The sequence below is a fragment of the Lissotriton helveticus genome, chromosome 1_1 (assembly GCF_964261635.1).
Source record: "Lissotriton helveticus chromosome 1_1, aLisHel1.1, whole genome shotgun sequence".
In the NCBI taxonomy this organism is placed as follows: domain Eukaryota; kingdom Metazoa; phylum Chordata; class Amphibia; order Caudata; family Salamandridae; genus Lissotriton; species Lissotriton helveticus.
The window spans coordinates 1,229,720,928-1,229,793,016 of record NC_136057.1 but is presented as its reverse complement, the minus strand read 5'-3'; the positions used below and the strand labels follow the sequence as shown (position 1 = coordinate 1,229,793,016).

The following is a 72,089-nucleotide window of genomic DNA, read 5'->3' as shown; positions in this document are numbered from 1 at the left end:
AACCTTAGCCTCCCCGCCGCCCAAACAGCAACCCACAGTAAAGGCCCCCACAGCATCAAAGGCTCCCCCTGCACAGAAACCAACGCCCAAGGCCCTTACAATTCCCCCGCAGACCAATACCATACCAAATACACCTAAAGTAAATACGCCAACTACAAACACACCGGCCCCCAAAACTCCCGCCACTAAAAAAACAAATTTCTCAAATAACAAAGGAGTTCTGGGAGGGACCATCGATAACAGGCACCCTCTAAACATGCCACCTGAGGCATGTCCTTATGTGGTAGTGATGACGGGGGTTCCCGAATTAACGGGAGAGGGGTTGGAACCTAATTGGTCGTTGAAAAATAAAGTACAGTATTGGTTGAATACAAATCGACCCGTTCCGCCAACCTGGAAAAGCAGCATAACATCAGTCTGTAGGACTCCTTGGGTGGGGCACAGGAAAAAAAGCATCCGGGGAGATTGTATAGTGATCACTTTTGAGGATTCTAGTATAGTTGAGTATATCTGCTCCTGGGAACATAATAACACAACTGGAGGGATCGCTACAAGATCCCTCTCTTATTTCTACCCAAAAAGATATTATAATAACTATACGAATGAATCCGATAACATCTGGCGAAAAGCAATCCCACAACCATGGGAATTAGACTTCGCTGGACCTAAAACATCTCAGCGATATAGTGAACCTGACAATTCTTGGTGGTCAGCAAACCAGAACTATCCACAACACGAGGGCCCGTGGCAGACTGTGGGACCACGAAACAGAGTCAGAAACTGGGAACAGTGGGACAGACCGCTCTATCGATCATACAGACCCAACTATAGAGACATCACATATGGGCAAAACTGGCCAGGCATACCGACCATGAACCGGTTTAACAGCCTGGAAATGGTCGACTGACCACGAGTCAAATCCCCGAACCCCCTACATGCAACCCCGGTCATATCTAATGATCCCCCTGTTTTATCAGAATCTAAAAAGGAAGATATAGAAAAGGAAATCTTACAGCTCCTGGTGATCTTTTGGAACATTGCAGGTCTCCGATCAAAAATAGAGGATGGTTCCGCCGCCCGATTTTTGGAGGATGCCAAAATTATATGCTTACAGGAGACATGGGTCACGACGCCCATACATCTTGTAGGATATAAGACATATTCATCTCCTGCCCTCCCAAGCAGCTCAGGTAGACCTAGGGGGGGGCTGGCAACCTACATAGCGAACACAATAACAGACCTGATCGTATTAGAGGCAGATCCTTCTCCAAACTTTCAGTTGCTCACTCTCATCATAGGGAAAAAATATATCATCATATTAATCAGCCTATACAATAATTTAGATGATGACAATTTCATAAACACCCTTCTTTTGATTCAAGAAAAAATTACTCACCATCGGCACCTTAATGAGAGTAAGGGTATCGTTCATATAATTTGGGGAGGGGACTTCAACCTACACCCCTGCCCGAACAATCAGACCTGTGGAATGATGGACGAACACGAGAACCCACTCGTCCACTTCCTCCACTCACGAACGGGGTCAGCTATGAACAAGATCCTCTCAGACTTGGAACTTCTAATAATAAACCCTACTCTACCACCAGATAATCAATTAGAACCTACCTATCGAGGAAGGGGGCACGAGACTACAGTCGACTATATAATTACTACAGAAGGTCTGAGAGACCTAACCAGTAACTTTATAATTTTGGAAAATATCCTAAGCGACCACTCTGCTCTAAGCTTGAACTTTCAGATAAAACAACCAAAATCTCTTATGGCAACAATAGCAAGCACCCTATCCCAAAATAGGCTTGAATTGGGCAAAAACAACGGATATACTATAAAATGGGAAAAAGTGGATCCTAACAAGCTCACTAACACTTTATTAAAGACTGCTCATAACAATATATTGATATGCCTGGATGCCCAAGCAGAACCAAAGCGAATCCTGGAAAATTTTAAAACGATATTAGAACAAGTAAAAACACTGCTGACCAGAGTACCCAAACAAAACAAAACAAGTACCACAGGCTGGTTTAACCATGATTGTACTAAGGCACAGACCAACCTTAAAAAAGCACTTGGAAAAGCAAACAGAGATCAAATAGAGATCCAACAACTCCGGCGAAACTATAATAACGCCAGAAAGGAAAGGAAAAAGGAGCTGAAACTGTCCTTGTGGAACGCTCTGCATAAAAGTGCACTCTTGAAAGATAGTCAGTCATTCTGGAGAATTGTTAAGTCACCTTTGCTATCGGACTTTAACATCCCACAGATCGACGTTGCCATCAACGAGGAAACCTGGGTGAACCATTTTTCAAAATTTTTTGAACTAACACCAATAAGAGAAGAACATTATTTTAATCTCCCACCCGTAGCATTTCCAATACCGATAGACTTTGAACTACAAGACTTCGAAATGGCCCTATCAATGAGCAAGAGCGGCAAAGCACCCGGCCCCGATGGGGTCCCAGTGGATCTATTTAAACACCATCCTGACCTTTGGGCCCCAATACTCACAAGAGTTTGCACAGCAGCAGCAAATCTTGGACTCCTGGAATCGTGGTCATGTTCCATCATGGTCCCTATTTTTAAAAAGGGGGACCGTCAGGATACGAAATGCTACCGACCTATATCGCTGCTTGACTCCCTAGGCAAAGTAGTAGGCAGAGTTGTCCTAGAAAAACTTCAGCAATGGGCAAGAGACAAAAATATCCTTTCGGATCTCCAGTTTGGATTTAGGGAAGGCTTTGGAACAGTCGAACAGGCCCTTAATTTAAGCATCCTAGTCTCGAAATACATCTATGCAAAGGCAGGGACAATCTACATGGTCTACGTGGATTTGTCCTCCGCGTTTGACTGCGTGTCGCATGCGAAGCTCTGGTCACTGTTGAGTACATTAGGGGTTGATCCTCCCCTCCTGGATTTTCTGAGGGAGCTATATGGTGAAGCCTCTGCAAGAGTGAGATATGGGACAAAAGGAGAGTTAACTGCACCGTTTAGGGTAGAGCGTGGAGTAAGGCAAGGATGCGTCCTAGCCCCCTTCCTCTTCTCTCTGTATACCAACGGCTTAGAGGAGACCATGTTGAGGGGGGGGCAGGATTTGCCTAGATTGAAACATCGCCTGATACCCGCTCTGCTCTATGCGGATGATGCAGTTATTTTAGCACGCACTCCTATCGAGCTGCAGAAATCTTTATCTAAGTATGCTGACTTCATGGGCGCTCTGGACTTACATATTAATGTAAAAAAAACATTTGTCAAGATAGCGGGTGGAAAACGAAAAGCCACGAAGACCATCTATTTAAAAGACCGAAAAATCGAAAAGACCTCACAATATCCTTACTTAGGCATCATGATTGATGACAGCTTAAATTGGAAAGCAGCTGTCGAGGCCAGGAGACACCTTTTTAAATGAGCAATTCTAGCACTGATGAATTTCTCAAATAAACTTGGAAAAAGACCATCAGTAGAATTATTACAGATTTATGCTGCAAAATGCCAAGCCATCGCCCTATACGGGGCAGGGATTTGGGGACATACACCTACTGATTCACTGCAAAAAGAAGAAAACATCTTCATGAGATTCCTTTTGTCCACGCCAAAAGGCGCTTCCATCTATGCCTCACATATGGAATTGGGAATCCCATATATCGAAGATTTAATCAAGATCCAGCCACTCTTACTCTGGAGGCGCGTCTGGCTGTCGGATGATAACCGACTGACCAAAAATATCTTGCAGGACTCTATGGAACTGGATCATGTACATAAAATAGTATGGCTCTCCTATATCAGAAATTTATTTTCCGATCTAGGGCTACAAAAGTATTATTTCACCCCAGAAAAACTAAATGAAATATCCAAGAAAGATCTGAAACAAATCGCGTTGAGCCACCTAGAGTCCTTGAGACTGACTTTGCAGATGACCAAAAAATTGGTGATCCATGCGAATACGATACAGCATTCCCCGAAAATCCAGCTCTATCTGACCCTGGAACTTACAGCATACGATAAGATGCTCTTAACAAGGTTCAGACTGAATTTCTTTTACAGACTAGTGACTTTTCCTGATAAAAACAATTGGAACTCTAACTTGGCCCCTTGTCCATGTGACGACTTGTCCCAACAGTCTACCATTCACACAATCTTGTTTTGTAAATTTTTCCACACCCATCGAAAAATCTGGATAATCCCTTTATTAAAAAGATGGGGTCATAGACAATGTCGCCCAGCCATGCTAGCACTACAGATGTTGGATACTGAATGTACCTGTTATCACGTACTTAATTTCCTAAAGTGTATAATGAGGCATAGGAGCAACCTTTGAAATAGAACCTGGTCTTATGTTTTAAAAATTTATGTATAATATTTGTTTTTATAAATACTTGCGTATTTTGTATGTTGTGATAACTTTTATGATTTAGCGCTGCTAAAAAACCGAATAAAGATTATTATTATTATTATTACTTGGAGATTTTCTCTGTTACGAAGATTATTTTAATGCAACCAAGAATACCATAGAATGTCTTGTTTTTCCAAATTATCTGCAAATGTTGAACGAAGAAATAGAGCAAGAAGCCGCAATTGCTGTAGAGATTGCTAGAGACAGTTCTCAAGACAGTCAGAGTTCTGCTTCATTGAGTCAGGATCCACTAGGAGGACCAATTATCCAAAATGAAGCTGCCACTGCCATGGATGAGGTGGAAAGAGCTATGGAACAAGCTCAAGATGATGTAGTTAACTTAGAAGATTTGGTGAAACAACTAAACCTTGAGCAGAAACAGATATATGACGAAGTCACAGAACAGGTTGAACATGGATTCAGTCATGAGAAAAAAGAGTGCTCATGTACATCATTTAAACCTGTCCAACTGTACGTGAGTGTAGAAGCGGGAACTGGAAAAAGTTTTCTGATTAAAGCAATTGCAACTTATCTGCAGAAAAGGACTGAATCACCGCTGTCTTGTGTTGTTACCGCTCCAACTGGGCTGGCAGCACATAATATTAAAGGGATTACTTTACATCGTTTACTGATGCTGCCAGTGGAGCATGATAACAAATTGCAATACCACAAGCTATCTGGAGATGGGTGTTCCGAAGATTCCAGAGTCCTGAAGAAAATGAAACTTCTTATCATTGATGAAGTAAGCATGGTCTTGATGAAGCAAAGCTTCGCATTTGCGACTTGCTTTTGTCATGAACCTCGTCCATGTATAACCAAATAATAATTTGTACGTCTTACTAACGTTTATTTCATGTTTAAACGAAGTCCATGAAGCTTGCCTATGTGTATTCCTAATACAATTAACTTGAGTCCTAAAAATGGCCGCTGCTTTGAAATAGTGTCTGCGCATGCGTCAGTCACACTCACGGGTCCTGACGTGTTCGCAGGTTTGGAGGGAAATAGTTGCGCATGCGTAATACATAGCTTTGCCAGTAACGTGGTACTGCTCGTGCCACTGCTCTTGTGCTCGTATATATGTAGCTAACATTTAGACTGCATAAGTATATTTCTTAGTGATAAGTTAGAAGTACAAACCCTGTGATGTGTTTTCATAATGTTATTTCTATGTATTAATTTGTTCTCGCTTACTTTTCATGTAACGCGGGGAATGGGGGTCTGACTGAGCCGAAAGCCATCTTGGAGGGTACTTGTGCGCAGACTCGCCAGAAGCCATCTTGGCATTGAATTGCTGCCAAAGAAGGTTGATACCAGAAGCCACCCTGGGAAGCAGCACCTTCGCCCCGCAGCATCACAATATTGTTCTATTATGTTGCTAAAATGTATTCTTTCCCTGTATTCTGCGCAATTTTCTCATGGGAACCCCAATCTCGCTAGGCGGTACCCAGAGATGCAAATTAGGCATCATAATAGTGTGTTCTGATTGGTGTGTTACCCAAAACCTACCTTAGGACCAATCCAAATTGAGGGATTTTGACACTTTGCAACATTGGGGGGTGGTACACTGTCCCCAAACTGTATATCTACCCTGGGTTCACCTAGGGAAATTGTCCGACTTGTCTGGTTTAGCTGACCTGTCACTGACCCATCGCACTCAATAGGTGACTGAAGATACAGAGCACTGCGGAGTACTCTGTCCGATATTGACCATAGACTAAGGTTCTACTGAACCTTAAAGTGCTGGCGAAGCACTTTGCTGGGAGTTCGCTGACCCAATCGGGGTCTTGATCGATAGCTGCAGAGAGGGTGGAGCGCAGGCGTTGCTTCCGAACTGCGGGTGCCGGTCCTGTCCTGAGGGTTTTCCTGTCCTGTCCTGAGGTCCTGTCCTGATTCCTAATCTGAGGGTATCCTGTCCTGTCCTGGGTGTCCATTCTGCACCTGCTGTCCATTGAGGGGTATCCTTCCTTGAGGGTTTCCTGTCCTTAACTGACCCGTGGCCAGGGTTTGGTTTTCACACCAATCTAGGTAAATATTGCTCTAAATTCTTTGAACTTGCACCTTTCTAATTTTCTGTCTTTTGCTTCAATAAAGACACACCTTTGTATATGTGGATTTTTCCATGCTTTGCCGCAAACTATTGAATCATAAAGTCATTTGCATTTTTCATAACGTGTTCCCATGTTGCCCTATCTATTAGAAATCATATTTTGCATTGCAGTTTGTCATTTTCTGATATGGTCTAGAACGTCCTTACTTAAACTGTCTAAAGAACTTTTGCCCTAAATTGCATAGCGTTTCCTGTTACATCTCATATTAGCATTTCCATGATTACCCTGACTTTATTTCTCTATAGTTATGTACTTTTCGTTATCTTGATTATTGATTGCCTTATTCTTGTAAATCTAATGCTTACCGAGAACGAACTTTAGATAAAGACTTTAAAACTTCCAGTTGTCCGTGGTCATTTTACAAAGGTATTGAATGTCATTTTGAGTTGTATTTTGCTGCCTTTCCTTTTACAGCTAGCTCCCTGATCCGTTGTGGTCATAGGTACCCGTGTCGCTGGATGGTAAGTCGGGTACACTGAGAAATAACAGTAGGGAATTCACACAAATTGGTAGCAGCCCGTGAAGTCACCCGGTCAATGTATATGGTGAATTGAAATATATGGGCCCGAAGCCGGAAGCGGCGAAATTATTGGTTGGGTGACCTCGCGCGCTCTATCAGTTTTTCTGGCTAGCAGAGGATGGTTAGGGACTAGTTAAAGGTTAGGCAGGATTAGTTAGACTAGTTAAGTCGGTAGCTGCTAGTATATTAATGCTGCTATAAGAGCGGCCGTTCCGAGGGACCTGATCATTCTCTTGTGAATACGCTGCTTTGAAATTCATGAATTGGTTTATCATTGTTATTCTTGTTCTTATATTGTTATATGTATTAATCCATGCATTTGTAAACCGTCTCGTTCAGTGTTGTCCGAACTCCCCGGGGAATTGAAAAGGCAAGTGGTGAATAGAATCCATTGCCTTGAGGTCGCAGGCTTAAGGAAAGTTAGGTGCAGGTTAGGTACAACCGGGAAGCACTAACTAGGGTTTTTCTGAATACATGTGTGAATAAATGTCAGTAACGAGGTTCATTGGCAAAATTCCCATAGTGGCGTAACCTAGTAAGGGTCACATCGGAAGAGTAGCAGGTTCATCGGAGCTTGGGTGAAAGCAGAGGGGTCCGCTGGGAAACCTTAGACTCAGATATATCCCGGAGAAGTGGATGAGTTTAGGGGAATAACAGGTTCACCGATGCTAGAGTGAAGGGTAGGCGGAAGAGATTTACCCGCATCGTGTGAAAAGTAAATGGAAGTAGTTTACTTGCAGTAAAATAACTCTTTCTCTGTCTAGACACTTGAGCACTGTGGCGAATGTGTATTCGTTGTAAAATAACCAAGCACTAGCACTTTAGAAAGAAAGAAAGTTTCCGTTACCTTGTGAAGGGAGGGAGTCAGCCGCGAAGCGTCTCTGACGTCACTCCGTGCCGCGCTGGGATTGGTAGAAACAGCGGGCGGGTAGCGGGGCTGGAATTGTAAAGGAGGGGTGAAGCACCGAAGAGTGAGAACTGTCTCACGAAGGGGCCGCGCACCCATTGGTCGAAACTATTTTGAACGCGTGCACCCATTGGTCGCGCGGAATTGCAAGACGCGTTCTGATTGGAGGTAACTTTGTAAACAAAGTTAAGCGTAGAAATCGTATGTGGCACTCGTATTGTCCAGAGACTAGACCCGATCCAAGAAGCCAAGGATTTGAAAGGGATCAGTGGAAAGCCAATAGATACGATATTATGTACGGAACTAAGAGAAAAATGTCCCTTGTAAATAGGGTAAAGAATTACTTCAAAACGGACAAACCGATTAAGTCCAGAGAGGGCGTTATTGTCCCACCACCCAATACTCCCGCCTCGTTCATGATGTTTGACCGAGGGTACAATACCTGTGTGTGGTTGGAAAATTGGGTGAAGTACACAAAAGATGACGGAATATTGGCTTTTCCGTTAGACGGTACTTTCAATGGCAGGATTTTATTTAATTTGAGAACCCGAATGAATGAATTGCATCCCAGACCGAGACTCACGCAGTATGAGGCATTAGAGGAATGGGAGATTGAGGCTTTCGAAAGGGAGAAACCCCGAATGGACAAAGGTCTGACCAAGTGGTACCCAAGGCTGAAACAAGAGACCAGGGATAAAAAGATGAAACAGTGGAGACAGAGCATGATTGTTGAGGGTCTGTTTCCCATGATGCCAGCATCTACCCCTTCGGGGGAAGAGAAAAAGACAGAAAAGTGCAAGCATTGGGGAGCTCTTGGGGAGTCAGACGATGAATTATTAGATGACATCTTTACGAGAAGTCCGCCCCCTTATAATGAGGGAGCCCGACTTTCCAGTACAGGAGGAAATCCCCAGCGTCCATCTATTAAGGAAGAGGACAGATCCCTAAGTAGGGGGGGAGGTGGTCAGGTACTGCCCTATTTTGAGAATCCCGGACCCGCGGAGGTACGAGATATATATCCTAGGGTGCCCGTGAGCCCGGAGGAAAAATATTCCCGTGAAAGAGCCTTTTTCCCCGGACCTCTTTATGAAAACGAAGAGAAACCATTAAGTTCAGGAATGCCCTTTTTACAGCCTCCCTATGGGGAAGAGCGCAGGTCATTTGGCACAGGAACTTTGTTCCCAAAACCAAATTATGGTGGAGGACCAAGTGAAACGCATCCTACTGCCCCGAGTCTTACCCCTCACCTGACCCCACAGATGATACCTGACCGGACATTAGGAAGAGTACTAGATGAAAGGGAGCAAGAGGCCCTAGCTAGACAGAGAACAGAAATAATTCAGAAAATCTCCCAGTTAAATACCAGTCCTGAGGCTTTGACTATTCCGGTAACAATTGGACCAGTGGTTCCATTGTATGGGAATAATCAGGGAAGTTCAAACCCTCCAGTTATGAACCCAATCATGGCCCCACCAAGGCAGGAACCCCTACTGATAGACGATCAGTCCAGTGAGTGCGAGTCCGAAGTTGTGTTTTTGGACCTGCCAAACAAACAGACCGGGAAGGGAGTGCAGAAGAGGCATAATCCTTTTAATACGAAAGAAATTAAATTAGAATCAACGTCAGGTACTAGGAGTGTTTCTTTGGTAACTCCAGAGGAAATTGAAAATTGGAGTCGTGAATTAGAAAAACAGACTCCGCAAACGAAACCTTTAGAACTCTACAAACTAAGGGTAGAAATCGAGGAATTAATGGCAGGAAATGTGGGATTGGACCGATTAAATACCTACTGTGAAGAAGAGTTGCTGTTTATGTGTAAGAGCCTTACCAGAAGTACCAGGGTGCTCCACGAAAAGTTGACAGACACTGCAGCTAGTATGGGGGTAGATATTTCAAGATCCAAGCCCTTGCAAAAACCTTACAGAGCTGAATTCTCAGACAAAGATATAGAGAACTTGAATGTGTCAGGGAAAAAGTTGCAGATTAAAGAGCTGCTAGCAATTTTGCAAAAATGGGGAGACGTGGAAAAATGGAAAAGCAGGTGGGCACGAAAGAAAGATGAGGCTCGATCCAGACAAGCGACCCCTGAGTTCCCTTTGAGAGAAGTAGACAAGCCTGAACAGTTATGCCCCATGCGTGAAGTACCAGGTGGGAGGTATGTGCACGTTCCATGGTCCAGACAGGATATTGTGTCCTTTACTAACGATTTCCCGAAATTGCGCGAAAAGCCAGTTGACTGGTACCGGCAGGTGGAAAGGTTCGTAAAGGTGCAAAAATGCCTGTGGAAAGACCTGGATGGATTTTTCGATATCGTGGTCCCGGTAGATCTATGGACCGAGTGTAAAATAGCCATAGGCTGGCCTAGTGAGGAGTACCCGAGGGACTCTAACACAGGGGAGCCGTCGATTGAAGTGATGAAAAAATATGAACAGGTAATTCTGCATTTGAAAAATAAGGTGCCCGCAAAGGAAACTGATTGGACCAGGATAGATAGAACCACGCAGGAGAGAGACGAGACAGTGCACTCCTATTATGAAAGGCTGTTGCAGGTGTTTAAAACATACAGTGGTATAGATAACATCGAGATGAAGGATATGACGCATTTCATTTACAGGTTTGTAAACGGTTTAAGGCCTGAAATTTGTCAGTGGATAAAAGATAACAAAATTTGTTGGCACTCCAAAAAGGTAGACGAGGTCCTGCGGTACGCGAAGTACTGCGAGGACGAGATGGCAGAAAAGAAAAAGGCCCTCAAAGAGAAGGTCATGTGGGCTCAAGTAAAGCTCGCAGAACAGCAGGAAAAACATTTGAGTAATATGGCCAAAAACACTCAGAACCAAGGTCCTGGGGGTGGGGGAGGAGGTAAGCCCCGGCCCAAAATGAGCAGAGAAGAGGCTATGAAGAAATTTCCCTGTCACCAGTGTGGAGAAATTGGACACCGGCGAAACGAGTGTCCTTATTTGCCTGACGATAACCCCAAAACACCTGATTTAACTCCACAGACGCAGAAAGAAAGACCAAGAAAGACTCAACCACAGGTAAAAACAATTCAGGTGCCCCGAGCTCCAAAGCAAGCACATAGGGGAAAAGTCACAGAGGGTGATGAGATAGAAGTCTGGGAAAGCAATGAGAACAGAAATGCAGCAACTTCGCAGTATTTGTTGAACGATACCTTCCTTTGTGATGACCAGTACTGACGGGGCCTGAGAGGGGAGGACGAGGAGTGCGTACTTGGCGCCTCCTTGCCGGTAGACCAGTCCGGACCATACATTGAAGGAAAGGTTGACGGAAATGATGTCACTTTTCTGTTGGACACTGGTGCTACCCGTTTTACTGTGAGAACAGTGGACGTTCCAAACCTACCCCTCTCGGGAGAAGCCATCCAAGTAGTCGGTGTATCTAATCAATTGATTAGTACTCCTGTTACCAAGCCCATGGAGATCTCAATTGGAAACTTTAAGGAAATGCATAGATTTGTCGTTTGCGACACCAGTCCAGTGAACTTACTGGGACGTGATTTGCTGTGCAAAATGAACTGTACCATCTTTTGCACACCAAAGGGTGTTGAAATTCAGACCCCAGATGAAGACGGCATTTATAAATTAATGTTAATTAGACCTGACTCAGAAATTAAACGAATGACCATGCAGGATTTGCCCAAAGAACTCCAAGAAGCAGTGAAGCCAGAGGTATGGGACTTTACTGGGAAAGATGTAGGGTTAATGAAAAACGTGGACCCCATACAGATAGCCATCAAGGACAATGCAGTATACCCCAATACTAAACCCTACAGGATGAATGCAGAAGTGAGAGCAGGTGTCACTCTGGAAATACAGAAATTGCTAGAAGGAAACATCATACAGGAAGTAATGAGTAGCCCATGTAACTCACCGATTATGGGTATCAAGAAGCCTAGTGGCAAGTACAGAGTAGTGCAGGACCTACGAAAAGTCAACAAGATAGTAGTCCCCTGCTGCCCTATTGTCCCGAACCCAGCAGTGATTCTGTATCAGATTCCCTGGGATGCTGAGTGGTTCACTGTGATAGACCTATGTCATGCATTCTTTTCCATTCCCTTGCATCCAGATAGCAAATTTCTTTTCTCATTTGCCTTCAATGGTCACGTGTATGTCTGGAACAGGGTCCCTCAAGGGTACACAGAGAGCCCCTCTATCTTTAATCAGATCTTGAAAAAATGTTTGGAAACTTTGGTCTTACCTGGGAACTCTGTCCTAGTGCAATACATAGACGACCTCTTGGTGGCGTCTAAAAGTCATAGGGATTGTGTGATTGACACCATTGCCCTACTGAATCACCTGAGCGAGAAGGGACATAAAGTGGCCCCTGACAAATTACAGTTCTGTGCAAAATCAGTGAAATATCTGGGGCACCAGATAGAGAAAGGTGTCAGGAAAGTAACATCAGAAAGGGTGAGAATAATTCAAAAGATGCAGTTACCCCGTACTCAGAAAGAGATCAGAATGTTCCTGGGAGTGATAGGATACTGCAGGCAGTGGATTCTGGGATTTGCAGTCCTGGCTAGGCCTTTGATAAAAATGACCAAGAGAGGAACACCAGAAATTGTAGAATGGGATGATGAAAGCTTAACAGCCTTCACCAAACTACGAGATTGTCTGGGTACAGCCCCTGCGTTGGGAATGCCAGACTATTCCAAAGAATTTGCCCTATTCTGTGACACTCGCGATAATTGCGCGTTGTCAGTCCTGACACAAGATCATGGCACAACGAGAAGGCCTGTGGCATATTTTTCTGCCACCCTGGATCCAGTGGCTGCTGGATTACCAGGATGTCTGAAAGCAGTAGCTGCTACCTGCGCAAGTTTAGAGCAGAGTGAGTCCATTGTCATGGGACATCCTGTAACTGTGTATGTTCCACATGGAGTGGTAATTTTACTGACCAGAACGAAAACTCAGTACCTCACCCCTAGTCGGCTGACTAAATACGAGAGGATTCTTGTGGGTGCTGCAAATGTAAACATTGTTAGGTGCAGTATTCTGAACCCCGCTACTTTGCTCCCAGACCCAATGGATATGGAAGGTGGGGTGGATGATGAGCATGATTGCATTGATTTAACAGAATTCAACACCAAGCCACGCCCAGACATTAGAGAAACACCATTGCCTGTGCATGACAAGGAATTATTTGTGGATGGTTCATGTCTAAGACATGAACAAGGAGGCCTGAGTGCTGCCTATGCGGTAGTCTCCTTAACCAAAATTGAAGAAGCTGGTTATCTATTTGACGTAAAGTCTGCACAAGTAGCCGAATTGATAGCTATGATAAAAGCTTGCAAAATTGGGAAAAACCTACGCATAACAGTGTATACTGACAGTCAGTACTGTTATGGGGTTGTGCATGACTTTGGCCAGTTGTGGCTACAGAGGGAGTTCCTGACTTCATCAGGTACCCCTATTCGAAATGGGAAAGTGGTTCAAGACCTTTTAGAGGCAATCCAGTTACCAAAGGAACTGGCAGTGGTAAAGTGTGTCGCTCATAAGAAGGACATGGACACTGTATCACTGGGAAATGATTTTGCTGATCGAGTGGCCCAATGGTGTGCCAGAGATCGGTATATCATAAATCCAAAACGAGGGGGGCCAGGAACCAGCTGCCACCTTCAAGTGTTTGAAGAAGTGCCTACATGGGATGAAGTGAAAGAGTGGCACCAGGCGGCACCTTGGCAAGAGAGAGAGAAGTGGAAGGAAGATGGGTGTAGACCAAGACGTGTGGATGGTGTTATCTTGGGCCCAACTGGTATGCCTGTGTTACCTAGACACTTACTTAGCACAATGGCGAGATTGATACATGAAGGATCACACATTGGTAGGGACGCCATGATTCTAGTGTTCCAACAGACTTGGTACAGTAAAAAGTTCAGGAAAGTAGCAGAGTCCCTCTGCCAGAGGTGCCTGCCATGTCAAAGGATGAACGCTGGCAAAAGAACTTCGGTGGAACTGGGAAAAATTGGGAGGTCAGGGGGTCCCTTTGTGAGAATACAGGTTGATTTCATCACCATGCCACGTTGTGAAGGGAAACGATATGTCCTTGTCATGGTCTGTTTATTTTCGAAGTGGGTGGAAGCTTTCCCTACTCCCCAAAATGACGCAATGACAGTAGCCAAGTGTTTACTAAAAGAACTGATACCTAGGTTTGGGGTTCCAGTCACTATTGAATCAGATAGAGGCCGACATTTTCAGAATGACGTAATCGACGAACTCTGTAAGGCCTTTGGAATCTCACAAAAGCTTCACTGTGCCTACCGTCCAGAGGCTTCTGGAATAGTGGAACAAGTAAATGGAACTATCAAAAACAGACTAGCAAAACTGTGTGATGCATCTGGTATGACCTGGGTGAAGGCCCTGCCCTTGGTCCTGATGGGACTCCGAAGTGTTCCTGACCGCAAGACAGGCCTAAGTCCCCATGAAATCTTGATGGGAAGAGTGATGAGACAAGCATGGGTACCAGGAAGCAAACTGTTGAGTATTACTGATGATTTGGTGCTTGAATACTGCAAGAGATTAGGTGACCAAGTGCGTTCTATCTCTCACCAGATCGGAGAAGACGCCATCCTCAATCCAACGACTCCTCTCCACAAACTGGTTCCCGGAGACTGGGTAAAAATAAAGAAGCATACTCGGAAGAACTGTCTGGAGCCAAGGTGGGGTGAGAAGCGTCAGGTGATCCTGGTAACAACCACAGCAGTAAAGTGTGCAGGGGTTCCACATTGGGTACACGCCAGCCACACCCAGAAGATATTACCAGACGGAGAGCCTGAAGAAGAAGGGCGTCCAGCAGAGGGCACTGCAGGAGCCAGACCAGAAGTAGCTGACGACGTACAGCCCAGTAACAGTCGAGCTGCAGAATCAGCAGACGTTGGCCCAGGAGTAGTTGATGACAAACTGCCAAGAGTCCAGCCTGCTGAAGGGGTCCAAGAAGCTGAGCCAGAAGTAGCTGAAGACGAGCTGCCGAGCATATGGCCAGAGGAGTGGATACCATTGATTGATCTCACTGAAGACCCCATTCGAACAAGTGAGCGACTTTGGGAAGGTAGAGAGTGGAGTAGAGAGGAAAAGCAAGGCACAGGCGAAGAACCTCAGGATCTTGAGATTCACATCAAAACTGAGGAAGGAGAAGGTCAGACAGGGACAGAACAAGTGATTGATACAGAACAAGTGATTGATACAGAACAAGTGATTGATACAGAACAAGTGGTTGATACAGAACAGGTGATTGATACTCCTCGACTGACTCCTGATGTCGGGAAGGGACAGACTAGACATAGCGTAATAGTTCGAGCAGAAGAAAATCAAGAGATCGAAGTGCTTGAACAGGATCAGATAGGATTAGAAGAACGTGTTCAGGAAACAGAAACAGAGACATTTGAAAAGCAAAAACAAAATTCTCCTGAACAAGGCCAGATTAGTAACCAGGCAGAAGAAATAGATGCTAGTCCTGGAAATAGTCAGATAGAAGAGGAAGAAACTGAAACAGAATTGCCACAAACTAATGAAAACAAAAGGGCAAGAGAAGAAAACAAAGTCTCGGTACCAACCAAAAGACTTAAGAAAAGAAAGCACACTGAACCTGGATACATAAAGAAATTGAGACTGAGAATAAAAACAGTAGAAGAAAAACGTGCAGAAGAAAGGAGAAGTGCTCGCATAGCAGAACAACCCGAAGATACTTCCAAGAGAAGGAGTGATCGAATAAAAAGACAAAATAAAAAGTACAAGTCTCCTGAATGGACGCTCGTTTTAGAAGAATTTGAAGATCTTGATATAACTGACGAAAGCGACGGAGAACCCGTCCCTGAGTACTCTGCTGAAGAAGAAGACGAGCCACCGTGAATTTGAACAAAGTAAGCTACTGGTGTAAAGACACAAAGAGGGGTCGAGAAACTTCTTCTGAACCAAAATGTCTGATTCAAACGTGAATGGTAGACCTAGTTGCAGTCGTTGCAAAACATGCTGCAAGGTATGTGTATGTAGTATAGTTATACTGATATTACTCTGGATAGGACTAACAGTTTTCATTCCTTTTGCGGTGAGCAAAAATACTAATATTGTCCCTACTGAAATTGTAAATACTGACAGTGAGGAGCTGACAACACAGAGTGTAGCAAGACATGAGAGAGCACTTAGACAAACAAATCGAGACTTAGAAGCATCAGATGAGGGAGAACTACATTATCATGGAGTTAAGAATAAGACACATTTAAATGTTTTCGCAAACTTGTTAATACACTATGTAGAGACTATGGAAATTGAAGATTGCTATGTCTGCATGAAGCTACCTACCTCTGTAGCTGAAGGCGTGACATACCATCACTTGCCTCTGACATATGGAATTTCCTGTAGCATTTTAGCTAGTTTATTTTACAAAAGAGGACCGTTACAGTACTATTACTCAAACAGTGACGTGATCTTTTCTGAACTTCCTATACGTGGGAACTTGAATCCTGTACATACCAAAAGTGACGTTACTCGCTATATGGGCGAATACTTTCTGACTATAGGTAATATAGACCTAGGTGACGCACACAGAGATAACTTGACCTGTTCTTTGCGTGAGCAGGAAAAGATGTTCCTGAACATGGCAGAGAAAAGGAGAATAAAAATAAAAATAAAGGCAGATGACGAAACACAGAAAAGGCCAAAATGGGCTGAGAACATGGAAGGCACCTCTAATGGTGGAGCGGGTCCTGCTCTGTTGCTGGATTTTGAAAAGAAAGGCAAGCTATGTCTTCACCGCGAGAAGACTAGCTATTATAATAACATTTTCATTGGTTCCAGTGAATGCGAACATAATTACAAGGTAATTGGAGGTTGGGGTTTCAAAAATGGGTCAGAGCCTGTGTTTCCTGGAATTTATTATATATGTGGGGACAAGGCTTATTTCAAATTGCCGGATCACTGGTATGGAAGCTGCTACTTTGGCATTGTCTTCCCGAAAATATACCATGTGAACAAAGTTGCTGGAAGCAGTGAAAATACTAATGGCTTAGTGCGTAGTAAAAGAGAAAGCATAGGTGAAATAATGGGTAGTATTTTCAGTGCACTGATACCTGGAGTGGGAGTGGTTCTGAACACTCACAGAATTTGCAAATTGTCCATTATAGTGGATGTGTTGTCTACTGACACAGCTCATGGATTTCTGCTGGTCAATACCGAAATGGTTGCGATCAGATCAATGGTTTTGCAGAACAGACTTGCTCTTGATACCTTATTAGCAAAAGAGGGCGGAGTCTGCCGGATGTTGAAGGCGCAACATTGTTGCACTTATATTCCGGACAAAAGTGTGCAGCTCAAAAGATATGTGAAAAACATTACTAATTTGGAAAGGGAACTCAAACCACTCGAGGTTGACAGTGCCTGGAAGAGACTGGTAGATGGTCTCTCAAATGTAGGTCATTGGTTTGCTAGCTTAGGTAAAAGCTTATTGTTTAAGATACTGATGCCAATTGGAATTATAGGTCTTATCCTATTTTTCATATTTGCCTGTTGCAAATGTCGCAAGCACACTGGAAAGCATCAAGTGAATGCGAGAGGAGTGAAACGAAGTGTGGATGAACTTGAATTAGAAGAAATGAATAATCAGATATACAAAAGGGTGAAGAATTCTCACCCTACCAAAAATGAGAGCGAAAAGCTGGATAGCTTGCTGGAAGAGATAGAGATGTATAAGGTGTGAAAAGTTGGCATCTGGTTCCATTTATTTTGTGATGATAGTAAATATCATCAAAGAGGGGATTGATGAAGCAAAGCTTCGCATTTGCGACTTGCTTTTGTCATGAACCTCGTCCATGTATAACCAAATAATAATTTGTACGTCTTACTAACGTTTATTTCATGTTTAAACGAAGTCCATGAAGCTTGCCTATGTGTATTCCTAATACAATTAACTTGAGTCCTAAAAATGGCCGCTGCTTTGAAATAGTGTCTGCGCATGCGTCAGTCACACTCACGGGTCCTGACATGTTCGCAGGTTTGGAGGGAAATAGTTGCGCATGCGTAATACATAGCTTTGCCAGTAACGTGGTACTGCTCGTGCCACTGCTCTTGTGCTCGTATATATGTAGCTAACATTTAGACTGCATAAGTATATTTCTTAGTGATAAGTTAGAAGTACAAACCCTGTGATGTGTTTTCATAATGTTATTTCTATGTATTAATTTGTTCTCGCTTACTTTTCATGTAACGCGGGGAATGGGGGTCTGACTGAGCCGAAAGCCATCTTGGAGGGTACTTGTGCGCAGACTCGCCAGAAGCCATCTTGGCATTGAATTGCTGCCAAAGAAGGTTGATACCAGAAGCCATCCTGGGAAGCAGCACCTTCGCCCCGCAGCATCACGATATTGTTCTATTATGTTGCTAAAATGTATTCTTTCCCTGTATTCTGCGCAATTTTCTCATGGGAACCCCAATCTCGCTAGGCGGTACCCAGAGATGCAAAGTAGGCATCATAATAGTGTGTTCTGATTGGTGTGTTACCCAAAACCTACCTTAGGACCAATCCAAATTGAGGGATTTTGACACTTTGCAACATTGGGGGGTGGTACACTGTCCCCAAACTGTATATCTACCCTGCGTTCACCTAGGGAAATTGTACGACTTGTCTGGTTTAGCTGACCTGTCACTGACCCATCGCACTCAATAGGTGACTGAAGATACAGAGCACTGCGGAGTACTCTGTCCGAAATTGACCATAGACTAAGGTTCTACTGAACCTTAAAGTGCTGGCGAAGCACTTTGCTGGGAGTTCGCTGACCCAATCGGGGTCTTGATCGATAGCTGCAGAGAGGGTGGAGCGCAGGCGTTGCTTCCGAACTGCGGGTGCCGGTCCTGTCCTGAGGGTTTTCCTGTCCTGTCCTGAGGTCCTGTCCTGATTCCTAATCTGAGGGTATCCTGTCCTGTCCTGGGTGTCCATTCTGCACCTGCTGTCCATTGAGGGGTATCCTTTCTTGAGGGTTTCCTGTCCTTAACTGACCCGTGGCCAGGGTTTGGTTTTCACACCAATCTAGGTAAATATTGCTCTAAATTCTTTGAACTTGCACCTTTCTAATTTTCTGTCTTTTGCTTCAATAAAGACACACCTTTGCATATGTGGATTTTTCCATGCTTTGCCGCAAACTATTGAATCATAAAGTCATTTGCATTTTTCATAACGTGTTCCCATGTTGCCCTATCTATTAGAGATCATATTTTGCATTGCAGTTTGTCATTTTCTGATATGGTCTAGAACGTCCTTACTTAAACTGTCTAAAGAACTTTTGCCCTAAATTGCATAGCGTTTCCTGTTACATCTCATATTAGCATTTCCATGATTACCCTGACTTTATTTCTCTATAGTTATGTACTTTTCGTTATCTTGATTATTGATTGCCTTATTCTTGTAAATCTAATGCTTACCGAGAACGAACTTTAGATAAAGACTTTAAAACTTCCAGTTGTCCGTGGTCATTTTACAAAGGTATTGAATGTCATTTTGAGTTGTATTTTGCTGCCTTTCCTTTTACAGCTAGCTCCCTGATCCGTTGTGGTCATAGGTACCCGTGTCGGTGGATGGTAAGTCGGGTACACTGAGAAATAACAGTAGGGAATTCACACAAATTGGTAGCAGCCCGTGAAGTCACCCGGTCAATGTATATGGTGAATTGAAATATATGGGCCCGAAGCCGGAAGCGGCGAAATTATTGGTTGGGTGACCTCGCGCGCTCTATCAGTCTCAAATCTAATGCTTGCTTTTGTGCATTTGAGAATGCAAGAAATTCTTAGAACGGAGTATGATGTGTTATTCGGAGGAAAACACATTATTGTTTTTGGAGATCTACTGCAGTTGACTCCAGTGAAAGGACAACCAGTGTTTAAAATGGTCACGCATGAAGATACCAGGAAGTGCCTAGGAAGCATTGGAAACGTTAATATATGGTTACATTTCAAATATGCAGAACTACTCCAAAATATGTGGCAGGCAAAGGATGAAGATTATAAAAATATTCTACAAGATGTAAGAATCGGAAAAGTAGGTCAGCATGGGAAAGAAGCTTTACATGGACGATTAATTTCAAATTTGTACACAAATGAAAACATTCTTCCAGAGAATATTTTTAAGAAAATTAACGAGAAGAAATCTGGCATATGTTTGATGCCTACTCTGAAAGAATGTTCCATGTTCAACTACAAAATGTTAAAGTTAGAAAATGAAGAGATAGTGAAACTGGAAGCTATAGATAAAATAGAGCATATGGGAGCAACAATTATTTTGTCAGAAAATTTGAAATCAAAATTGGATTCATTAGAGAAGACTATATCTAAAACTGCTGGTTTTGAAAAGACTCTGAATGTGTGTTTAAATTGTCGTATCATTTTGAGAAGGAATTTAAATGTTGAAAGAGGTCTGGTAAATGGAGCAATGGGTCATGTTGTTGGTTTTGTGAATTACAAAAATAGTGATGGAATTGAAATTTAAAAAATTAAATTTGATGGCATTGACGAAATAGAACAAATTTGTCGTTGTTCAGCTAGATTTTTGCTTGTGAAAGACTTATATGTTCGCCGAAAACAGTTTCCTGTTTGTTTAGCATATGCGGTGACAATTCATAAATCTCAAGGTTTAAGTGTAGATAGTGCTTTGGTGAACATTGGAAGTTCTGTGTTTAAAGAGGGTATGGCATATGTGGCATTATCACGAGTCAGAACTTTATCAGGATTGTACTTGATTAAGTGTGATGAAACAAAGATTTGTGCTGATCTAGATTGTATTAAAGAATACAATAGGTTAAGAAGAGAGTATGCTCCACATTTGCCTCAATATCCTCTGTTTGAAAAACGTGTGGTAGGCCGAAAAAGAAGAAATGAGAATAATTGCAGTGACGTAGTAGCAAAAAGACAAAAAGTAGATGAAACTGTAATTGTAAGTAGAAAGAAAAAGGATTCTGTTGAAGATGTTGTTGGATTTGAGTTTGAAAACAGTTCTGGTGTCAACTGCTAGGCTAATGTAGTGGTTAAAGTTGTTTTTTTTCTTCAAAATTTACAAGAACAGATTGTTGAAAATCGGGATCAAACATTCTGCTGTTTATTGAATTCTGTGTTTGAGAAATGTAGCAGTGATAGAGCAAAAATAGAAAGTGTTTCAGAAATTCGAAATCTTCTAGACATATGTTCTGGTCAAAATCAATTTTCACAGAATATTCAGCAGGATTGTCAGGAATTTTTAATGTATATGTTTGATGTTTTGGAACATGAAGGTGTAGATATAAAAAATCTTTTTAGCCTTTCTTATCAATGGCAGCATGACTGCGACAACTGTAGTTTATCAAGTAGTACTACAATAGACACTGAAAGATTTATATATTTGACTTTACCAGACTGCAAATCAGTGTCTTTTAATAATCTAGTTAAAGCAGCTGATCACAATATGGTGTGTACCCAATGTAAGTCTGCAATGCTGTCTACATTATTTTTAAAAACTTATGGTAAATATGTGATTTTAATGTTCCAACGATGTAGACCTGATGGAAGTAAATTGTCAACTTCTATTAAAAATTTCGTGGCTTCTCAGTTATCAATTTCAGGAAGAACCTTTGCAACTGTAGCTATTATTTATCATGACGGTCCTTCAACAACATCAGGGCATTACACATGCTATTTAAAAAGTCGTAAAGGTTGGACCCACTGTAATGACACTCATTTGACTTTCAAACAACGTTTGCCTTTTGACTTAAAAAATTCATACCTAGTGTTTTTAGAACCAAAATTTAAGTAAAGGTAATTGGCCTATGAAGACGGGAGCAGTTAATAAAGGTTAGTTTACTGTTTAAAATTATATTCTGAGTAAAAGTGATCAAGATAATATAAAAAATTGAGTTGTCATATAGGTACTGTAAGTGGATCTCATAGTAAGTGATATCAGTATTATAGGAAATGATGAACATGAGTGAGTCAGAGATGGAATTACGAAAACTTAAATATTGTGAAAATGTTGTTTGAGCCTTTCTTTCAGAACGTCGGAAAAACGGTAATTTTAGAGTTTGTTTTAATTAATTTGAAAATATACTGATACGTCTGACACTATTTGGCCTTAAGGAATGGTGAAGGAATGAGCAAAGAGTTATGACTGAACAGAAGGAGTATATGAAAATAATGAAAATATTTCAGATGTTCTTCGAGGTTTTCTTCTAGAAAGTCGATGAAATGGAATTTTTAGAGAACAGCAGAGTACTTTCCAACGAAAAGGACCTTCATGATATACTATTTGGCCTAAAGGAAAAGTAAGTGAATCAAAGATTAGTGTACATTTGTTATTTTTAAGTTTAGATGTTTTTTTTAAAACACAATCTTTTTGATTGTGGTTTTTTTCCCCGCTGTCATATGATGAGTAGTTTGTACTCACTTTTTTAAGTGAAATTCAATATATTCTGAGAACAGCAAAAATAAACTATGTAACATGTTGTACAAGTTAATCTATAGTTTGTATTCTGTAATTTAAATTATATTCCCATTGTCTCACACTCACTTTCCTTTTTCCACCCTCTTTCAGCGCTTTTTACTCACTTATAATGTCTTTCTTTCACTCTCTTTCAACCCCGTTCTTTTACTCCACTTCTTTCACAACCCCTCATTCTCATTTCAACTGTCTGCATCCCCTCTCTCCCTTGCATAACTATTCAGCTTTAAGTCTGTCTGCTTTACTTTCCATTTCCGTGTTTTCCTCCTTTGCTCTTTTAGTAATTCCTCTTTACTCACTCACCAGTATTGTCGCACTCTATCACTATAAATCATCCACTCTCCCTTGCTTATCTTTGTTTCCTCCTTTCTTTTGACCTCTTCTCTCTATTTTCAGTTCACTACCTCTATGTCCTCAGTCCCTCACTCTCCTTGTGTTATGTTCACTTGTGTTTATCTACCATCTATCATTTCTCTTACAACAACTTCACTGCTCCTCTCTCATCGTTCTTCAACCTATTTCTTTTAGTCCGGTTCCATTACTACCCCTCATTTCCTATCTTTCAGTGTCATTCTCTTTACTTTCATCACCAAATCACTTTCTCTCAGTAGCACTGCTTTAGTCCTCTTCTCCTCTCTTTCCTTCTTTTGCTCCCTTACTAATTTTTCTTTCCTCACTCATTGTACTCCACTTCACTCAGTCCTTCCCTTAGTCTCTCTGTCTACTAACTTCCTCACTCCTTTTCCCTCAATCCTTCTATATTATCCTCTGTCCCTTCATCCCTTCACTCTATGACTCTCCTTCACTTACTCTCAGTTATCTTCCATTCCTCATTCTTCTAAATGCATCCTTTAATAGACTCCTTCCCCTCTCAGTCATTATCTTTTTACTTACTCTTGTTTCCTGATTATGGGGTCGATTAGGATGGCGGACGGAAACGTGTACCGTCCGCCGCGGAAGGTGGCAAGCTACTCCGGACCTGTCCGCGGAAAATCCGCAACAGCAATTAGGATAAAACATACAAAAAACGCCGACCGCGGCGTACGGAGCACTCCAATCCCCGTCCGCGGCGGTCGGAGTACACCTGAGTCCGCGGCAGGCGGACGGAACAGTAAAAACACCGACCGCCGCGTACGCACATGACCGCGAATACATCCACCACCCCCGCTATACCTGCGCAATGTCCGTGTCCGCAATTAGGATAACTCCGCAAGTACCCCGGTAGTCACCGCCATCCACGTCCGCAGCGGAACCAATGCACCGAGAATCCGTGCACCACAGCGGAACGACAACACAAACAACATCCCTACTGTCAAACCAATGCCATACATTGGCACGGAAGTTTATCACCAAACACACGAAAAAAAACGCCCACCCACCGAAAATATCCAAACCAATCACAACACACAATGATCCACCGCCAAGCACCACACAATCCACACCTGCCAACACTCCCACCTAGCACCTGACTGCCAATAACCATTCAGACACGGTCTAGACACACACCATAAAAGAACTCCCACCCACTCCACAACTCCTCTGCATCACAGCATAGCTGCTAGCAGGACACACCACTGAACTGAGCCCAAAGAGAAATAGCATTCACACAACCCACACCCAAACACACCCACCACACAAACACCCACCACACCATTCTTACACACCACACACCTGCACCACCCCATCCACGCAAACCCACACCCCGAGCACCACACACCATGGCACCAAAAAAAAAACCCAAATTCACTGACACCGAGTTGAAGGTTATGGTCGATGAGATCATCCGTGTGGAACCCCACTTATTCGGGGCCCTAGTGCAGCAGACCAGCATAGCCAGGAGAAACAGCATGTGGGACCGGATAGTCACCAGGGTGAATGCCTCCGGGAGCGTCCCGAGGACGAAGCAGGACATCCAGAGGCGGTGGCACGATCTAAAGACCCGAGTCAAAGCCATACGAGCCAAGAACTATCTCCGGGCTAATCATACAGGCGGTGGAACCCCTCCGGAGCCCTTACCCTACACCGAGTGGGAGGAGAAGGTGATGACCATCATCCACCCTGAGAGCCTTGATGGACTTCCTGAGGGAGAAGAGGCTGGTAAGTACAAACCAAGCACCACGAGCACTACTACATGGTGTGCCTCACACAACTGTGAAGACACATCTCCCAGAGCCCAACCCATGCATGCAGTCCACATACTCACCAACGTCGAAATCACTCCAACAGGCCCCCATGTCCATAGGGATGGCGGTGGCGGTGGGTGGTGGTGGGTGTGAGGGGATGGAACTACAACTCCCAACAGGCCCCCATGTCCATAGGGATGGCGGTGGCGGTGGTGGTGGGTGGTGGTGGGTGTGAGGGGATGGAACTACAACTCCCAACAGGCCCCCATGTCCATAGGGATGGCGGTGGCGGTGGTGGTGGGTGTGAGGGGATGGAACCACAACTCCCAACAGGCCCCCATGTCCATAGGGATGGCGGTGGTGGTGGGTGTGAGGGGATGGAACCACAACTCCCAACAGGCCCCCATGTCCATAGGGATGGCGGTGGCGGTGGGTGGTGGTGGGTGTGAGGGGATGGAACTACAACTCCCAACAGGCCCCCATGTCCATAGGGATGGCGGTGGCGGTGGTGGTGGGTGTGAGGGGATGGAACCACAACTCCCAACAGGCCCCCATGTCCATAGGGATGGCGGTGGTGGTGGGTGTGAGGGGATGGAACCACAACTCCCAACAGGCCCCCATGTCCATAGGGATGGCGGTGGCGGTGGTGGTGGGTGGTGGTGGGTGTGAGGGGATGGAACTACAACTCCCAACAGGCCCCCATGTCCATAGGGATGGCGGTGGTGGTGGGTGGGGTGAGTACCAGTGCAGACAGAATCGGCCAAAAAAGTGAAAACAACCTGTCAAGTCCACATTACTCATCATCACATTTTGGTTTTGCAGGTCATCCTCATCTGACAGCTGGAAGCAACACCCGCCCTCCAGACTCGCCAATCACAGACGTCTCAGGGGACGATTGGCCAGCCACCTCCGGGGCAGAGGATGATCCCGGCACAAGCAGCCAGCCAGGGCCATCTGGCTCCCAGGTCACCCCTGCACCAACAACTACGGCCTCTGCCATTGTGACAACACCGGCCACTGTGACCTGCACAGCCACCACCAGCACCACCTCCACCACCACCACCACTGCTACCACCACTCCTGCCACCCTGCCCAACCCAACGGCCAACGCCGTGCCAGCGCCATCCCAGCCACGCAGGGAGAGTGTGAGGCAAGGCAGAGATGCAAGGCCAGATCCGGCAGGCAGGAGCATACGTCAAAGAACACGGGAGGATACCAACACACCCAATCCAGTGCAACAGTCATTGGAGGCACTGGGCAGGGTGGAGGTGAGCTACCAACGTGGTCAGGCACAGGCAGACCGGGCCCACCAGGACTTTGTAGATAACACTGCAATGTTGGGGGCCATTGAGAGGCGGCTTGGCCAACTAGTGGACATCTTCACCAGGACAATCAGGCCACAAACACCGCCACCGCCACCGCCACCGCCACCGCCACCGCCACCGCCACCGCCACCTGCGGCGGATGTGGTACCCGATGCCCCTGCGCAACCAGATGACACCGTACCGGCAGTAAGACGGAGGGGCCGACCGAGGCTGGAAGTGGGCGACAGCAGTGTGGAAGCACCTGCCACACGCTCCAAGAGGAACAGAAAATGACTGTCCCAGTACCTGCGCATGCCATTCACCCTGCCAACTATCCGGTCCCACCTGCCACAGGCCTGCTGTACTAGGCAGACACCACCCTATGTGGTGTCCGCACGGACATTTCATCTGCCATAACCTTCAACTCTCACTCCCCCACCCCTTCACTCATTTGTAAATATGCACCTACACCCATGCACATTTTGTAAATAAAAGCCACTTACTCACTCAATCATGTGTTGTCTCCATGTTTATTCACATGAATGCATCAGAAACAGATGTTACTAGGTACAGGTATCCAACTGGTACAGAATCATGGCGCTGCGGGAGTGACCTAGGGAAAATAGAAACCGGAAAGACACGTCAGGAAACAAGATCACACACATCAGAACACACTGCAGTGCAACATTTAACTACCCACACGCATCACAACAGTAATGGATGAGACGACACACATCATGGAGACGTGCATTGGCCACAATTTAGCACACACACACACATGCATGCATCACATAGCAGAACACAGAGATGAAGCACACCACTATGCCACAACACCAGCACACATTCACAGGGCATACCCAAGCAGCACAAGAGGAGCACACTCACAATCAAGGGAAGTAGCGATCAATGATCTGGCGCCTCTGGTCCACACCTTCCTCCTCACCACTATCCTCATCAGTTGACATGGCTGGGTCGGGAGGGCGAGGAACTTGCAGTTCATCAGGGTCCAAGAGCAGTTCAATGTTATAGCGCACAGCCAGGTTGTGAAGCATGCAGCACGCTATCACGATCTTGCATACTTTGCCTGGTGAGTAAGGCAGGGCCCCTCCAGTCTTATCCAGGCACCGAAACCTTGACTTGAGCAGGCCAAATGTCCGTTCTACCACTCGACGTGTCCTACCATGGGCATCATTGTATCTCATTTCTCCTGGTGTAGTGGGATTGCGTAAGGGACTGAGCAGCCAAGGCCTGTTTGGGTAAGCCGAGTCGCCTGTGTTGGTGGAAGAGAGAGAGAGAGAAACATCACAACCTGCATTGTGGGGCACACCATGCCACACAGATATCACTCCTGTCACCACAGCATACTCACCAACAAGCCACGCTTGTGCTGGACGAAGATTAGCCATCAGTTGGGGGACCATGCTGCTCCGCATGATGTGGGCGTCATGTGCAGAGCCAGGGAATCTTGCACACACATGTGAGATGATGTTGTCGGCCTGGCACACCACCTGCACGTTCAGGGAATGGAAGTGTTTCCGATTCCTATACACCTGCTCACGTGCCCGTGGTGCAATGATCGCGATATGCGTGCCATCAATGGAACCCACAACGTGTGGTATACGACCCAGGGCATAGAAGCCAGCTTTGACCGCTGGCAAGTCCGCCGCCTGAGGGAAATGTATATAGTCATGCTTGTACAGCATCATGGCTGTCAGTACATCCCGGAGTACCGTGCTGAACATGGCCTGTGACATTCCCCCGGCATCTCCAACTGTGTACTGGAATGTGCCTGTTGCGAAGAAATGGAGTGCCGCCATCACCTTTTGCGTGGGTGTCATGGAACCTGGATAGGTTCTTCGCGGCTGCAGATGAGGAGACAATAGGGTCACAAGTTGCAACAATCGACGGCGATCCAGCCTGAATTTCCGGATCACCTCCTCGTCCACCATATCCTCCAGCACAGTGTATGGGCGAAGGACATTTGGAGCCCTCCTGTGTGGGAGTAGATGGAATGGAAGTCAATTAACATACAACGCACGTGTGTGCACCTCAATCACATGTCAACGCCCTCTACCAACATGTAGTATCCAGTGTATGCTTGTCATATGTGTGACTCCTCTGATTGTCAGGACAACATGGACCGACGTAGCTACAATGTGCATCCACTAGCAACATGATGTTTAGCAACATGTGCAATGCACAGTGTCTCACCTCAACATCACTGCCAACCAGACATGTGACATGACCCACATGTGTAGGCCCAACATCACATGCACACATGCAAGTACATGCACACATACTAAATTAAACACCCCCCCACCCCCCCATATCATGATGCCCCAATGGCAACACCAGGAATGGTGGGCATACGGACATCACATGCATGGGGACACAATAGGCAACACACATGTACAGTACACAACAGAACCCCCACCATAGTCATCATCTGACACATACCACTCACTCACAACTGATTCACAGGTGCCCATTCATACGGGATCTACTGTGTACATGTGAGGTACGACTGAATTGTGTAGGGTACTACCCGATGTGGACATGCACACGTGATGGACACTTGTGGCTCACCGATGGCCATGGTATGGACACACATGGGATGGAGCATGACATGTGTAGCCACGCAATCACGCACACAACCGTGAGCAGGCAGCTGCAGACAATGGTACAAGGTGCATCATCGGCTAAGATGCTAACATTGATCACGCCATGGCGGTGCACTGCATCCGCTGTTTACGTCTGGGCATACGCGGGCCGCCTTCGACATTCACACTGTCTGCACGTGCACAGACCGTCACGCCCACACACCGGCAAGTGCATGTGTAAGGTTCCGGGACGGATGGTCGATTTGCAACAATGTTGTATCACTGGCGCCTCCATGGCGGTGCACGTACACAGCGGGGGAGGTGCAGGCCTATACACCCTGTAGATGTACTCAATGGACATGCCAGTTCATGACCCCCCTTACAGTCACCTTGCATCATCCACCGTACACCGGCCGGAGCGGCCGGCCCATGAACAACCGCCGTGCCAGGCCCTGCCCAGGACCGCCGTGCCGGCCATGGCAACAACCGCCATTGCACGGACCGCCAGGGAACGGCGGTAGTGGAAGGGCCGTGCAATGGCGGTTGTTGCCATGGCCGGCACGGCGGTCCTGGGCAGGGCCTGGCACGGCGGTTGTTCATGGGCCGGCCGCTCCGGCCGGTGTACGGTGGATGATGCAAGGTGACTGTAAGGGGGGTCATGAACTGGCATGTCCATTGAGTACATCTACAGGGTGTATAGGCCTGCACCTCCCCCGCTGTGTACGTGCACCGCCATGGAGGCGCCAGTGATACAACATTGTTGCAACTGAAGCTTCCTTCCGTGAGGCTTGCACGTGCGGTTGCCGATGTGTGCCCGTGACGGTCCCTGCACATGCAGCCAATGGGAAGAGGGACGCTGGCCGCATACGGCCAATCGCAAGTAGAGGAAGCTGTGCACCGCAACAACAGGGCCAGTCATTGGGCCATTTCACGATCACGCTTCCAGGGCTGACCAATTGCTGGCGACGTATGCCACTGACACGTGCTGAGGGCCCTATATATGTGTGTTGGCCAAAATGAAACTTTCTACCCTGGGGACCATTGCTGCCTGTGACCATCACCTCGACCTGCTGCTGCTGCTGAGCTGACCACCGACTGCTGCTCTAGTGCCATACTCCGTGATCTTGCCATGTCGTCAGGCAAAGAGATCCGGTCTCGACCCTTCACCGCCGCGGAGCTTGATGTCCTCGTGGACGGTGTACTCCGCAACTATGGACGCCTCTACGGCGCACCGGGACGGGTGGTAAGTGCAGTGTGGGACATGTTGGTGTGCATGAGGGGGCCGAATGATCAGGCCTATTTCTATCTTAGCTGTGTAGTGTGGGCTAGACATATGTTCCTGATTGTGCATGGCTGCTGACTGTAACGTCTTGCCCCTATGTGTGTGACAGGCCACCTGTCCACTGACTTACACCCTTTTGTCTCCCATCATGGTAGGTCAAGCTGCACCTTCGCAAGGACCTGTGGAGGAGCATAGCAAGGGAAGTACGGGCATTGGGGGTGTGCAACAGACGACATACACACTGCCACAAACGCTGGGACGACATTTCCAGGCTGAGCAAGAATGTAGCGGAAGTAACACTGGGCCTGATTCCAAGGACGCCCCGTCTGGCCCGACGCTCCATGACCCCTCTCATGCAACGTATCATTGCAGTGACGCATCCTGAACTGGCCGAACGTCTGAGTGCCGATCGACAGCAAACTAGCGGTGAGCATACTGTCTGTGTAGGAAACCTGTGAGTGCTATGCATGTATTGGTGCACAGACACACTATTGAGTTCCGTGTTGCGTATGTATGCCTGTGATGCCTTTTTGGTCCCATTGGGCGGTACTCATTTGACATCCAGGTCCGCCATGTTGACACGCCACTTGCTTAGTAGTTGAGTGTAAAAGCACATCCCCTAGTGGTCCATGGCCCCATGGCAGAAAATGTGAGGATGACTGGTAGGGGTGGGCCATGTGCAGGATGAGGGCTCCTAAACCTTTGTCTGCTATGTGATTTGGCTATCCTGTTCCTTCTGTACGTGAGTGTGCCCATGACTCACACATCTTTTCTGTGCATTTCAGCTTTGACAGAGGACACTCAGCCACAGACGGTGGAGAGTAGCCGAGGAAATGAGTCCGGCTCAGACTTCGCACACACGCAGACTGACACGGAGGAGGCCAGCGCCGGAGAGGGGGACAGGACCGTCCCTGAGGACTCGCATGTGGAGACGCCATCGTCCTCCTCGTCGGACACTCTGGGTGAGCCTGCACTGTTGTCACAGACTGGGAGTGGGCACTCACCACCTTCTGTCGTAAGACAGCACACAGGGCCCACACTTCCGCCAACTGCACCATGTACTGTTCGTGGCCGGAGGAGTAGGGGGAGCAGAGTGGCGTTCGGTGCAGGCACCGCTGCCCCTGCCACGGTGAGCCAAAATGCACTGTGTGCTGAGGCCGTTGATCTGCTCAGACAGCTGTGTGTGGGGCAGACCAATATGACAAATGCTTTCCAGGACCATGATAGGAAGTTGGGGCAGGTGGTGGCATTCATGGAAGGGATGCATGGCGATCTTGCAGGTCTACACAGGACAGTGCAGTCATTGGCAAGCAGTGTGTCGTCTGCAATAGTACAGTCGAACGAACAGGGTGCTACTTGTGTTTCACCATCTACACCGCTGGATGTCTCAGGGGGTAGTGATTATTCTGAGCAGGACTCAAATACAGCTTATTGCACTAGAAGCAGCGTCAGACAGCACGTCAGGGCACGCAGGGCACAGACCCCATCCCCTAGATCAGCTAAATCTGTTCACGTAGACGACGTCAGATGCACTGGAGTACACACACAGGATCCACAAGTGTTGTTGGGGGACATGCCTTCCGGAGCTACACAGCCATTCAACACGAAAGGTACTCCCAAGGCAAGGGATAGTCACATGTCCATGGACTGTTCCTTGGACAAGGCCAGTCAGAAGACAAAGGCACCTACTAAGAGCAGGGAGACTCCCAAGAGCAGGCCCACAGCAGAGGTAAGGGACTCTCCCAAGGACAATGAGAAGACTAAGGCACCTACTAAGAGCAGGGAGACTCCCAAGAGCAGGCCCACAGCAGAGGTAAGGGACTCTCCCAAGGACAGTGAGAAGACTAAGGCACCTACTAAGAGCAGGGAGACTCCCAAGAGCAGGCCCACAGCAGAGGTAAGGGACACTCCCAAGGACAGTGAGAAGACTAAGGCACCTACTAAGAGCAGGGAGACTCCCAAGAGCAGGCCCACAGCAGAGGTAAGGGACTCTCCCAAGGACAGTGAGAAGACTAAGGCACCTACTAAGAGCAGGGAGACTCCCAAGAGCAGGCCCACAGCAGAGGTAAGGGACTCTCCCAAGGACAGTGAGAAGACTAAGGCACCTACTAAGAGCAGGGAGACTCCCAAGAGCAGGCCCACAGCAGAGGTAAGGGACTCTCCCAAGGACAGTGAGAAGACTAAGGCACCTACTAAGAGCAGGGAGACTCCCAAGAGCAGGCCCACAGCAGAGGTAAGGGACTCTCCCAAGGACAGGGACACACACAGACAGCAGGTGTCTGCTGGAGACAGGTGCACCACAGACGACAAGTCTGCTGGCAGGAACAGGGCGGCGAGCAGGGCACAGGCTACATCCAGAGACAACACTCCACCTAAGGATAAGGCACATCCTACGGACAAGGCATCTGGCATGGACAATGGCGCTATCAAGGACAGGCATACTTCACCCCTGGCTGCACTGAGGCTGATGTTTTCTACTAAACGTAACACTGATGTCTCCGCGGCGGAGTCCCCCCATACCTCCACTCCCATCCAGGCCAGTCAGAAGCAGAGGAGGGTGTCCCCTGTTGTTGCATCCCCCATTACACATCATTCCGAGTCCAGGCGGCAGGCACAGAGCAAACGACAAGCAGGCTCCAGCACGTCCCCCGAAACCAGATCCCCCGCAGCAGTTGCGCCACCTATGCTGGGTGGTGATTCTTTGGAGTCCCCACCACTTGGCAGTCCTGTCCTGTCCAGGGTGCACTCACACCACCCTAAGAAACGCAGACACACACCATTGACACCTGCCAACCCCGATTTGGCTCTAGGTGAGCTATCCCCAGCTCCCAGGCCCACCCTGCCTCCTGGCCCATACAGCCCTGTGGCTCATCATTTCAGTTGTCCCAGTGGCGCTGGTGCAGTTGACTCTCGTGTATCAGATGGTGGCACAGTGTCAGTTGTGCCCTCTCCTGTTGCAGATCCTGGCAGGGTATGTGGGTCTATGGCTCACGTGTCAGTTAGGAGATCTGTGGCTGTGTTGCACACTCCTGTTTCTGGTGCTGGCAGTCTGTCTGGGTCAGTGGCTCACGTGTCAGTGACTACATCTGTGGCTGTGTCTCACACTCCTGTTGCTGGTGCTGCCAGTGTGTCTGGGTCCGTGGCCCATGTGTGTGTCACTCGGGCTGTGGCTGTGTCTCACACTCCTGTTGCTGGTGCTGCCAGTGTGTCTGGGTCCGTGGCCCATGTGTGTGTCACTCGGGCTGTGGCTGTGTCTCACACTCCTGTTGCTGGTGCTGCCAGTGTGTCTGGGTCCGTGGCCCATGTGTGTGTCACTCGGGCTGTGGCTGTATCTCACACTCCTGTTGCTGGTGCTGCCAGTGTGTCTGGGTCCGTGGCCCATGTGTGTGTCACTCGGGCTGTGTCTGTGTCTCACACTCCTGTTGCTGGTGCTGCCAGTGTGTCCGAGGCAGGTAGTTCACGCAGTCCCCCTGATTCTGTGATGTGAGGTGCTGTACACTTCACTCAAATGTTAGTTCACATGGTGTGTCGATTGAGAACTGCGTGGCACTCTTGTGGTCCCTGTGACGGTTTGGTAGGGACACGTAGTTGTGCTGCCTCTGATGTACCTGTTCTGTACTGCACATTGCCCTGTTGATGCTCTGATACTGCATTCTGCCCTCTCGTTTACTGCCTCTGATGTACCTGTTCTGTACTGCACATTGCCCTGTTGATGCTCTGATACTGCATTCTGCCCTCTCGTTTACTGCCTCTGATGTACCTGTTCTGTACTGCACATTGCCCTGTTGATGCTCTGATACTGCATTCTGCCCTCTCGTTTACTGCCTCTGATGTACCTGTTCTGTACTGCACATTGCCCTGTTGATGCTCTGATACTGCATTCTGCCCCTCTCATGTGCTGCCAATGATGGACCTGTTCTGTGCAATGGACTGTTGATGCACTTAGCCCCTCTCATGTGCTGCCTCTGATGGACCTGTTCAGTGCAATGGACTGTTGATGCACTTAGCCCCTCTCATGTGTGCCTCTGATGGACCTGTTCTGTGCAATGGACTGTTGATGCACTTAGCCCCTCTCATGTGCTGCCTGTGATGGACCTGTTCTGTGCAATGGACTGTTGATGCACTTAGCCCCTCTCATGTGCTGCCTGTGATGGACCTGTTCTGTGCAATGGACTGTTGATGCACTTAGCCCCTCTCATGTGCTGCCTGTGATGGACCTGTTCTGTGCAATGGACTGTTGATGCACTTAGCCCCTCTCATGTGCTGCCTGTGATGGACCTGTTCTGTGCAATGGACTGTTGATGCACTTAGCCCCTCTCATGTGCTGCCTGTGATGGACCTGTTCTGTGCAATGGACTGTTGATGCACTTAGCCCCTCTCATGTGCTGCCTGTGATGGACCTGTTCTGTGCAATGGACTGTTGATGCACTTAGCCCCTCTCATGTGCTGCCAATGATGTACCTGCTCTGTACAGCACAATGCCCTGTTGATGCTCTGATACTGCATTCTGCCCTCTCATGTGCTGCCAATGATGTACCTGCTCTGTACAGCACAATGCCCTGTTGATGCTCTGATACTGCATTCTGCCCTCTCATGTGCTGCCAATGATGTACCTGCTCTGTACTGCACAATGCCCTGTTGATGCTCTGATACTGTATTCTGCCCTCTCGTTGACTGCCTCTGATGTAGCTGCTCTGTACTGCACAATGCCCTGTTGATGCTCTGATACTGTATTCTGCCCTCTCGTTGACTGCCTCTGATGTAGCTGCTCTGTACTGCACAATGCCCTGTTGATGCTCTGATACTGCATTCTGCCCTCTCGTTGACTGCCTCTGATGTAGCTGCTCTGTACTGCACAATGCCCTGTTGATGCTCTGATACTGCATTCTGCCCTCTCGTTGACTGCCTCTGATGTAGCTGCTCTGTACTGCACAATGCCCTGTTGATGCTCTGATACTGCATTCTGCCCTCTCGTTTACTGCCTCTGATGTACCTGTTCTGTACTGCACATTGCCCTGTTGATGCTCTGATACTGCATTCTGCCCTCTCGTTTACTGCCTCTGATGTACCTGTTCTGTACTGCACATTGCCCTGTTGATGCTCTGATACTGCATTCTGCCCTCTCGTTTACTGCCTCTGATGTACCTGTTCTGTACTGCACATTGCCCTGTTGATGCTCTGATACTGTATTCTGCCCTCTCGTTGACTGCCTCTGATGTAGCTGCTCTGTACTGCACAATGCCCTGTTGATGCTCTGATACTGCATTCTGCCCTCTCGTTGACTGCCAATGATGTAGCTGCTGTGGTGCCCACTTTGCCCATGCTCACGCATACACTGTGATTTTACCCCTATTTTGTACAATAAAGGTTGTCTATCAGGTCTCGTGGTCTGTCGTTGTCATTCCTGCTTGCGTACTACAAATGTGTATTTGTATATGCTTCTCATCAGTGGTTTCGGTAACATGACACTCCCCCTCCCTACGTCACGTCCCTTACTGGTATTCCCCTGCAGACAGCCAATGGTTTGTGCCTTACCTGCGTCGTCGTCCGTGGTGGGCCATGACTAGGACGTGGTGGATCGCGAAGAGCATCGGGAAAGCGTGTAGCGCTGGGTCCATGGTGTTGGTCAGCTTGCGGTGGGTATCTCTGCTATGTCACCTGTCTTCGCAGTGGGGATTCCGCCGTGTTCAGACAGGTTGTTTTTCCGCTGCGGTTTTATGTGTATTTTCCGCCATCTTGATTTGGAGGACGGTCTTCGACGTCAGTCCGTACGGCGTGGCCTCCGGATGTGTTCCGTCCGCCACGCTCTCGTGTGTAGTTCGGCGGCGGAGCGTGCTTTCCCGTCGCGGACGGGAATTTGACACGTTTTCCTATCCTGATATGGCGGACGGAGTATCCGCGGCAGGCGGACACGGAAAAGGCTTTTTCCGCCTACTACAGGGCCGCGGTGGCTCTTCCGTCCGCCATCCTAATCGACCCCTTAGTATTGCTAACGTTCTTCAGTTCATTTTTCTCTTCTTCTCTTCCTTTCTGTCAGTGAATCTATATGCCTTACTCTTAGTAATTTGCTCTCCTTCTATTTCTTTTTCCCTCTTTTTGTCCTTCTACCTTACTTTATTTCTAAATACCCTGTTATGATGTTTAACCTCTTCATTTGTATCTTTAATTTTAAATACATATTTTACTAATTATAACTTATTTTTTCTTCTCTCTTTACAGATACAAAATGTAGTAAAACAATTTAATTAAAGTTACATTTATTATATGGTAAGTGTGACTAAAAAATGTAGTTTGTCATGACCCTTTGCTTTAACCTCACTACTATTTTCTCAACCTACCTCACTCCTGTTTCTTTACTCTGCTTCTCTCACTTATTCATATTCTCCATGTTTAATACCCTTTCCCTATTTCCCCTCCCACATTCAACTTCTTTCAGTCCCCATTCTTTACTTCCTTTACCCTCTGTTCCCTTCCTTTGCTCCCTCACTCATTCTCTTTACCTTAATCATTTACTTCACTCCTACACACACACCTCCCCCCAACACATACACATATACCTCTGACATACACCCCACACACACACCACACACACACCTCACACACACACAGACACACAGCCACACACACACTCTTCACACACACACACCCACACATCCCACACACACACACACACTCCACACACATACCCCCCACACTCACACCCCCCCACACATATCTTACACACCCACACCTCCACCCATACCCAAACACCCCACACACTCACACCCAGACGCACACACGTTACACACCCACACCCCCACCTACACCCACTGACTCCCTATAAGTCACCCACACTGCCTTACTTACCTTTCTTTCCTGTTTCACTCAGACCCTTTCAGTTACTGTTTCCTTTACTCTCTCTCTCTTTTCTGTCTGTCACTCCCTATGTCTTACCCTAATTCAGTTTTTTCACCCTCTTTCACCCCTCTTTACTTACACTCACTGCTCTTTTCTCACCCTCCCTCACCGTTGTTCATTCATCCCGGTTCCGTCACTACCCTTCTTTCCCCATTCTTTACTGTCCTTCCTTTTTCTTTCAACACCCATTCACATTCTCCCAGTACCTCTACTTTACTCTTCTTTGTCTCTCTTCCCTAATTTCGCACCCTTATTCATTTTTCCTTTTCTCAATAACATCCTATTATACCTTCTCTGTTTTTTACTATGTAATAAACAATCCCTCTGTGTTGCTCTCTCTAGCTCTCTTCCTCTTGACATTACTCTCTCTGTGTTCTTCCCTCGTGCTCACTCCTTCATTAATTTTTTTTTCTTTTTTTTTGGTGCGCGCCCCGGTGCGCGTACCCTAAGGAAAAAAGAATGACAGAGATTCTTTAAAAATATAGGTTTATTTTTATAAATTAAAGGTAGTTCTAAAAATAACTGTTTTTTTATCTTTTTGTTGTTTTATATTTTTATTTATTGTTTTTTTGAACATTTTTTACTTTTTGTGGCTTTTCTGAACACTTAAAAAAAAAATTGTATTTTTTATGGGGAGAAACAAAAAACAGGGAATTGTAAACGGCTCAACTGGAGCAAAAAAAAAATCAGGAAAAAATTAGGGTTTTTGGGGGCAATTGTGGTTGTCACCAGCAAGAACGATGAGCTTTATGCTCTGCTCACCATAGCTGATGGTCTTACCACAAAAAATACAAGTGACCCTGAATTCACCAAACCGTGGTTGGATGATTGGCATCGTCTCCCTTGTGTCTGGTCCCGATGGAGTGGGTTGCTTTCTTTTGGAGGTGCTGGGTGAAGATTGGGGAAGGTTACTGGACATTTCTCTCATCTCTGCAGCAGCATAGTTCCTGGGATGCTGGTGCTGCGTATGCCTAATTATGGTGTAATTACCAAATGAATATTTCCTATTAGGGTTCCCCCTTGATAGTTCCATGCCACAGATTCGGCAAGTCACCTTTGGCGCATTCACTTTTTTCTTGCCCTCTGGGATGGAAAAAAACTCCCATACAATATGTTCCTTTGGCCTATATGGGGTATTGTCATCTGGGAGGAATGTCCTTCTCCCCTCCTCGTCCTCCTCCTCCTCTTCTTCTTCTTGACCACCAATGTGATGTTGTGGTGGTCCTCTTGGTGGTGGTGGTGCAGATGCTCCAGCTGCTGCTGCTACTGTAGCCATTTTAAAGTAGAAAAGATTAGAGACAGATCTCCAAACAGGTCTTCCTCAGTCAAAGGACAAAGTCAGAATAAGGAAAAAAGGTGGGGGCTTTCATCATTTGGAAAACAAAACTGTTCTGGACCAATGAAAAGTGTTATTTTCAAGTCACATGATCCGAGTTTTCATCATTTGGAAACGAAAACTGATCTGCACCAATGAAAAGTGTTATTTTCAGATCACATGACCCGACGCGCTTACGCTACGTGCCCCGGGGCGCGCCCGTAGTCGCGCCCCGGGGCGCGCCCAGGGGCGGTAGCGTAAGTGTGTCAGGACGTTGCGCGATCGTATGCGCTCGCGTGCTTCCGGGTGCGCTTACGCAGTGCGTCATATGACGCATCACGAGGTTACGCGAAACGTCACGATGTTGTTTTCGTTCGCGAGAATAGCGCTAACAGGACACTCACCGGTACGTGCCCCGGGCGCGCCGTAACATTGCGCTTACCCGTGCGTTCACCGGTACGCGCCCCGGGAGCGCTCCGGGGAAAAAAAATTAAAAAATTTAAAAAAAACTATTACATAATTATACAATATAAAATTCGTTATAAATTTTTGTACTTTTTAGACCTATAGAGATTTGCTATTAAAAAACCATTGAAATTCACTGAAAAAACCATAGGTTTCACACCAGTTATAGTTAGGAATTAGCATTTAAAAAACCTATTAAATTCACTGAAAAAACCATAGGTTTCACACCTGTTATAGTTAGCTGGAAGTTTTACTCGCATAAAACCATTGAAATTCCCACGTTATAGTTCGTTGGACTCACTATAACTTGCGCGTGCAATGCACTGCTGATGACATCACATATTACATCACTCATGACATGGTCAGTGACATCACTCATGACATCACTGATGACACCATCCTTGTGACAGAGTGACAGACCTCCTTTCACTGTAATGTAACCCTTGAAACACATATTCAAAAATAGAAACTAAAATTTAAAAAAAAATTTAGATACCCATACCAGTTACAACAACCAATTCAATAATTCCACCATCTATATACACATCCACTCATTCACTAAGAGTTCTATATAATCACTCATACGTATACTCACTCATCATATGTAGTGATACACCTATACATCCTGTTACACACCGACAGTCATCCAAAAGATACTCTCACACATACTCACACATGCAAATAAACTATTGAACATCCATTTATTTGCATATACAGCTAAACACACACTACCACCTTACTTCTAAGGAACCTTACACATACTTACTTTCTTAAACAATCACTTATAGAAACACATACTTATTTAAACAGGAACTCTTACAATCCCTTACTCTCACATATAGTCACTTATATACATCAATATTCACATATACTACATTAAAACATATGTAGTTACTGATAAAGACAATAGTGAGTCATTCAGTCAGTAACACACACATATACACAGTCATCCACCCATACAGTCCTGCACATATGCTGTCTTCAAAACATATACAAACAGAGAGTCAGTCAGTCATGCATCTATGTTCTAAGTAATACCCCCACCAAACATATGGACACTCATATTGATATTAAAAAAACATCTAATAACCCATATACATACACATGTAGCTACTCACCAACCCATGCAGCCACTTATACACAAAGTGAAACACTAATCCATATATTTAAATATTTAAACATTACTCACTAATATATATATATATACACTAAGATACACTTAATAAGCCAGTGAACCAATCGATTTAAAAAAAAAAAACATCCATGTAAACCCTTATTTAAACATTTATTCTTCCATCAACTTTTACATATACATATATAACACATATTTATTTTTTTAAAATACACACATTCACTGGATGGTGTAGGTGTATCACTATATATGATGAGTGAGTATATGTATGAGTGACTATATAGAACTGTTGGTGAATGAGTGGATGTGTATATAGATGGTGGAATTACTGAATTGGTTGTTGTAACTGGTATGGGTATCTCCATTTTTTTGTAAATTTTATTTTTTATTTTTGAATATGTGTTTCAAGGGTTACATTACACTGAAAGGAGGTCTGTTACTCTGTCACAAGGATGGTGTCATCAGTGATGTCATGAGTGATGTCACTGACCATGTCATGAGTGATGTAATATGTGATGTCATCAGCAGTGCATTGCACGCGCAAGTTATAGTGAGTCCAACTAACTATAACGTGGGAATTTCAATGGTTTTATGCGAGTAAAACTTCCAGCTAACTATAATAGGTGTGAAACCTATGGTTTTTTCAGTGAATTTAATAGGTTTTTTAAATGCTAATTCCTAACTATAACTGGTGTAAAACCTATGGTTTTTTCAGTGAATATATATATATATATGTATATATATATATATATATAAAACCAAATGTATGTCTGTCTGTCTGTTTGTCCTTTATGCATTACTACACCATACATCCGATCGCCATGAAACTTTGGGAAGTTGTTGAGTACACTCCCGCGAAGGTTTTTGGCATAAATTCTTGTTTAAATATCCGCCCCCCAGGGTCCTCATAATCTTTCAAATACTGATGTACACACAAGACGGAAAAACAACAAATCATGTATCCACAAGCACTCGAATAAATAAATAGAATTAAAACACCATTCATCCGATTGCCAAGAAACTTTGGGAAGTTGTTGAGTACACTTCCGCGAAGGTTTCTGGAATAACATTTGTTTAAATATCGGCCCCCCAGGGCCCTCATAATCTTTCGAATACTGATGTACGCACCATATGGAGAAACAAAAAATCATGTATCCACAAGCACTCGAATAAATAAATAGAATTAAAACAGCATTCATCCGATCGCCAGGAAACTTTGGGAAATTGTTGAGTACACTTCCGCGAACATTTCTGGCATAATTTGTTTTTAAATATCGGCCCCCCAGGGCCCTCATAATCTTTCGAATACTGATGTATGCACAATACGGAAAAACAAAAAAACGTGTATCCACAAGCACTCAAATAAATAAATAGAATTAAAACAGTATTCATCCGATCGCCAGGAAACTTGGGGAAGTTGTTGAGTACACTCCCGCAAAGGATTATGGCATACATTTTTTAAATATCCGCCCCCCAGGGCCCTCATAATCTTTCGAATACTGATGTACGCACCACACGGAAAAGCAACAAATCGTGTATCCACAAGCACTCGAATAAATAAATAGAATTAAAACAGCATTCATCCGATCGCCAGGAAACTTTGGGAAATTGTTGAGTGCACTCCCGCGAACATTTCTGGCATAATTTATTTTTAAATATCGGCCCCCCAGGGCCCTCATAATCTTTCGAATACTGATGTACGCACAAGACGGAAAAACAACACATCGTGTATCCACAAGCACTCGAATAAATAAATAGAATTAAAACAGCATTCATTCGATCGCCAGGAAACTTTGGGAAGATGTTGAGTACACTCCCGCGAAGGTTTCTGGCATAAGTTTTTGTTTAAATATCAGCCCCCTAGGGCCCTCATAATCTTTTGAATACTGATGTATGCACCAGATGGAAAAAAAACAAATCATGTATCCACAAGCACTCGAATAAATAAATAGAATTAAAACACCATTCTTACGATCGCCATGAAATTTTGGGAAGTTGTTGAGTGCACTCCGGCTAAGGTTTCTGGCATAAATTGTTTTAAAATATTGGCCCCCCAGGGCCCTCATAATCTTTCGAATACTGATGTACGCACAAGACGGAAAAACAAAAAAACGTGTATCCACAAGCACTCAAATAAATAAATAGAATTAAAACAGCATTCATCGGATCGCCAGGAAACTTGGGGAAGTTGTTGAGTACACTCCCGCGCAGGTTTCTGGCATAATTTATTTTTAAATATCGGCCCCCCTGGGCCCTCATAATCTTTTGAATACTGATGTACGCACAAGACGGAAAAACAACAAATCATGTATCCACAAGCACTCGAATAAATAAATAGAATTAAAACAGCATTCATCCCATCGCCAGGAAACTTGGGGAAGTTGTTGAGTACACTCCCGTGAAGGTTTCTGGCATACGTTTTTGTTTAAATATCAGCCCCCCAGGGCCCTCATAATCTTTTGAATACTGATGTACGCACAAGATGGAAAAACAAAAAATTGTGTATCCACAAGCACTCGAATAAATAAATAGAATTAAAACAGCATTCATCCGATCGCCAGGAAACTTGGGGAATTTGTTGAGTACACTCCCGCGAAGGTTTCCGGAAAATGTTTTTGTTTAAATGTCAGCCCCCCAGGGCCCTCATAATCTTTCGAATACTGATGTACGCACAAGACGGAAAAACAAAAAATTGTGTACAAGCACTCATATAAATAAATAGAATTAAAACATCATTCATCCGATCGCCAGGAAACTTTGGGAAGTTGTTGAGTACACTCCTGCGAAGGTTTCTGGCATACATTTTTTTCAAATATCGGCCCCCCAGGGCCCTCATAATCTTTCGAATACTGATGTACGCACCAGACGGAAAAACAAAAAATCGTGTTTCCACAAGCACTCGAATAAATAAATAGAATTAAAACGACACTTTGAAATGTTTTCCATATTAAAATGAATATGTTTCAATAAAAATGACACAATGTATATTGAATGTTATCATAACGAGTTTCCTTGAATTTCTTGTCTTCGGTGATCGCAGCAATGCGTGATTGGTAAGCTAGTTTATATATATTATTCTATGCTTAACATTTATATAGGTCACTGAAAAGTTTTGATATAAGTTATTTGTATACGTTGTTTGCTTAGTTGCTCATGGGTCTCTGTTTATTTTATTTGTCTATCACAATATGTAAATAAATTCATGACAATTGTACTTTTAAGTGCTTTACTATTCAAAATATAGGAAAATATAAAAAATAAAATAAGATATTAAAAAAAATTAATTATACAAATACACAAATGAACTAGCTTTACATACAGCAACAATTGAAAGTCTGAATGGCTAACTATCTATCCATACATACTATCTAACCATAGATATGGAACTTTATACAATTTTATATCTCAGCTATTTTCCTTCTGCATGTATACCCTTTCTATGTAGTTATGTATCTATACATTTATTACATTACTCCTACTAAAGAAGAAAGAAAACATGAATAAATACTTTTTTTAAAGCCTCCAACCCCCTAAAAAGCGCTACTGTGAGTCTCATTCTACACCTTTCTCAGTATATCCTCTACCTCCTCTTTCTTTTCTGACTCACCCTAAACCTCATTTGACTACCATGATCTCCCTAAGATCCTTTCTTGACTCTTTCCGTCCTCCATTCCTCCTTGACTCACTCCAAACCTCACTCTACTAGTATGATCTCCCATATAACCCTTTCTAAACACTTCCCTCCTCTATCCCTCCTTGACTCATCCCAAACCTAATTTTACTACTATGATCTCCAAAATAACACTTAGACTCTTCACTTCTGTATCCCTCCTTTGACTCAACCCACAACTCAATCAAACTAGCAGGCTCACATGCCCAACACTCAAATTAACAATTTACACTTCCCTACACTAATCTACCTCTAATTCTTTAGTATCAGGCGTAGCAAGCTACTCGCCGAAAAGCACTTTAACACCTTGTATGGGGGAGTAAGCATAATATCCATACAATTACAATTCCCAAACAAAAGTTAGCACAAAATTGTAAAAAGCCAACACAAAATTATCCTATTCTAGAGGTATGCATCATAGTAGTGAAAAACCAATGTAGGAGTGTTTCACTACAAAGACATATAAAACTTAAAAGTACAAGTCCAATCATTTTATTACAATGCACTCTGCTCTATGGGCTACATAGGAATTACCTTAGGGGTGAGATATACTCAATAAAAGGGATGTTTAAGGCTTGGCACGATGGTTATATTGCCAAGTCAAATTGGTAGTTTAAAACTACATTCAGTCTGCAATTGCAGACATGGGACATGTTTTAAGGGGCTACTTAAGTGGGTGGCAGAATGAGTAATGCAGACCCACTAGAAGTATTTCATTGTTTGGCCCTGGGTATATGATATATGACTCTACTATGGATTGATAAGTAAATGCCCGTCAGCTGTAAGCACATTTTACCATGTTTTAGGGAGTGAGCAAATGCACTTTAGCATTGGTTAGCAGTGTGGCTTCATAGTCTCCCAAGTTATTTTGGGTACTGACATCCCTCAATTCCTCACCCTCTAGGGACACCATCTGTGAGGATCTGGCTTGTTTGAGTGAGGCACCTTTCTCCAAAGATATAATAAATAATCCACCATCCTTAAAAGCTCAAAGTCCAAAAAGGAAAGCCAGGCACAAAATGGGAAAGGTGCCTCACAAAATGCTTTAGTCATCTCGGAACCTTGGGAGCTGGGCAAAAGGTTTAGGGCTGACAAATTATACAATCCTACCCTACAGTATGCCTGACAGAAGTCTAGAGAGAAGGAAGGGAAAAATCTTCATATTTGCTGTTTATTCTGTATACAAAAGGGTTGTTACATCACATAGGAAAGAAGGACGAGTTTCCTCAGTAAGAGTTCCTAACAGTTTTTGTGACCAAATTATGTTTTTCGCCCACTCACATCTTATGCCAGGACATTTCAGTGTTATGAACCCCAATGCAGGCCTAGGTAGTTATACAACCTTTTACCTACATCTGTCCTAACATTCTTCTGCATAACGGATCTGACGCTGACCTTTTACTGCTAAATGACTGTTGTGTGGTTTGCTCTGAAAACTAGCCTCTTGTATTATGCATGATGAATCTCAGTATCACAGTAGGATTAGCATATTCCGTATAATTACTCTGTATAAGGGTCACCTCTATTGTCATCCTTGCCCAACATGCCCATAGTACACTTCTAGGAAGAACCCCTAAGGGTACCTTTCAGGTATATAAGCACTACATCTTTGCTCGGCAGACCAGAGGAGAAAATGACTTCCATGCTGACACTCTGACGTGAGACGCTGAGCTTCCTGCATGCAGACACTCCAGCTCGCAGTGGTCTGACATCCCTCGAGGGGTGTCCTTCTTGAGACCAAGACGGGGTTGTTCACTCTACCACATCAGGTAATGGGGTTGGCTCTATCCTAAAAAGTTGAAGTTAAGGGTTTTATATAGCGCTCGATCACCGAGCGGTTTCTTGGCGCTGAGGACGGAGAGGCCCAGGGAGGGAGAGGAGAGGTTGCTTAGGGTGAAAAGGCGCGGGAGAAGAGGAAAATCTTAAGGGCTTTCCGAAAGTCAAGGTAAACGGAAGTAGATCTGATGGAAAAGGAAAGGGCGTTCCAAACGGGGGGAGCCAGGGTGGAGAACCTCATGCCTCCAAATTTTTTCCTCCTTAAGCGATGAGCACATAGGAGGAACTGGGAAGATGAGTGCAGGTCTCTGGTGGGGACATAATCCTTGATTTTGGAGCTGACAAAGGCTGGGGCCGTACCAGCCAGAGCCAGAAAGATCGTGCAGCCCATCTTGAATAGAGATCGCTCAAGGATGGGCAGCCAGTGCAAGGTTTTTAGCAGCGGAGTGACGTGATGGAACTTGGGAAGTTTGTAGATCAGTCGCGCAGCCTGATTTTGAATAAGTTGTAGGCGTCGGAGTTCATATGCTGGAACACCTACATACAGGCTGTTGCCATAGTCGAGGCATGAAATGATCATGGCAAGGAGAATGATCTTGAGGGTAGGAAAAGTGAAAAAGCAGGAGATTTTTCGTATGGTCCGTAAAGTCAGGAAGCATGAAGAAATCACAGTGCTGATCTGGGAGCGCATAGTGAGGTCCTTGCTAACTTTTATTCCTAGGGTTTTTACAGAAGTAGAGGGTAATGGGGGGGACCAAGGGAAAGGGGCCAGAAAGGAGGTTTCCAGGGACTGGGAGAACCGCCTGCAAGTACCAGCTCGGTCTTGTCAGGGTTTAGTTTTAAATGATTGCCGTTCATCCAGTCACTAATAAAAATCATAATAGTTTGGAAATTGAGAATTGAGGCTGGGGAAGGAGAAAGGTTAAAAATGAGCTAGGGGTCATCGGCATAATTAAATACCGTGACCTCCATTTTCTGTAGTGCAGATATGAGGGGAAGAATGTAAAGGTTAAAGAGGAGAGGGGAAAGAGAGTAACCCTGGGGTATGCCGCAGTGGACAGAGCGGGTGGGAGCGGAAAAGCCCGCCAGTTGGACAGCCTGTGTACGATTCTCAAGGAAGTAGGTGAGCCAGGCCAAAGCGCGTCCTCGAATACCGGCGCCCCTGACACGGTCGAGAAGGATGGATTGGTCGACCGTGTCAAAGGCGGCGGACAGGTCAAGGAGGCTGAGCGTCTGAGGGGAGTTGGTGTCAGCACTTCCTCTAAGCTCATCCAGGACAGCGAGGACAACAGATTCCGTAGAATGTAAGGGACGGAAGCCTGCCTGATGAGAGGCTAAGAAGTGGCTCTCCTCGATAAAGGCGCTGAGGCAGGTGGTGACATGGCTCTCCAGAATCTTTCCCAGGAACGAGAATAGGGAGATGGGGCGAAAATAGACAGGAGAGGTAGGATCAGCGCCTGGCTTTTTTTGTATGGGAATGACTTTGGCTGATTTAAACAGGTCAGGAACAATTCCCTGAATGAGAGAGTTGTTTAGAAGGGTTAAAGGGGGCTCAGGACAGGTGGAGAAGATCTCTCTCAGGATGTGGGCCGGGCAGCTGTCAGAGGGGGACCCTGATTTGACTTTCCTGAGCAAAGTAAAGAAGACTTCCTTGGAGATCGGGGTAAATTGATCTAAAGAAAAGGTATTCAACGGAGGTTGGGGACATAGGAAAGAAGGGGAGGGCAGAGGAATGTTGAGCTTGATGATGGCATTTTTCTCAATGAAGTAATCATTGAGAGTGGTGCAGAGGAATTGTGAGGGAACTAGTTTGGGGGTGACTCTGTCGGAAGTGGCTAAATCGTGAACAATGGTAAAAATGTCTTTAGATTTGTTTGCTGCAAGGAGAATCTTGGAGGAAAAGTGTTCTGATTTCGCAAGAAGGATGGCTTTCTTATAATCCTGGAGTAGGGTGGTGTATTTGAATTTTAAAGCAGGGGAATAGCCACGCCTCCAATGGCTCTCCGCCTGTCTAAGTGCAAGTTTTTTTTATCTTTGAGCGCGGTTGTTCTAACCCGTTTAAGAGGGACCACTTGATCGCAGGTAACGGAGAGCCAGCTATTGATGACGGCAGCCTGGAGGTTAAGAGATACGTCAGCTAGGTTGGGGGGTGAGGCAGAGAGGGAGGAAGAAAGTGTGGCAAGATCCACATGGTTCCAGTTACGAGCCCAAGTATTGCTAAGAAGGGGAAGCTTAGCGACCATAGTTATATCAAGGGAAAAAGGAATGGTAGAATGGTCAGAACATGGACAAGGGAAGACTAGGGGAGAGGAGATGGATAAATTCCTTGACCATACTTGATACAGGGTGTGGCCGTGAGTGTGAGTGGGGAAGTGTATATGTGAAGTGAAGTTCAGGTTACAGAGTGATTCTGTAAAGTCTTTAGACATACGGTCTTCATGAGGGTCGTCGGGCCAAAAGTTGAAGTCACCGAAAGCCAGGACAGAGGAATTGTTGATCACCAAGGTGGCCAGCGGCTCCTGCATTGCGGAAATGAAATGGGGCATGGGTTGGGGGGCGGTAGAAGAGTGCACAAGTGAGTGGAAACGCAAAGGAGGTGGATCGGGCGACTAAAAAGTCAACAGCGTTGATAGAAGGGAATGATAGAAGCTGAAACTTAAGGTCGGAGCAGGCAATTAAGGCCACCCCGCCTCCAACCTTCCCTTCGGGGCGATCGGCGCGCAGAATATAGTATGAGTCCGGGAGGGCCAATAGGACATCAGGCAGGGAGTCACATGAGAACCAAGTTTGAGTGAGAAATAGGATATCGGGTTTGACCGTGTCTAGAAACTAGGAAAGCTCCAGCTGGTGTTTAACCGCTGAGCGAAAGTTGAGAAGAAAAGCTGATGCTACAAGGGGGGAACCGAGGGGAGGGGAAGACAGGGAGAGAGTATCAGAAGTGACAGGTGGTACTGGGGGTTCAGTGATCCGGATTTCAGGGGGAAAGATAAAAAGGGGTTAGATTGTGCAATGCCCAGGATTCCTATACGTGTAAGGGTAGGGGTGCTAAGCGGCCAATTACCCTGGAGTGCTAGGAGTTGTGTAGGTGTATAATTGAGGAATTGGGCAAAGTGACCGGCCCGGGCTCCGGTCGGCCGCGGACGGGCGCAGACGGGCTTGCCTTTGGTGCGCCGCTGGTGCCCCGCCGGCGCGCCCGCTGCGCGCATCAGCTGCGCGTGCGCATGAGCCCAGGTTTAAGTAAGGCAAAGCGCGATAAGGCTAGAGCGCTGACCTGCCACTGCCCGGAAGTAGGAACGACCCCGGCAGCCCTCCGATCAATCGGCACTCAGCCGTGTCAGACCGGGGCTAGGGGCAAGACAGAGAGGTAAGGAACAACAAGAGGAGTTTAAAAATCAATGCCACAGTTTAATACAAGTTTTTAAAATGCCTGAAGGGTGCGCGCGCGAAGCTAGCGACACCCCTCTGCCACTGGGTGCCAGTCGCGTCCGCTGTGCGTGCGCATAGGCCCAGGTTGAAGTAAGGCCAAGCGCGATAAGGCTAGAGCGCTGACCTGCCACTGCCCGGAAGTAGGAACGACCCCGGCAGCCCTCCGATCAATCGGCACTCAGCCGTGTCGGACCGGGGCTAGGGGCGAGGCAGAGAGGTAAGGAACAACAAGAGGAGTTTAAAAAACAGTGCCACAGTTTAATACAAGTTTTTAAAATGCCTGAAGGGTGCGCGCGCGAAGCTAGCGACAGCCCGCTGCCACCGGGTGCCAGTCGCGTCCCTAAGGAGATTCTTGGCCATACACCTACATACATGCTAGGTACACTTAGGTATGTCTAGTTAGAGCGTGCATCGTAGGAGTACACACTGTTACTTTTATGTATCTATATGCCTCCATATATCCATTGTTTTAGCATTATGGGAGAATTCTACCTTTTATTTACTCTTCTGGAGCTCATAATCATTAATATCTGGTTCTGTCTAATGGTTGTTGCAGCACACATATTTTACACAAAATGACTATGGTTCAATAAATTCTTATTGAAAATGTCCCCATTTTTTATTCTGTGTATCTCTCCGAGACGAAGTGAGCATCAATGACTGAGCAAAAAGTACTGTACTGTTTCCACGATCCCTGAGGGGTCAGGGTTGTCATGTTCGATAGTTGCCAGAAACGTTTTGCTTCTTGGGGGCTTATAGTGGCACTGTGAGCAAGCTGGTCTACAGACTAACACATCCTTTGGGGGTGTCTGGAATCAGTCTGGACACCAAAACCTTAGTTTATGCTGTCTAAACGTGCAGATCATATATATATATTTGTAGGAACTATACACCATCAGGGCCGAAAAAATCTCCTAAGCCATATTAGCAATGTTTTATTGGTAAGAAATCTTGGCTCAGATTAAGGAATATTGTTAGGAATGTCAGGTATGCCAATAGATAACCCCTTATTAAACTCTTAAAGTTCCACTACAAAGAAACACTTTGAAAGGGTAGGACTAGACCTTGCCATCCCATTCATTGTCTCTAGCAAAGGATATAAATATGTGCCAGTCATAGTGTACTTTGTCACATGTTACCTTGATGCTGTCCCTTTTAGAGACTCCACTACCAAACTCATTGCTAGTGCAAACATTGAGTTTTTTCTTGAAGAAGCAATACAAAGGAAATCCTAATGAATCAAGGTACTCCCTTTGTATCTAAATTAATGAGTCAAGTAAGGTAAGTAAACAACTAAATATCAAGCATTTACAAACCTCCATCTATCATTCTCAAAATTAATAATTTGTAGAACAGTATAATGAGATTTAAAAGTCAATCTTGAAAAAATTAAGGGCAGGTGGAAGTCAGAAACCCGTGGATTCACAAAAAAATGGTATGAGATTCCTCGGAGTTCAGTAAACAGACATATTAAGCATCTTACACTGCTCATGCATATTTTTTGAACCAGGAGCTTGTTCTGCACGGAAAAATTAGCACATATGGCACCAAGCGGTGAACCCAAGTTCGCTGCTTCTCAGGTTGATTTTGCTGCTGCGTGAAGAGATTTTCTACGCGAGCAGCAGCTTTCTGACCTTGAATGATTGTGAACGTCCGTGTTGGGCGGTCACAACATGACAAAAAATCATGCAAGGGGATGCCTAATCTCTCTACCACTCACCATTTGCCGTTGGCAAGCTGTATGCAAGAAAAAACTCTACTGTCTGGCGGTTGGCAGGCTTTGGCCAGAACACAACATTACATGCATAATACAGAGAGGCCAGTACTCTGCCTGTGGAGTAGAATTTATCCCTGACACCGAAAAAAAAATGTTTACAGGGGAAAGCATTATGTGGTCACTTAGACCCTGGCAAGAACGCCAACATTTTACAAGTACAGGTTTAAAGTTGACATATATCTTGAACGTTGACGCTTGTCACACATTTGCTTGCATGTCTGTAGAGAATACTATTCTCTGAAATGCCTTTGCTTACATTTACATTTCTTCATAGGCATATTATCAGAGCCTTGAACATTCTGTATTGTGATGTATTCCTATAGGTTCTGTATCGATCCCCCTATTCCTGACCCTATTCTGGTTAACGAGTTAGAAACCGTTATCTGATTACGCCAGACCACGGCACAGGAGCGCGTTATCTGATTAGGTCATAACGCTTGCCATCTAATTAGGCAAGCAATATTCCTCCAGCCCCTGATAAGGCATACGGAGTTCTCAAAACAAATCAAACCTATGACAACCTGGGAAAAACCCTGCGGCCATTGTTTTGATTTCACCGAGAACTTCAGTAAAAGAATGCGCTAATGACCAGCTCGTATGACATCCTTATTGACGTATCTATGTCCATCCTTACGTCAATCTCGGCACCTTACAGGTATAAATATTACCGATATTGCCTTAAGCAAACACACGCGGTGGTGACGAGATCGGAGCAGCGAGACTTGCCGAAGCCCAGCAGAGAGCGAAGCCCGCTAGCTGCCCCGCCTTCCTGACGCGCTGAGAACGAGACGCTGCCTTTCTCCTGCCGAGAAATCCAGCTCCGGCGCTTCCGAGCAGCCCTTGCAGGCAGCCTGGAATATCGAGACCAAAGATGAGAGATACCATCCCTCAATCATCCTAGACCTCAGGTACGGAACTGAATAACCCCTTGCAGAGAATTCTTGAATCAGTCACTTGGCAAAACAAACTTAACTTAGACTGCTACTTTCTATCCCCGCCCACGTATTAGGCTTAGGTCAGGTACACTGGGGTAGGCGTGGTTAGAAGCACCAGTTGAGTACGATTAGTCAAAAGTTGATATGTATGTATCTATTTTATCCATTTTAAACCACCATATGGCTTAGAAACCATATAAATGTTTTTACAGTATTATTTTATATTTCTGCTTTTATTGTATGCACTTTACTTAACCATAAGTATTGCAATAATATCGATTCATTTCTCTTGTACGAGAAAAGAGACTGATCAATAAATAACATCTTTTATTGAACACGCCCGTCTCTTCTTTTTCTCTACAATCTGGTGAAACTAAGAATGCACGTACTGAGTAAAATAAGTTGTCTTTTGTTTTCACACGACTCTAGAGATACACTCTTGATTAGGGGAGAGCAAAGTTGTCATGTTCTATGGTTGTCAGAAACTAAATCCCTTCTTGTCTATCCAGGGAGGTTCAACTCCTCCTTGCCTATTCGAGAAAGTTTCTAGTGAACTCTGAGCTAGCTGGCAAACCCAAAACTTTAAGTCTAATATCGACAGTAGAAGACCTAGTTAACGTCTGGTCTAGGTCTATACTATTGGAGGTATTATTCCAATGCGCAGAGCCTATTGGGATAATAGGAACTATACTACATGGCGCCCAACGTGTTTGGATAGGCGATAAAACTAACGCAAGACTTTAGAGTAACTCAGTCGTGCTTTTTCACTCAGACCCCTTTTTCCCATAATACTCCAAAGACGTCTGGAGTGGGTGAGAGGTACAATCCGCCAAACCTCGCAGGAGGGAACTCCTATGTATGGTTCTTGGTTTAAATCAACGTTGAAGGATACACTGTTCCTAAATATTGTGCATCTCATCTTTGTTTCCATAAGAAACCTGATCTGCAAACAAACAGAATAACCATCCTGACAGTAAAATGCCAGACAGTGATGATGAAAGAGAGAGAGCTAGAGTAGCAGCTGAAGTAATAGCAGCTGATAATACTATGCAAGAAGCAGACCCGGATATAATACTCATCCCGGTCAACATAAGAAGATCTATAACGTTAAAACTTATAGAAAATGGACTGACACCAAGAGGTGGTACAGTCATATTCGTAATTGAGGCACACGAATATCGGCAGACAGAGGTATTCTATTCATGGATAAACTTTCCAGCAGCAAATGCTGTAACAAAGGAGTTCCACTGTTATAAAACAGAGAAACCACCGGATACCTACACTCCTTTCGAGGAAGTGGAAGTACCACTCAAATTCCAAGAGCATCTGCTCTTGTTTAATGGCGCTCTAAAACATAATAACCACATCACCAGGCTCGGTCCACTAGGTAGACCAGGAGCAACGTGGCCAGTCCTAGCCGGATACACACCACATCCAGACATCGAAAGGATGTCTGCAGCAGATGTTTTAGTACAACTAAAACAATTAATTAAAATATATAGACAACTAGTCCAATATATAATGCGGACTTCAACCATCCAACCTGTAGTTAAAATCCCACAGCTGACCCCTCATCAGGGGAACACAAATAAAATTACACCACAGAACATACAGTCCTGCCTAGGTAAAGTACCAGCTAAACGGGAACAAAGACCATTCTGGTTAGCACAAAAAATCACCCAAATAGAGGCGGTGTTTCCAGACACCACCCCTGTGGATAAACACAGGATTCTGACTATCTGTCTTCCAATGGGAATCGCACCACACGTGGAGGACTGTGACACTTGGGGTACAGTGTTTGCTTCCATTTACACAAAAACACATGGAGTTCCATCCATGTCAGTAATACCAGATGTGCTAAAACAAATTCAAGAAGAATACGGTCCAGAACCCGCTTTAACTCTTGGTATGAAATTACTAAAAGACTTCAAGCAGGTCTCGGCAATATTACTAGCCAACATAAAAGGAGAAGCAGCGAATGTGGCGATCCGCCAGAGGTTAAAAGAGACAGATATAGCAGACCAACCAGCTGAAATTGCCAGAATTATAGAAAAATCCTATGAAGAACTAGGTAGAGATAGTTTGGGTGGAATACCAGTAAAGCCCCAACTAATTGAAAGTCCTGAAAAAATATTTATTAAAAATATTCTAAACAGTCAAAAGAAGAACTGGGATGGAAACAAACAATCCAATCCAAAAGAAAAGAGATTCCAGTCCAGAGGAAGGTCTCCTCGGCGGAGAGAAAGATCTCCGGACCAAGGACCCAAGTCTCCCCAAAGGGAGCCCTCTGTGAAAAAATACAACCTTAGAAATAGGGATAACATAAAGAAACCGGACAGATATCAAGATTTTGATACACGTCCCTCTCAATCTTTTCAGACTTCCTCGCAGAAATCGGAAAGAAGAGGACGATCGGAACCCAGGGAAGGGCACGTCAAGTCCAAAGACAAGGAACCTGCTCATCCAAATAAAAAATTACAGTTTCCAAAAAAGAAGGTAGCCAGTATTAAAGTATTCAACAATGCCGAGAATACTGAGGACACAGCTGAAAAACGGAGAGTGGGCTCAGACAATGCTAGACAGCGCAGCAGAAGTGAGCATAGCACGCAATGTCCTTATGAATCATCTGGAGACCGTGGACACGAATGAATACATTCAGGTGGAAACTGCAGACACCAGAGTTAGCAAACCTCACAAAATATATGAAATAACTTTACGTATAGAAGGGGATAAGACTAGGAAAATAAGGGGCCTTTTTTGGGATAATCTCTCCAAGGGCTATAACATCCTTCTAGCTGAAAAAGATTGGCCACCAGAGTTCGTCTGGGAGTGCCCACATGGCGAAGAAATAATTATGCCTGCCTTCTCAAATCATATTCCAATTCATAAAAAATATACACTTGCAAGAAAGTGGGCAGTAGCTCAAGCTCCTGCTTTATACAAAAATCATGTAGGATGGGATGAGGACTCTCCTCCTCACAAAATCCAGTTAAAATCACAACCTACTGCACAAAGGCAGTATCCAATCAAGCAAGAAGCTAAAAAACAGGTAAAAGAAATTCTAGATCAACTAGAATACCAGGGGGTGATTGAAACTTGCACCTCACAAATGAACAACCCTTTGTTTCCTGTCTCCAAACCAGACAATTCATATCGTCTAGTTTTGGATTACAGACACCTTAACTCGTGTTGCAAAACTTTTGCAGTACAAAACTCGCATAGTGCTGCACTAATGAATAACATAGTGCGCAAAAAATATAAAACAACATTAGACATCTCTAATGGATTCTTTTGTCAAAATATAGCACCAGAGAGCAGATACTTATCAGCGTTCTCAATAAATGGCGCTCAAAAAGAATTCTGTCGGTTACCCCAGGGGTACAAGAACAGCCCAGGAGTATTCTCAGCGAGGGTAACAGAGTTACTACAAACATATGATGACGAAGCATTATCTTATGTCGATGACATATACCTAACAGACGATGACTTGGATACTCACTTGAAGAGAGTGAACACCATAATACTTGGGTTCGCAGCAGAGGGTTACAAATTCAACTTTAAAAAATCTAGAATTGCCCATCTAACAGTCCTGTTCTTAGGATATTAATTATCAAGTGAAGGCAAAAGCCTGGCTGACAATTTCCTAGAGAAATGTGCCATACTCCAAGCACCTAGAACACTAAAAAACCTACAGTCAATTCTAGGCTTCCTAAATTTCGGAAGAACATACATTGCAAATTACGCAGAAAGGGTCAAACCCCTTTATGATCTAATAAAACCAGATTTTAAAAAATCAAATTGGACTCAAAAACACACAGAAATTCTGAGATCCTTACAAACAGATATGTTAGTTAAAACAAAATTAGAAACACGTGATAACACACGCAACCTTGTGATTCGAGTCATCCCAGGAAGATGCGGATTCACATACCTGACCTCTAATGAGGGAGAAAAGGTACCAATTGCATTCAAATCACACTTGTACACAGAAGCTGAAAAGAAATTCAGCATTAAAGAAAACATTGTTCATGCAGTTCAAACCGCAATAGCTAGAGAAAAAGATAAAGCTGACGGTAGACACATCACAGTCAGAACAGCAGAATCAGCCTTTGAGGCATTAACAACACCGTGTAATTTACCAACAACAGCATTGAATCCGGAATGGATACAATGGGTGAATTCCATTACAATTGACAAAGTAAAATACTACTTTGATCCAGAACTAGAGGAACTAAAATATCTAGAATATGAAAGAATATTCCCTCTGCCAATCGACATTCTGCCATTACGACAGTACGCTTGTGTAATCTATACAGACGGACATGCTCAACCATCCGTTTGGGGGGAACAAGCATACAACCCCACATGTAAGATTACAAAAGAAGTGTGGCGCGGAGGTATACTAAGACCTCTATTAACAAAAACACACTCAGTAGAAACTAATTCAGAACAACAGACTGAAATAATAGCATTGAAAATGGCGCTAGATAATGCAGATCGCGAATTCCCGACACTCGTAGTGTCCGATTCGTATTACTGCGTCAAATCATATAACAGCGATTTGCAGAAATGGATTCAAAACGGTTACAAAGATGACACAGGTGCAACAATAAAACAAAAACTGCTTTGGGAACAAATAGTTCTGTTAAAAAACAGAACTACCAAAGACTCACGTGATACACTCACTGAGTCATCAGCGTGATGGCGTTCACGTTGCAGGGAATTCATTGGCTGAGAAAGCCACAGCGGTAGCAACTGAATCGGCTTCCGTAGCTAGAAAAAAGCGTGCAGTAAAATACATTGACGGTGAAACAATGCTGGCGGTGAAAACGTCATCAAAAGGCGACTGCTCAGCGTTACCGATCAGTTACCTACTCAAATATACATACATAAAAGATGCGATAGAAACACTCCCGAAAGGCTTTCCAGTAAAGTACTCATACATAACTGATGCAAATAACGTTCCATTTGCTCGAATCCCTGGAGTGGGGATAGAGTAATTCCAAACATGGAACATAGGTTAGGACTCATCATAGCGGCACATGAAGGACTTGCTTCTGTACATGCTGGCGTCTCAGCCACAGTATCGTTATTAAAACAGAGATACTGGTGGCCACAAATGAGAAGACAAACCAGGAACTATGTTCTAGAATGTGAAATATGTCAAAAAATGAAAGTATCAACAGTGAGACGACCAGCACAGACGCCCCTTCTAATCTCGGATAAACCATTAGCCTGTGTTTACCTGGACCACTGTGGTCCCTTACAAAGGGATGGTAACTATAAATATATCTTGGTCGCAGTGGATTCATGCACGAGATTCATATGGATGTGGCCCCAGCGAACGGCTGACGCCAGAACTGTTATAAAAGATTTGCGAGTCTTTATCGGCACATACGCAATTGGCATGCTGCATTCGGACCAGGGTCCTGCTTTTAGCTCTAGAGCTTATAAGGAGGCCATGGTCAGCATGGGCGTTACATTGCGGTATTCTTGTCCATTTCATCCCGAGGGAAACGGAATTGTTGAAAGAAAAAACCGTGACATAAAGCAATCTATAACAGCAAAGGTATTAGGTTCGGGAGCTGGGTGGGTCAAACATCTAATAAGTGTCCAACGTAGTCTAAACAACTTGCCAAGAAATTCTCTGAGGGGATTCAGTCCGTACGAATTACTGTTTGGAACTAGGATGCTAGTCTTAGATCTTGACAGTCAGACTTCAGTGGTAAAAGAAAAAAGCTTTGATATCAAACATCGTTTGGCTATTTTACAGGACTTAAACGAAACAAGAAAAGACCTGAGCAACATAAAGTTGAAACAGCAGCCAACAACCACTGAAGAACCACCACCTGTCCCAGCAAGACCTGTCTGGATTCCAAAAGTCGGGGATCTAGTCAGAGAAAAGATCGCGGTAAAGAAGGAATTTGGGCCTTCTTACAGAAAAGCAGTTCCTGTCTTGTCCATCAACGGGACAAGATCAGTTGTACTACCGCCGCTTGCTGGTAAAAAGGAGAACCGAGTTGTATCCATCGACCTGGTAAAACCACAATCATGTGGCCGATAACAAACAGTAGGCCAAGTGGACTCCCGATAAGTAGTAGAACACCAAGGTTTGCTACAAGTACAGAGGTGCTAACTAAAAGGCTAATCACATTCGAAACGCCTACAGAACAACAACAACAAGGACTATGCAACAATGCAATGGAACTCACACCTCTGAAAACCCAAATAAAAACATTTAGTAGAGACACACCAACCTACAATGAAGTAACAAATGAATATGCTGAAGCTGCAAGAAACAGTAATCCTGAAGCAATTGGAACAATAGACAGAACGGCATCCGGCTACTTCATCAACTTTGAAGATTCTTCTAAAGATCTAAGTGAATCAAAGACACAGCCATCAACAAAAACTTTTAAAGATAAAGCTAAGGAACTTTTGAAACAGCTGAAAGAAACCTATCTGATTTCTCCGTGGATTGAATTTTGGGTGTCATTTGGTGTATTTATCCTGATACTTTGGCTCATCATGATACTATGTTTGGGACGCTTCATTGAGGGAAAATATGCTAAAATGGACACAGCAAGCCAGAACATCAACTTGATCCTCAAGCCACACACGTCTTCACACGTCAAGAAAAGAGAACTTTCTTCAGTCAATTTCACAGCCAATCCTATACCGGGTCGGGTAGCATGGGACAATACTGACTATGAAATTTATGGTCCGGTAGAGATCCTCAAATATCCACACCAAATCAAGATCTCGTTGAGTGACTTTGTAAAACCAAACTCATTTGCTGATGATTGGGACTTTGAAAGTATTAATAACATGATGTCTGATCTAATGATGTCTGCTAAATTTACCAAACATGATTATATGCAGGGTTCGTCAAATTATGATAGTATGTACTGCTACAACCACTATGGTAACCATTTTTTTCATAAATCAGCACAACCTAGAAATGTTTTAAATTATAATCAATGGGAACATTGTGCAACCCCTCCAAAAGGAAGATCAAGAACCTTTTATGACAAATATTCATACTTTTCAGGGTTCAACACAAGTAATGCTGAAACATTTTATTTCAAATTGTCAAATAAGACAGGAACAAAAACCATGCTTACAAACACGAAATTGATATATTCGGACTCATTTTTTGAACAAATGAATACATTTGGTTTTGATTATTGGGACAAAAATGTTGAAGTAAAAAGTGTTTGGGGTACAAAAGAATGGCAAGTACAAGGTATAGAATCATTGTTTAGAGCCTGCATGATCCCAGAACAAATTATATTCTTGAATGAAACTATTCAACAAACTACCTGTCTTGGATTAGCCAAAATCAAAGACTTAAATAAACCGTCTATTCCAAAACCAACAATGAACAGCAATAACTCTGCAGATGAAGAGATAGACGTAAACTATGTATTAAACCAAAACAGAACAAATCCTGATTGGAAACAATGGTTAATCTGGCCCACAGATACTAATAACTGTCAAGACAGATTCCTGAACAAAACACAGGGGTTCACATTGACCAGGCCAGACCCTAGATATTCCCAAAGACAACACCCAGGGATAATCACCACCTACAGTGTGGGCAAACTCTGCCTTCAATGGCTAAAAACTTCCACACTGACAGAAATTAAGCAACACCTAACTTTACTTACTGATGGTGCTGACTTGCGTGATTTCATTATGGGACCAAGCAAACAGCGTCAAAAACGCTTCATAGCAGCCTCTATATATGCAGCTTACAACGAGGCCTGGAAGATAACTCAAATTGAGACAGCAGAAAGTATACGGGAAATTGACCGTATTAATTTGGAAAAATCGCTTTCTGTAGTGGACAATGGGTTAATGACTCTGTCCTCCAGAATCTTTTCATTGGACAGCATTGTGTCATCAGCAATCGACATAATATCGCAAGACTTACTGTTGTTACAACACGGTCAGTCTCAATTGCGTTCTATTGTACAGCTTGGCTGGACGTTACAAAACCTGCGTTCAGGCTATGTGCCTTGGCGTTTAATCAACACAACGTCACTATTCACTATCTTTAACCTTACTGATAAACAGATCAGTATGGCACAAAAGGGTGCTGATTATACAATCCTGAGCATTGAGAAACTCAAGAGATTACCATTGACAATGTCAGAACGACCTGTCATTGAATGGATAATACATGGGATAATTAATATTCCGATATCTACTTTCAGGTTTCAATACTGCCATAAATCTATACAGGCTGGCATGTACGAAAAATTGGGAAAAGGGTACATTAAGACAACATGGAACTTGCCCTATTCACATGCATGTGTCAGTAATAAAGGACAGAAAGTGTTTCTTAGTGGCAATAATTGTGCGATGTCACTAAGCGGTACACTTCTGTGTAATGGAATTAGTTTGCATGGAGCCTGTGAAGGGAACTCAAATAACCTTTCATGTCACCAGCTAGGCACACCTGCAACAGAGATAGAACCATTCTTTAAAAGACTCTATAACGGGAGTTACATTCTAATTGTGGATCGCAGATGTTGTAGTCTACTACCCGGGGTTCCTTATCTCGTTAGTACGACTGCGAAGGTCATGTGCTGTGGACGCTTATTGTTCCCCAGCTCCTTTCCAGACAGGGAGGCAAGGGCATGGCCTCACTTGAAAATTACTTCTATTCGAGTTGATACTTTAAGCAGAATGAAAACAGTGCTTCTTCAGACGCCGACCAGGCTCACGTCATCAAAAGAAACGTATGATCTCCTAGTCGCAAGGACGACTGCAGAGATTCACTCATTGTTATCAACTAATTCCCCCATACATTTCGCAGAAATCCTGAATGAAATCTTAAATATTTCTGATACCAGTGGAGTCTCAAATGTATTTAAGACAGTATTTTCGATGGCATTAACACCATTCAAAGCCATACTGGGTATTTTTCCAGACTTCGTCCATTCGATTTTTGGAGGAGTTCCCCTCATTTTGGGACTAATTGCAGGAATCCTATTCTTAGTCCTTATATTTCGTTATGGCAAACCATGTCACAGACAAAACACCTGCGACAAGGGAAGAAACAATCCGAGCCATTGGATACCGGGACCGGATATCAAAAATCCTGGGACTAACCCGGCTTAGAGACCTGAACATGACTTGGTTTCTTTCATTTCGGCCGATATGGCAAAGATGTGTTTTACCTGTATTAAGGTGCATGCTGTGCGGAGAAGAATGCGTGTTGGACACCTGTCTGACGCTACAATCGGATGCGCCAATGGATGCAGAAACATTGTTGGGTCCGGTAAAGGCTCATGCATTGTGCTGCCCTCAACGGCTGCCAATCCTGATGACGGCATTCGTGGAAACTTCACCACTACGATTAAGGGGTAGTGAAGATCAAGATGAAAGCAGCATCGATCAGGTACAACCTTCTGTCAGCAATACTAATCAAAACGTCAATGGAGACAATCATGCACATGAATGCATGGTTACATCCTTTTCCGAGTTAGTGGAACTCTCACAGGAAGCTGTTGACAGCTTTTTCAGCAGTCTCAACGATATGATGTTCTCACCAGAGCAGAAATAACGACTCTTGAGCAAGCTAGCACACGGCGTTCCCGACACCTTGAAATTTGGCCTTCAACTTTAATAATAAAGTAGCAAGATCGACTTTTCCTCCAGTCCACGGACAGCAATTTTTTAGCAGCCCCAAAATATTTTTGTAAAATTTTACGGGACACTTTTCTTCTGCTTAAAGTAAGAACTATTCTTAGAGAACTAATTTCTATTTTTAGAAACTTCATAGACATTAGCTGCCCGCTGGTATGTTTATAAATATTTTTGAACTGTGATGAAGTGGTCTCGAACTTTTCTTCTGTATTAAGAGCCATTTCATGTGTAATTCTAATATTCAGTTACTAATAATGTATACATATGCGTGATTATTTTAGCATTATTCTACTGCTTGAGTGCATATAGTACATATGACTATTTTTTCCCCGTATGTTACATACTTTCAAAATGCATTATGTGTATTTTGGGGTGGTAAGGTATACACGATACTCTACAGTATGTTTTACTATGCCTAGATTCGTAAATATGGCCATAGTTAGCGTGGAGTGGGTGTGATGTATTCCTATAGGTTCTGTATCGATCCCCCTATTCCTGACCCTATTCTGGTTAACGAGTTAACTAGCAGCCATCCCATGATGCAGAAACCGTTATCTGATTACGCCAGACCACGGCACAGGAGCGCGTTATCTGATTAGGTCATAACGCTTGCCATCTAATTAGGCAAGCAATATTCCTCCAGCCCCTGATAAGGCATACGGAGTTCTCAAAACAAATCAAACCTATGACAACCTGGGAAAAACCCTGCGGCCATTGTTTTGATTTCACCGAGAACTTCAGTAAAAGAATGCGCTAACGACCAGCTCGTATGACATCCTTATTGACGTATCTATGTCCATCCTTACGTCAATCTCGGCACCTTACAGGTATAAATATTACCGATATTGCCTTAAGCAAACACACGCGGTGGTGACGAGATCGGAGCAGCGAGACTTGCCGAAGCCCAGCAGAGAGCGAAGCCCACTAGCTGCCCCGCCTTCCTGACGCGCTGAGAACGAGACGCTGCCTTTCTCCTGCCGAGAAATCCAGCTCCGGCGCTTCCGAGCAGCCCTTGCAGGCAGCCTGGAATATCGAGACCAAAGATGAGAGATACCATCCCTCAATCATCCTAGACCTCAGGTACGGAACTGAATAACCCCTTGCAGAGAATTCTTGAATCAGTCACTTGGCAAAACAAACTTAACTTAGATAAGTAAATTAAAAATGCCTATCAGGTGTAAGCCAATTTTACCATGTTTACCTCCTAAAGCTCCACTACAAAGAATGCCTATTATAAGAAAACACATTGGAAGGGTAGGACTAGACCTTGTCATCCCATTCATTGTCTCTAGCAATGGATATAAATGTGTACTATGCCACATGTTACCTTGATGCTGTCCCTCTTAGAGACTCGATTTTTCAAACTCATTGCTAGTGCAAACATTGAGTTTTTTCTTCAAGAAGCTTTACAAATGAAACATATCCCCAGGTAACTGGGGAGTTAAATCCCCCAAAGGGATTCTGGCAGATTCACCCACCTAAGGCACACTAAAATAGGGAGCGCTACGTCGGTGCATAACTATAATGATATGTAAGCATATACTCTGTGTAACGGCACAATGGTTGAATTGTTTGTTTTCTTCACTATTCTTGTGGTGCTGATTGCTCTGCTTTGTTTCCTTCTATTAATCACTTCAGCAACAGTATTTTACACAAGTATCATAATGCTTCTAAAAGTAATTGAAATGCCAATTTGAGTATTTCTTGTGTTTTCCATGAATTACTAACAAAAGGGACTGCTATGGTTCCATGATTTCCTTGGTGAGTCAAAGTTGTCAGTTCTGAGGTTGCACATACCACCTGCTACCTTGTCAGGTTAGGGGTACGGGTGATGCATTCTGAGCTAGCCAGGCCTAAAGTCAACCGATCCTGATAGTGTGCATGGAGTCAGTATCACACAATTTTGAAGTTCATGTTGTCCAAACAAACAGTTTTACTGATATTGTATGACCCGTATGACAAAGGTAGGAATTGGGGCCCACTCCCCTTGAATTTATTTGTGATACCAAACCAAACTAAGAATAGTCTAGGATTTCAACCCTTTGCTTGCTTTTTGGGCATAAACACCGAACCCTGCTCAAGATTTCTAGAGAGGCATGAGAAAAGAACTGCTAAGAAGAAACAAATGTATTTGATTATGCAATTGAAAGCATGATTGGATAAACAAAAAACACTTGCTCAAAATTATCTGAAGAAGGCCCAGCAGAGACTGCCATATTTTCATAACACAGGAAAGATATGGAGGACTCGAAGTTGGGGTTTGGACACTAGTATTATTCCCCACACCTGAGAATAAACTAAGACCTGTAAGGCAAGTGCTGTATAAAGTTGTAAGAAAGACTAATCCAGTCACTTATAAATAACAGCTTTGCGGGGGACGTCCCCAAATGTATCACAATATTCTACTGAAGGAATGGCTAGGTCTGTTATGTAGTCCCTATAAAACCTATACAGGATCTACACGTTCGGACAGCATACATTGTAGGATTGGTGTCAGACAGATTCTGAACACCCCCACTGGGTATGGTGGTCTTTTGTACCAGCTAGCTCACAGTGCCACTAGAATCTCCTCTTACCAAGGCGAGAATGGTTCTTGGCAACCATTGAACATGACAACCCTGATCCCTCAGTACCGAGGAAAAAATATACCACTTTTCGCTCAGTCACTCGTGCTTACTTAGTCTGTCTTAGAGGCACAGTATAAACAGGCTTGGCGTTTTCAATAAGTATTTTTTTGAACATTTGTTATTCTGTTGCAAAATAGATGAGCTGCAACAACCATTAGACAGTAACAGAGACACATGCTTAGAAGCACTATGAAAGTAAACAGATGGTAAAGCTCAATCATCCTGTAGTAATCCTGAATACATACAAGTATATAAAATACATGATAATAAAAAGATGTGTTCTCCTACGATGCCCCCCTAACTAGATATACCTAAGTGTACCTAGCATGTGTGTAGGTGTTAAGTCAATAATCCCTCTAGGATAAAGTTAACCCCATTACCTGAAGTGAGAGACTGTGGGACCCCATCCTGGTATCAGGTTGGACACCCCGCAAGGGATATTAGACCACTGTGAGCTGGAGTAGCTGCATGCAGGAACCTCAGCTTCCCAGGTCAGTGTGTCGGCAGGGGAAGTCCTGGTCTCCTCTGTCTATCCAAGCAAATGTGACGTATATATATCCATAGGTCTCCCCAGGGGTCCTACCTCGCTATATTACTGTGTCAGTCTTAGGATGATGTTGGGAAATAACTTTGTACATAGATATTAAACAGGAGATGTTAGTCCTGGTGCGCTTTCAAGAATTCTCGTGCATAACATATGAGATTTCAAACTAGGGAAAACCCGCATTCTGAATGCAGTGTCTTACCAAGGTAAAAGGTCAGTCCCTGTAAACCATAATAAGTGCAATGTAGGTAAGAATATAGTTGAAGTGTTATGAAGTTACCTTGGCCTATATCAGGGTACCTATATGGTGTTAACCTTCATTCACCTGAAGATCCAGGCTGTTCAACTTGAGAATACGAAGTGTATAAAGTTCAGTATAACTCCGAGGACTGCCTGAAAGGTGCTTAATAGTCCCGAACGTATGGTCTTAAATAGGTGGATAATGCCGGTCATATCAGACATGTTAAGATATGATTTGCCATTTCTGCTAAATGGAAGGGGCAGTCCGTATGTATGAGTGCCTGTATCACTGCTGAAGACCTTGCAATCTGGGGATGAAAAGTCTCTTAAGCGGAGGTTAAGGGCACGGACTTCTGTAAAAGCATGGCTTTCAATCTGCTCAAAGCATCAAACCGTATTAATGAAACATGTAGCGAAGGCCATATTAGCGCCTACGTGACTAAATGTGTTGGTGGAAACAATACTTGCATACAGCAAGTAACCCTGGAACTGACGGTTACCGGATATACGATGCCTGGAAGCATCCCACTGCAACTTTGATCGTTCAGCATCAAATAACTCCCTTTCGAAAGTAGCCTGAACACGGCTGTACGTTGTTACAACGCATGCTTTTACTACGCATGCCTTTACAATGCAGGTTTTTCAACGCAAGTCGTTACGACTTGCGTTGGGGGGTGCTGGATAGTGAATAGTTTAATTTACTATTCCAACTCCTGTCCCCGTGGATAGTAGGGAAGGTGTTGGATAGTAAATTAAACTATTACCTATCCTAGAGCACCCCCAGCGCAATTTGTTGTAATGACTTGCGTTGAAAAACGTGCGTTGTAAAGGTACTGCGTGGTAAAAGTTGCGTCGTAAAGGATGTTTCCCCTGAACACTAGAGTGATCACAGCAGATGGGGCACCCCTCAAGCTACAGGATAAGTTCGCTACTGAACCGTTACAGGGCCCACGCAGCATTATATCCTGACATATGAGTGATCCACTAAAAGTGTTCTCAGAGTTTGTACCACCTAAAAACACTTCTCTATCCCCACTCTGGCATTGAAATCTGTACAGTAATTCTCAAAATTTCTTGCTGAATTCCCTACCCATTTCTTCATATCTGCCTGCTTTTGTTCAAGGCAATATGAAATTGAAAAGTAGTGACCGTTAGAGCTATGTGGCCATGGATTAACCATTCTGTGGGCGGTGATGCTGCCACTGTAAAAGCCAATCAATCCAGTTTTTAAATACGCAGCATTGCTCGCCTTTGTGCCATTTCTATCTGTTTTTCCGTTAGGTCGTATGAAGAAATCAGAGAAGTACTGTTGATGAAATGCCAAGGCACATAGCCCGCGTGCAAAGATTGCAGCATCCAGCTTAACAATATAATAGAACACAATTTTGATTGCACGTGTTGTGATATGGACACATCCTATTCTAATATATCTATTGCAGAAGATACAATGTTGACAAGTGAATATATCCTGGAAGTTAGTGTAGTTAAACCATTGTCAACCACTGCTAGAGCTTTCTCTAGGTTTATACGATCTATTTCACGTAATCTCTCTGCTGCCTCTTGTTTTGATATTTTCCAGATTTCATTATAAACAGGATATTAGAAACGTTTCTGGCGTGGCTTTCTAGGGCCCAATAAAAAATCCCGTAGTTCCATATCCTTTGTAAGTAAGGATAAGTTTTGTTTCACCTGTGACAGAGTTGAGATTTTTAGCCAATCGAGGCATAACTTCCCAACACTGTATGATGTCACTACCCCTGGATGTTCTCAATGTACACAGCGTGAATCTGGCCTGTGGATATTAAACCCTTTGGTTTTACCCATGAATCTTTCCTGACATCTATTGGTGTCTGTGGGCCAAATCAACCATCCTTTCTAATCAAGGTCTGATCTATTGTATTGCATGATCTCTTCTAACGTAATCCCTTCTTGTGATATTATGTTACCTTCGGTATGTGATAGTGTGGGCATCCGAGGTGTATTCAAGTCTTTGTTCTTGGCTATTCCAAGACAGAATGTTTGTTTCAGGGTGTCATTCAAAAACATAATTTGCTGAGGAATGAGGCATTCTCTAAATAGCGCCTCTGTTCCCAGGACTTGCCAGTCTCTAGTTCCCCAGACAGATTTTAAGTCTATAGTGTCTTTCCATAAGTCAAAACCTTGTTCAGACAACTGGGCAATAAAGGAAGCAGAAGAAATTGGTTTGGTGTTTGGCAACATTTTTTTCTGTGCTGGTGTTTGTGCAACCTTATAATAATATGAGGCTGGGTCTGACGTGTTAAACCCTGAAAAATATGGACATTTTTGTGCAAATGTTTTTGAATTGCTTTTCGGCGGTGATGGCCAATTTTCCCATTGGTGATATGTGAAAACATTTCTGGGATTAGCAGATTTATGCAGAAAATGATGACTAAATGTAGATAGCAATACATTGTTTCAAAATCTGATGTGTCTTCCAACATTTCACTATTAGAAAAGGCAGTAGATTCTTTTAAATTAGACAACACATTATTTACAGTTTCATAATCCCAATCATCGGAAAAGGTACTGGAGGTAATAATATCACTCAATGATATTTTAAATAAATGTGGAATTTTTAATAGTTCGGTCGGACAAAATATATCATAACCAATCTTGTCCCATGCTATACCATCAGGTATGGGAATTGCTGTAATGTTCACTGATGACAAGCCTCTTTTTTTACGATGTGATGATAGGTGAGATTTCAGAATCAGATTCACTTTTTGTGCTGCATATCTTTTATCGAAGGTAAGTTCCATTTATAAGCATGCTAAAAACACTTACTAAACCTATCCAGAAAAGAAAGAAAAGTATCCCATTAATTACCCAGAGTTATACCCAAGGTGAATCCAGGTAAGCCTTTTTAAGAAAGTTTAGGAAGTCTTTAATTGTCTCGTTGTGTGTTTCATGAGCTGGCACCATTTCAGGTTCACTTGGATCCAAAGAAAGTGTATCAAAGTAAATTAAGAAGCGAGATGCAGTTCGACCAATTTTCGGTATTTCCTCATGTCCTGTGGAAACTGTAGCTTGCTCTTGTTGATGGATGTTGATGGAGATCTGTGTTTGGTCGAATTGAAATTTGTCTTTTATTTTGATTTTGATTCTGATTATGAACTTCAGTTTCAAGAGGAACGAATTCCATGGCATTGCTGCATAGTCCGTCATTCCGTGTAGGGGACTCTTCAAACGTGATAAGTCTTTCTGTTTCAACTTCTTGTATTGTAGCGAGAGGAGGGCTTCTGCTATTCCAGATTCTACGAAGCCTACTATTCAGTATCGGCCACATAGTGTGGTTTGATTAGGTTGATTGAGACAAATGTTTTCTCCTTTTTTACGGCAAGAGGCGGCAGAAGCACAGTTCCTGCTCCTTCAATGGCAAGGACAGGTACAGGCTTTCTGTATGATGGCCCAAATTCTTTTTGCCTGTAATTTTCTCTCTGACCATATCCCCAATTTTAGCGACCCATATAGTTCTTGCCTTGACTGACTTGACTTCCACAGTGTCGGTCCGCTTTACCTGGACATTGCTTTGTGGTGCCACACTTTTATGGATATCAAAAGGTTTTTCATCTGCCACTGTGCCTTCACAATCAAGATCAGGTACCCACATTCTCAGCCCAAATAGGACCACATAAGAGTGACACTCCTTAGCATATAATTTAATGCTCATTGAACTCCATACAAATGTTTTACCAAACTTTCACCCGAGCCTAACACACGCTTTAAGTCCTAGTTTTTCCTTTCCTCTACCAAATTTTCCTCGGGATGGTATGGCATTGGAGAGGAGTACCGCAATGCTACAACCAAACCTCTCATGGCTTCCTTGTAAGCCCGAGAGCTAAACGTGGGGCCAGGGTCAGAATGTGATGTGTCAATTGTGTATGTCCCTATAAAGACACACAAATCTTTTATAACAGTTTGAGCATCAGCCAGACACTGGGCCCACACCCAATAGGAATCTAGAGTAGGAACACACTGCAACCATGATATACTATCTGTCTGTAAGGTGCCGCAGTGGTCAAAATAAACACACAAGATTGGTTTGTCTAATATTAATAATGGTGTCTGCGCTGGACGTGTTATGGTGGAGCCTTTCTTCTGCTGAAAGATGTCACATTTCAAGACATAGTCCTTTGTCTGCTTTGTTAATCCTGGCCACCAGTAGCGTTGTTTCAGTAAGGAAACAGTCGCCTTAACTCCTGCGTGTGCAGAACCTTTACCCCCCTGTGCGGCTGGAATTAAACCTGCCTAACCTGCGACCCATAGTTGATATTACTCTATCTCCCACTCGAGAAACTGAGTAAATAGAACGTTATTAGCATCTAACTTGCAGGAGTACTTGAGTGGAAATCTTTTTGGTAGTGCCAATTTAATGCATGTAGCAATAATTACAACCATAATCTCACCAACTATTCTTGTTTTTGCAGCTACGGAAGCCATATGTACAGCCCCCTTTGTGGCTTCATCAGTCAATGAATTTCCTTCAACGTGAACGTCATCAGCCATAGCGTTTTGTGCTTAATTGATCCACCTTTTGCATCTTTGAACGCATTTTGTCCCCAGTGGTGTAAGTATTCATTGTATGACGGTAAACAGTAAAAGGAATCACACACGATTAGAGTGGGGAATTTTCGATCCGTATTTACCAGTGCCAGTAACAGGACTTTTAATTCTGCCAGCTGTGCCGTGCAGTCTCCTAGAACTGGGTTTTTGTATGACTCAGATGAAACTTTCCATCCTTCATGCGTCCTTTAATGATTGCGCATGCATCGCTGTATTGCTGTTTACCTACAATGGCTGGCTGAGCAGATCCGTCAGTGTAAATTATATATTCATTCTGATCTAGAGGCAATATTTCATTAAGGAGAGGATATTCTTGTTTGTATTGCAGGAATGCTTATGTTTTTAGACTTGGGTCGTACCTGTATTCTACATCTGTTGCAGTAAGAGAATTAGCCCATTGTATCCATCTCGGATGTAAGGCTTTAGCGTTAGGAGCAGTAGCCTTTGTAGCAGCCTCTAAGGCTGATACCAGGGTTATGACAATTATTCGCTCCCCTGAGTCAGTACTCTTTCTTTCACAACAGCTGTCTGTACTGCTGTAAGAATCTTCTCTGTTGAGGCAAAGCGCATCTCAGCATCTGTGTACAAATGCGATTTGTATGCGATTGGTACTGTTTCACCTTCATTATATATTAGGTAGGTGTATCCTGATTGACCCAAAACTATACAGATCACTAAGTTGCATACATTTACGGGTGTCTGTAAATATTTTGAAGCAATCATATCAGCTTGTAGGGAACGAAGAATATCTGTGTGTTTCTGTGTCCATTGTCTAACTGAAAAGTCAGGTCTTATTAAATCGTAGAGAGGTTTAACTCTTTCTGCGTAATCCAAAATGTATGTCCTGCCAAAGTTCAGGAAACCCAGTATTGATTGTAAGTTCTTTAATGATTTTGGAGGTTGGAGCAGCACACATTGTTCTAAAAAGTTAGCTGCTAGGCTTTTCCTTTCACTTGAAAGCTCATATCACAGAAAAAGGACATTGAGTTGGGTTATCTTTGATTTTTTTTTAATTAAATTTGTAGCCCTCAGAGGCAAATTCCAATAAAATGGTATTTACTCTGTTCAAGTGTTCCTCCAGCTCATCATCCATTAGATAAATACCATCCACGTAAGACAATGCCTCTTCATCCAGATTTTTAAGTAATTCAGTTACTCTGTCCGAAAATAACCCCGGGCTGTTCTTATACCCCTGGGGGAGTCTACAAAATTGCCGCTGATGGCCTAACAAGGAGAATGCAGTTAAATACCTGCTTTCAGGTGCTATATTTGTCAAAAAAAGCCATTCGAGATATCAAGTGTTGTTTTGTATTTTTTCTGTATTTTGTTATTCATTAATTTGCCACTGTGTGCATTTTGTACTGCAAACGTCTTTATGTACGTGTTTAAATGTCTGTAATCTAAAACTAGACAATATGAGTTTGTCAGGTTTCATTATGGGAAACAAAGGATTATTTATTTGAGAGGTGCAAGTTTCAATCACCCCTTGGTATTCAAGTTGATCTAAGATCTCCCTGACCTGTTTTTTAGATTCTTGCTTTATTGGATACCGCTTCTGTGGAGTCGAAGTATTTTTGTATGGAATTAAGTGGTGGGTTGAATCTTCATCCCATCCACCATGATTTATATATAATACCAGGGCTAGGGCTACCGCCCACTCCCGTGCATATGTGTATTTTAGATATTTGGGAACAGGGTCGGAAAATGCTGGTAACATTACTCTTTCTCCCCTTGGGCAGTCCATGACAAATGCTGGTGGCCAATCTTGTTCAGCTAATACAATGTCATAACCAAACATGAGGTTCTCCCAAAAGAGACCTCTAACTTTCCTGGGCTTGCCCCCTCCATTTGGAGTGTTATTTCAAATATTTATTTGGGACACTTACCCTAGTATCAGGTGTTTCCAATGTGATATAATCATTCAAGTCAGCAGTCACGAGAAATTCCAAAAGGTTCTGGTGAGCTTTTGTTACTTCGCTGCACTGTCTAGCATCGTCATAGCCCATTCCCCGTTCATTATTTGAGTCCTCAGAATTCTGGGCATTTCTGATCTGAATAAAGAGGATCTGAATTATTTATGAATGTATGACTGACGTATGGTGGAAACACATGTATACTGCTTGAACTATAATACAAAACGTGTGCTAAGGAGTCTTAAGCAATTTCTGATCTGTAGACCTGCAACCTTCTTCTTTTTGAACGATGGTTTTTGTTTGGCTTTATCTTCTTTTTTGGAAGTATAGTCTTGAGCGTGCTGCTTGTCTCTGGACTTTGTACACTCTTCTTGTCTGTCTGACCGTCCTTCCCTCTTGGAGTTTTTTGTTGAACCCTGAAAGGAACGAGTGGTAGTTGTATCAGTATACTTATACTGGTCAGGTTTACTAATTTTGTCCCTATTCTTAAGGTTGTACCTCCTTTCAGAAGGCTCCTGTGGAGGAGATTAAGATCTGTTTTCTTTATGTTTCTGTTTTTTTTTTATTGTCCCACTACCTCTTTGAAGATGCAGGTGCCTGCTTAAAGGTGTCCTTCTCGGGACTACTCATCAGATGTTGTTTTAATGCTTTCCCACCAAACTGTCTCTGCCTAAATCTGCATACGCAGTTTCAATTGTTTTAGGTAATTCATGCTCCTGTTGTAAAGGTCCGAATTCCCTTAGGCATTGACGGATTGCCACTGACGCTGCTCCCCCTTTAATATTTGCTAATATTATAGCTGATACCTGGGCATAATTACCTAGTAATTTCATCCCTAAGCTCAGAGCAGGTTCTGCTCCATACTTATTTTGTATTTGTCTCAATACATCTGGTGTTACTGCTAATGACGGGATTCCATGTGTTCTGGTATATATGGCAGCAACAACTGTACCCCAAGAGGTACAATCCTCTATTTGTGGTGTTATCCCCATGGGCAAGCAGATTGTAAGAATTCTGTGTTTTTCATAAGGTCTAGTATTCGGGAATACTGCTTCTAGCTGTGTTATTTTTATACTACCCAGGATGGTATTTGTTCACGTTTTGCGGGCATTTTACCCTTACTGAGTATAAAGTTTGTGTTGCGATTTTAGTTGCTGTATTTTTAACTGTGTTTGTGTATGTTGTAGCCTTTGCTGGCTGGACCATAAGTGTCCTCATGATGAACTGTGTCATGTTTCTGTAAAGTGTTATCAATTCTTTGTGAAGGGTATGTAAGTTCCCTCCAGGCATTCTTTCAATGTCAGGATGTGGTGTGTAGGCCGCTAATACCGGCCCCGTCGCTCCTTTTCGTCCGAGCGGACCGAGAATTACTTTATTTCTTGTATGGAGAAGGGCACCTTTAAACCAGTATAA

The 72,089-nt window shown here is 44.0% G+C and overlaps 1 protein-coding gene across 1 annotated transcript; it reads left to right on the top strand.

Moving 5' to 3' along the window:
- Positions 1–29,809: 29,809 nt before the first annotated feature.
- Positions 29,810–65,469, top strand: LOC144763741 (uncharacterized). The gene is made up of 3 exons (XM_078649663.1): positions 29,810–30,144; positions 30,504–31,447; positions 65,461–65,469. The coding sequence occupies exons 1-3, from the start codon at positions 30,060–30,062 to the stop codon at positions 65,467–65,469; spliced, it is 1,038 nt and encodes a 345-aa protein (XP_078505789.1). The 5' UTR covers positions 29,810–30,059.
- The last annotated feature ends 6,620 nt before the right edge of the window (positions 65,470–72,089 follow it).

Excerpts from the sequence above, each read along its gene's own strand:
- LOC144763741 (XM_078649663.1), top strand. The coding sequence starts at position 30,060 with ATGACCCCTCTCATGCAACGTATCATTGCAGTGACGCATCCTGAACTG. Across the intron at positions 30,145-30,503 it reads CGATCGACAGCAAACTAGCG|CTTTGACAGAGGACACTCAG; the intron begins GTGAGCATACTG and ends TGTGCATTTCAG.